The 72,089-nt window shown below is 43.0% G+C and overlaps 3 long non-coding RNA genes across 3 annotated transcripts; 2 read left to right on the top strand and 1 right to left on the bottom strand.

The window, feature by feature from the left end:
• The first annotated feature begins 11,955 nt into the window (after positions 1 to 11,955).
• On the top strand, positions 11,956 to 15,571 carry LOC121135713. Its single transcript, XR_005872811.1, has 3 exons — positions 11,956 to 12,257; positions 14,713 to 14,836; positions 15,155 to 15,571. It is a non-coding gene; the product is annotated as an uncharacterized LOC121135713 (long non-coding RNA).
• A 13,822-nt stretch (positions 15,572 to 29,393) lies between these two features.
• LOC110342344 lies at positions 29,394 to 47,923 on the bottom strand. Its single transcript, XR_005872833.1, has 3 exons — positions 47,822 to 47,923; positions 47,609 to 47,722; positions 29,394 to 29,439 (listed from the first exon to the last, which is right to left on the bottom strand). It is a non-coding gene; the product is annotated as an uncharacterized LOC110342344 (long non-coding RNA).
• LOC121135726 lies at positions 34,236 to 39,986 on the top strand. Its single transcript, XR_005872831.1, has 3 exons — positions 34,236 to 34,309; positions 38,981 to 39,197; positions 39,882 to 39,986. It is a non-coding gene; the product is annotated as an uncharacterized LOC121135726 (long non-coding RNA).
• Positions 47,924 to 72,089: the final 24,166 nt, after the last annotated feature.

Consider the following 72,089-nt stretch of genomic DNA (forward strand, 5'->3'; position numbering starts at 1 on the left):
AGAGATTTGAGCCCTGTGACGACTTTTTGATAGCATGAGATCAGCTGAATATATTGTGATGCCTAGAGTATCATTTTCAGGTGCATACCTGTTTCTGAGTAATCCGAATGTCAACTTTATTATCACCTTTATTATATGGATTGCAGTTACAATCTTATTCTTTATGAGTTCTCAAAATAGTGACTAATACCTAACTCTAACTATTAGGATTAAGTTTCCTTATTCTTCCTGGCAGTTTCAGCATATACTTTTCTTTGAGAGGATCTAGGAGTTTCAGATTTCTTTACTGATACTTTGATATTGGAAAAGCATCTGAGTGTTCATGTCCTGTGCCAGAGAAATATCTGACCTTTTATGTCCTATCTCTTTTTCCTTCTGTGTTCCTATAAGGTTTTTAATGTTATTTTAAAGAAGCCATTTTTGTGATTCTTCAGTTCCTTGAAGTATGTCTATCTCTTTTTGGAATAAGCAACAATCATTAAGCTTTAGTGAGTTCCTCCTGCTTATTCTGGGTGACTGGAGATGCAACCAGGGACACATCAGAGAAACTTAGTTTTCCTGTAGAGGCTTTTGTTCCCAGTAAACTCAGGCACAGATCACGACTAGCAAGGCAAAACTAAGAGTTGCCAAAAAAAAAAATAGGCATATCTACAGTTAGAGAATCCTGAAGTCCATGAGCTCCCTAAGATCAGTACAGGAGTTTGCAGTATTGTTTCCATAGGTCCTTTCCAAATGGATGGAATTCTTCAGAGGGTCTTGCTGTCTAAGGAGCTCCATTTGAAACACACCTACACTCCGTTCCCAAGGGTGACAGCATGGCTTCCACCACCTTTAAGGGGTAAGATTTAGAAAAGTGCTTGTGAGAGATCCTACAGAAACACACACACACACACACACACACACACACACACACACTCACACACACACACACACACACACACACACACACACACACACACACACGTTATAGCAGAAGCCTTGATGGGCTGTGATGAAAATTTTATGTTTTTAAAATAAAGGCAATTTAAATCTTATCTTAGCTGTAATTTTATTCAAAGGATTATTTTAATGACCTTGCAGCAACCTCTTCTTCCTGAGAGTTAGTTACCCTGTGCCAACCAATTCACCATTCTGACCATTTTCTGGCACGCTGTGAGCTATTTATTTGACCTAATGCACTTCCTTCGCCTACAGCCTTGTTAAGAGTAACACCCTTGCCGGGCGTTGGTGGCGCACGCCTTTAATCCCAGCACTCGGGAGGCAGAGGCAGGGGATCTCTGTGAGTTCGAGACCAGCCTGGACTACCAAGTGAGTTCCAGGACAGCCTCCAAAGCCACAGAGAAACCCTGTCTCGAAAAAACAAAAAACAAAAAACAAAAAACAACAACAACAAAAAAAGAGTAACACCCTTTGTCTGATTTCTCTGGGTAATAGTGCGTCACATATGGCAGATAGCTATAGCTTTGTCAAATGCAAGAATTAGTGATGTGCCAGGTTGTCATACATGAGTTATAATGGAGTTTAAAATGACTCTAATTGTTTTGTGAGCTGCTGGAGTGCCAGATCTACTTGTTGAAGTCATGAAAACTGAGAATTAGAAAATATCTTTGAACCAATCAGTCAAACTTATGTGTTTTTAAACTAGCCTAGGAAAGACAACTTGAAGACTGTAAAATTCTACCTGGTGCCCAGCCAGCACCTAGGCCATACTATGACTTCCAAGATGGCTTTGAATTCACTATGTAGACCACGATGGCTTTGAACTTGCCTGTCTCTGGCCCTGAGTGCTGGGAAGTTTGAATGGGAAGTCATACTTCCGCTGTTCTTAAATCTTACACTTCCCCTCCTGAATTCTCCACAGTAACCCTGGGACAACCCCATATTTTAGAGAGATTTGAGCTGACAGTTTTGCTTCCCAATAACATGTTCTAGGCAAATGGTATTTTTTCCTCAAAATTTTCATTTATTTAAAAAAGAGCTGAATATGGTGGCACATACCTTCAATCCCAGTACTCAGGAGGCAGAGGCAGGCAGGTCTCTAGGAGTTCTAGACCAGTCTGGTTTAGAGTTCTAGGCCAGAAAGGCCTACATAGAAAGACCTTTACCCCCCAAACAAAACAAAACAAAACAAAACTCTAAACAACCCACAAATACCCCCCTCAACAAATCCTAACCCCAAATCAAAGAAGGAGAGTCAGCCATGGTGGTACACTCCCGAGTCTTAGCACTCAGGAGGTGGAGTCGGGAGGGTTAGGAATTCTTGGCTAGCCTCGGCTACACAGTGACTTCAGCAACAGCCTGGGTCACATGGAGGGACCCATGTGATAAAGCCAAGGGCTGATTGTGTTATTCATTGGTAGACTCAGATGGTGGTTCTTGTCTTGAAATTCCCAATACCTGGCTTTAGGAGAGCCCGGTTTGCCTTAGATGTCATCCTCCCTGGTTAAACGGGACTCTTCGCTTGACCTCTATTACTCAGGAGGCTCAGGGTGCAGTCCTCAGATCACTTTCTACTGCCTCCTTAGATATTACATTCTAGCTCTGCCTCTTCAAATGCCACCCACGTGTTGATAGGTCTCATATATTTAATCTATATTTTGCCCTCTCCATAAGGTAGAGTGTCTGCTTGCTGCCTCAAGTTGAATAAACATCTCAAACATAACAAACCCAAAGTCAATCTATTAATTTCTAGTGTCTACCACATCTTGCCAACTGAATTTCCTTTCTCTTCTGCCTCTACTAAGTCTTGATTTTGTCCTTTTCATTGTGCCATCAACAAGTCTTGTCAACTCTTCAGTCAGAAAAGTATTCCAAATTTAAGTGATTCTACTCTGTTCCCAAATAATTACTATCTAAATTTGGAAATGCCTCCTTTTTTAAAATTTGTATTAAAATAAATTATGTCTTAGAAACATGCATGCTTCACATGTCAATCCCAGCTCTCTCTCCCACCCCTCCTTCCTTGTCCCTCCACCAGCTCTCCGCCAACCCCCTCCCAATCCCCACATCATTCCCCAGGGAGGATGAGAACCTCCTTGGGGGGATCTCCAGAGTTTGTCATCCAGGGAAGGACCTAGGCCCTTCCCCATGTGTCCAGGTCGAGAGAGCACCCCTCCATGTGGAATGGTGTAAAGGGAGGCTTTTCCTTGCTAGCCGCTTTGGTGTATCACCCGCCAGTCGCCTGGGCTCTGCCACGTTGTAGTCCCCAAATAACACACAAGACTCTGTATTAATTATGAAGCTGTTGGCCTTGCTTGTTTCTTACTGGCTAGCTCTGACTTAAGTATTTATCCCATAATAGTTAATCTAAGTATTTCTCTTACCGGAGAGGTTTCCGGGCTTCTTATCCCTATGGCAGTTGCATCTTGACTTCCTGTGTTTCTCCTACCCAGAGTCCTCCTGGACTCCTAGTCCCACCTGTCTTGCTTCCCTATTGGCCAACAGTGCTTTATTGACATATACACAGGACTTCTCCCATCATCTCCTCTTTTCTGTTTAAACAAAAAGAAAGGTCTCAGCTTTAACATAGTCAAATTATATATAACAGAACAGCTATCAAGCAAGAACACAGTTACAATATTTTGTCTATCAACATTTAGCAAGATTTAAAGAAAATATCATCCATTCCATCCTTGTGAGCCCAAAGTTCTGTATGTAGCTTATCTTTTATCATAACTAAGGAAAACTATGATGATAACTATCTGTCTTCAACTCCATCAAAGACCACAGAAGGATAATACATAAGAAGGATTGACAGAGACATCTTACTGCCTGGACAGTCACCCGAAGTTCCTCTGTAATGTTGGGGCATCCATCTTCAGCCCATAGGCCACAATGTGTCCAGAATATTTCTCAGCAAAGCAGGAAATTTCAAACTGTCCATCTGCATTGGCAGTCTGTCAGTCATTTTTCTGTGTCCTGCAGAAAATCTCGTAGACTTTTCCATGAAGCAGGAACCCTATAGGACTGTTTGAGTTCAGCAGTCACTTTCCTGTGGGTCCTGCATGACCAGTTTATACAGCAACAGTCAAACAGTCTAGGCAAGAGCAGTTTCTTGCCCAAATGGCTAATCTTGCCATGTTGAAAGCAAACTCCATAGAGTTTCTTCGATGCCCATCTTCCTCTCAGACGTAATTGGTGCTGCCAGGAGCAGACATTTCTCATTGTCAAGAAAAACCTAAAACATTTTAAATGCCATTTTCTGAAGGTCTTTGAAAGGTTTGAAGACTGTCTATCTATCTCAAATATATTTCTGTATATCTAGAAAACCTAACTTACCTAACTATAAGTTCTGAGTATTATAAATAACTATCTATAGTCTGTATTTAATTATACATTATTTTTTAAAAGATCAGTATAAGCACAATACTTAATCAAGAGGAGAAATATACACATCACAAAATTGACCTTGAATTTATTTCAATAAATGAAAAACCATACCAATACAAAATACTCATTTCCATACCATAATCCCCCTTTTCCTTTAAAAAGAGATTGGTTGTGATCATTAACCAATTATAAACAATCCCATTTAAATGAAAACAAAGATTTATAAACAAGATGTGAATTAGGATGTCACTCATTCCAAACTGCTTGCTTCCCTATTGGCCAACAGTGCTTTATTGACATATACACAGGACTTCCCCCATCAGAATGGGCTCCCAAAGTTCATTTGTATGTCATGGTGAACACTGATTTGCTACCCAAGGCCCCGGAGATTTCTGATGCCTCCTCACTGACACTACATTCATGGAGACTGCATCAGTCCCTTGTTGGCCTCTCAGCCATCGGTCTGGGGTTCAAGAGCTCCCCCTTGTCCAATCAGCTGTCTTTGTGGGTTTCACTATTAAGGTCTTGATGCCTTTGCTCAGCACTCATCCATCTCTGTAACTGAGTTCCAGGAGTTCAATTCAGTGTTTAGCTGTGGGTGTCTGTCTCTGCTTCCATCAGTCACTGGATGAAGGTTCTAGGGTGGCATATAAGGTAATCATTAACCTTATCATCAGGGAGGGGCTATTAATGTAGTATCTCTGCTATTGCTTAGCTTGCCAGTTGGTGTTATCCTTGTAGATCTCTGGAAATCTTACTAGTGTCAGCTCTCTTCTCAAACCTATTATGACTCCACTATTATAGTATCTCTCATCCTGCTCTCCTCTGTTCTTACCTCGATTCAACCTTCCTGCTTTCCCATGCCTTCTTCTCCCCTTCTCTTTTTCCTGGTTCCCTCTCCCCTTCCCCCATGTTCCCAATCTGCTCAGGAGATCTTGTCTCATTCCACTTCTCTGGGGTATCATGCATATCTCCCTGTTTCCCAGACTCACTGGCACTGGGATTGTAGGCTGACACTCCCCTGATACATATCTGAAATCCATAAATGAGTGAGTACATACCATGTTTGTCTTTTTGTGACTGGGTTACCTCACTTGGGATGGTTTCTTATAGTGCTATACATTTGCCTGCAAATTTCAAGATTCCATTGTTTTTTTTTTATCCCACTGAGTAGTACTCCATTGTGTAAATGTACCATATTTTCTCTAACTACTTCAGTTGAGGGGCATCTAGGTTGCTTCCATGGTCTAACTATTACATGTAATGCTGCTATGAACATAGTGGAACAGACATCCTTGTTGTGTGAATGGGCATTTTTTGGGTATATGCTTAAGAGTGGAATTACTGGGTCTTGTGATAGACTGATTTCCATTTCCTTGAGGAATCTTCATACTGATTTCCACAGTGGCTGTACAAGTTTGCCCTCCCACCAGCAATGGACGAGTGTTCCTCTTTCTCCACATCCTCTGCAACATAAACTGTCATTGGTGTTTTTGATTTTAGTCATTCTGACAGGAGTAAGATGATATCTCACAGTTGTTTTGATTTGCAGGAAATGCCTCCTTTTATAAATACAGCTTCTTTTGCATTGCTAACTTTTCTGTATGTCATATACATATAACACACACATATATATATTACACACCCAGATAAATATATGCTTTTTTAATTGTTAAAATTTTTATTGAAAACAATTTTTTTTCGTATGATGTATTCTGATCATGGCTTCTCCTCTCCCAACTCCTCCCAGATCCTTCCTACTGAAATCTACACCCTTTCTTTCTGTTTCTCATTAGAAAACAAACAGGCAACTAAAAAACTATCAAACAAACCAGAATAGCACAAAACAAACAAACAAGCAAACAAACAAACAAGCAAACAAAGAGCCAGAGAAAAAGCACAAGAAACACGTACACACACACACACACACTCACACGCACACACACACTCACACACACGCACACACACATACACACACATACACACACACTCACACACACATACACACACACGCGTACACACACGTACACACAGACACACACACTCACACACACTCACACACACGCACACACACATACACACACGTACACACACACTCACACACACGCGCACACACACATACACACACACACACAGAGAAATCCTATGAAATTAGAATATCAGAAATCATAATGCATAAGCAAAAGACGCGTAAGGTAAAAAATGCCCATACAAAGCATTATGAGAGAAAACTCCTTCAAGAGTACCGCTGAGTTCATTTGGTGTTGGCTACCCACTGCTGCACATGGGGACTACCCTCAAGTCTTCTTTGTGTATCCAGTGAGACTCCCCTGCAGAAAACCAAGTTTCCTTTGTGAGCAGTTATTAACTGGAGAGAACTTCTGGTGTATGGATGGGGCTTTGTGCCCTCCCTTGTCTGGGACCTCATCTGGTTTAGACCTGTACAGGCCCTATGCATGGTGCCACAATCTCTGAGTTCATGTGGGCATCAGACATGGTGTATCTAGGCCTTGTTTTTTGGCTCTTACACTGTTTCTGCTTTCTCTTCCACAGAGTTCCCTGTGCCCCGAGGGGAGGGCAGACATGTATACTTTTTTTGTCTAATATACTCAACACTACTCACATGTTTTTTCCTATCACAGCACTTCTGACACCACGTGGGTCTTTCACATATCACTATTTTCCAAGACTCTGTACATACCAACTGAGCATTTTATACTTTACTTCCCTTCTAATAGTGTTGGGGGGTAGCACAGACTGCACAGGGGAGGTATTCAGTCTCAGCTCCTAACTTCATACCAACTGTAAGTAGTATGTATTCAGGTTACTCTAACTTCTGCCTTTACTTGACTGTATAATCAAGGGTTTTCAAATCCCCTCATCTTTTCAAAGCACAATTATCTGTTTCCACAAGGGTGTCTCCTGTGGTTTTTCTAATTGATGCTCATTCTTGGAATACATGTTTCTGGCTTGCTTTTATAATTTCTCCAGGGTTGATTTAGGTGAGAAAATCAGTAGCCCATACTAATTTGCCATATTGAGAAGTGTAGTTTAACCTTAATGAGGTCAAAACCCATTTGCTTTTATATAATTCCTGGACGATCAGAGTCATTTTTAAAAGTGAGCTTTTTAATGTCTCTGTCTTTGAACTATGAAATAGTTCATTTATAAAACACAAAAATTCAGTGAGGCTTACCATTTAGGGAAAGAGTGTTCACTAGTCTGTGAAATACTCCACTCCTCCTGGTTCTTGGCTCTCATGAGAACAAATACGAGCCTTTTAAGAGTCATTATAACTTCGTTTATCTGCTGGGTAGGAAATCAGAAAACCAGGTTGGGTGCCTACTGCTGTGACTATCTGTTTAATTTTGACAGAGCCTTTAAAACTTGCACAATTGGAACGTCCCATTTAAACACCAGAAGAGTCCCATTTAAACACCAGAAGAGCTGATGCATCAAGTCTTGTTTTGTTCTATCAGTTTAAAAGGGTCGATTTGTGGGATTTCCAATGATTTACTCAAGTTACATTCTTTGAAGTTGTATAGCACAAAACTGTCAACCATAACTGGTAAACTGTCTTCCGATGCTAATACAGCGTGAACCACTGACCTGCAAGATTAACAGCGAAAGGCACTGGGGAGAAGGGTCCGCTGTTCAAGTGTTTGCTGAATAAGTGTGAGGTCCTGTGTTTGATACCCTGCACCTGCGTCAGGAGCTGGACGTGGTGATGTGTGCCTGTAATCCCAGACTGGAGAGTCAAACCTGAGGCTTGCTAGATTAGCAGACTGCAGAAACAGTGAGCTCCAGTTTCATTAAAAGACCTTTTCTCAACGCACAAGATGGCCACTGACTGAGGACACCCAAGGTTGATCTCTGGCCTCTACACGTATATGTATGTACACATATATCACACAAACACATAAATACATATAACACACACACACACACACACCCGTCCACAGGAGTATCCAATGACAAGATACCCATTTATGAACCAGGAAGTGGGGTCTTACCAGACACACTGTCTTCCAGCACCTTGATCTTGAATTTCCTTGCCTCTTGAACTGTGTGCTACAGTACATCTATTTAGTTTATAGATTTCCAAGTCTTGTTGTTTTTCTCACAGGCTGAATTCACTAAGTTAGATGAAGAGGTAATTAATAATTTCAGAGTAGTGATGTTAAATGAGGCTTCACTGAAGAAATAATCTATGAATTCGTCTTGAAGACTGAGCATGTGCCACATAAAAATTGAATTTGGTTGTAAACTTTCTTCCGCAAGATATTTGATTGCACTGTGAAGCTCCAAGACTGTGGACCAGGGGGCGGAACCAGTGACTGGTTGACAAGAATTAGTCATAGAGAGTATGGAGGACCCAGGGCAATGGACCCAGAGATGGTGAACAGGAAGTAGTAGAGAGGGATTTAGAGATTCGCAGTCTATTTTTTTTTCTCGGTATGAGGCATGTGGAGAGACACTTCTGCTGGGTGTCTGGTAAGAGGGGGCAAGGTCGTCTGGTCACTCCTCCACTGCCTCTTTGACCCCAATGTCTGACTCCAGAGTCTTGATTGGTAATAGAACAACTTAGATAAAAAACCAACAGATTTCTGTTCTGTAAAATGTTCCTAAAGCCCACGAATGTTGCAATTTCAAGAGAAGGTGATTCTGGCTGGGCAGTGATGGTGCATGCATGCCTTTAGTCCCAGCACTCGGGAGGCAGAGGCAGGAAGATCTCTGTGGGTTCGAGGCCAGCCTGGTCTACAGAGTGAGTTCCAGGACAGCCAGGGCAACACAGAGGAAATGTGTCTAGAAAAATAAGCAAACAAATAAAAAAAAAAGAGAAGGTGATCTTAGGGTATGAGTGGTTTGTATAATGAATGAGACAGTGATAAGATGGTGATAGCCTAACTTCTTATGTTTTCAATTTCCATTACAGAGTAAGGAAAAAAACTAAGCAGTAGGGAAACATTCTAGAAAGCTTAGAGTTATAATACATCAGAAAAAGGAATGGTTACTGTGTTATAGAGCACTCTGGCAGTCTTTAGGAGAAACGATGCTCGCCCTAAAAATGAAGAGTTGAGTACGTGGGGAAAGCATAATTGTTTATTGCAATAATGCTGTGTGTACCCAGAAAGGGGAATGTCACGTGGGAACCGATATACACTAGGCTCAGTACAGGTTAAATAGAGTTTATTAGGAGAGATTACACTTGCAAAGAGGCTGCTACAGGTTCCAGCTCCAAGGATCCTCCCAAGCTGATTCCTGTGGGCTGGCCAGCAACAAGAGAAAGAGAGCTCAAGCCTTCAAAGTCAGCCTAAATCCTCCCCTTCTGTCCGCACCTGTGACCACGCCCAAATAGGCGTGGTCAGCGCCAAAGGTGGGTGGTTGGATCTCTTGCTACAGGGAAGAATGTTAAAGAGAGGATCAATCAATAGGGTCAAATGTCGTGGAGCTTGCCTAGACAGGCTTCTTCAGAGATAGAACCACACACACACACACACACACACACACACACACACGCACACACACACGCACACACGCAGAGTCATACTTTGGTCAGTGGAAGACTGCATTTACAGCAGTGATCTCAGAGGACCATATTTCCCACGACATCACGACCATCTTAGCTTGTGTAATCATGCGCTATATTGTTTGCACAGTGACAAAGTTATGTCGACACGTATCTCAGAATACATGCTTGCCAGTAAGCAACGTGTGACTGCATCAGAGAGCATTTATTAACAGGACCGGATTCACGTGATTATAGAGATAAGAAGTCCCAAGACACTCTGTCTGGGAGCCAGAAACCCTGGAGAGTGTGAATGTGACGGGGAGAGAGTCAGGAGCACCAATGTCTGGTGGCAAGATAAAGTGGATGGTCCAGCCCAGGAAAGGGTGGGGGAGGGATGGAGGAGAGAGACAGGGATATTCCTCTATCGTTCTATTCTATCAGTGCATTCAGTGGGTTGTTCTTCTTTATGTAGTCTGCCAGTTGAAAAACTAATCTCACCTGGAAGTGTCCCCAACCCCCACACCTAGAAACAATTGTTTACCAGACCTCTTAGGTGTCCTGTGGCCCAGAATAGTGGTGACACAAAGTAAAACATCACAGAACTCGTTATGATAAAGACTGAAGAGAGATCATCACTGCTATTTGGAGACTGCTTTCACTGGGGGAAGGGGTGGGTCTCAGGATAAGCAGATGTGTATGAGTTAGGATTAAATGGGGAATGAAGACAGTGGGTGGAAAGACAGAAATAGCTTCCATCTGGAAACCTGGGTGTTTGCCAGGGAGCCAGTGGTGTTGAGTAGTAATAAATCATGCACCTATTAATGGGTGATCAATGAGAAGAATATTCCATGAATAGAATTTTAACCATTTGAGGAAATTTTATGGTATTTTTGAGACTCCAGATGCCTTTCAATGGAGGGTTTGACAGGGAATTTGAGCTGCTGGGAGGCACTAGTGTGTCAGCACCGTGACTTTCAAAGCTTTTTGACTGTGGTCCTCAGTAAATAGGTGATTTTTAGTTATGCCCAATGTGCGTGTGTGTGTGTGTGTGTGTATACATATACATATATATGTATATATATATTTAAACACATTAGCAACAACTTCCTTAGTATAGTACAGACACTGATATTTTCCTTGTTAATTTCATTTTTGAAATTTCTTTGTTTAACTTTTATTGATTCTTTTCAGAGTTCACATCGTGTATCCCGATCCAGCCCATTCCCCCATCTGACCTTTATCCTTGCAACCTCCCACTCAAAACAAAATTTAAAAGAAAACCCCAAAACCAAACAAAGAAAGCAAGACAAAATAAAAACAAAAGTCAAAACAGAAAAACAAAACCAGAAAACAACCAAAACCAAACCAAATCACCAACCAACCAACCAACCAACCAACCAACCAACCAAAAACAACCAACCAAACAATAATCAGGAGAAGAATGAGTCGTACACTTTTCCCTTTACTTGTTTCCTTTTCCCTTGCCCCGAGTCTGATTCAAGACCTCTGGCTTCTGCTGCACCACACGAAAAGGTCTCTCACTGGGGCGCCTCTTGAGTACCCTGTAGTTCCGTGTCGTGGAGATCCTGCTGTTTTGGATCTGCAGGTTGGTCTCCTTCACACACTCCAGCAGTTCATAGATAATGGTGGGCCAGCTCACGACCCGGTTCTGGGCCTGGGCGGTGTCGCTCTTCCGTTTCAAGTTACGTGTGTATGGAGACATGAACCATGAAAGTCACCAAACCCATGTGGAGTTTACCGGAGGAAGGGATGAGGGGACAAGAGGGGGTGGGGGCAGAAGCGGAGAAGGGGGAGAGAAAGAGAGATGAGGAGACAGAGGGCGGAGGGAGAGAGCAAACTTTTGGAGGTGCTCACTTGAAAGGGGAGCTTTCGCACGCTTACTGAGTCTGAGTCCTCACAGGGCCCTGTAATGTGTGATGCAGCCACTACGTGGCCGAGCATCACAGGGACCTTTGAGCTGTCCAAGTATCTGCCTGAATGCTGGTGTGTGTGTGTGTGTGTGTGTGTGTGTGTGTGTGTGTGTGTGTGTGTGTGTGTGCGCGCGCGCGCGCGCGCGTGAGCGCGTCCCACCCATCATCAGGGGGCGGGGCCAGCATAACGCTGAGGTTCCCACCAGCCTCCCCAGTTGTCACCACCACCCAGATGAGCTCTCCAGCACTGCTTTGTCTAGCCCACCTGATGCAGCCTGAAGCGAGGAGCAGGGCCAGTTCTCATGTTCTAGGTTCAGGCTCACCCACTCCCCCCCACCCCCAGGCACGGTGGGTGCAGTGCTCTCTCTCTCAATTGCTGTAGGGGGCATATGAGGGGAGGTGGGGTCGGCCCTCTTGCTCTCTCGCCATCAGGGCAGGCTCACTTACATCCCCCAACAAGAGGGTCAGCTTGGTGTGCTATCCAGGTAAGGTGCCCGCCCATGGTGAGGGGTGGAGCCGGGGGCACTCATTCTCTGGCTGCACTATCCGTTGATGAGCAGGGTCAGTTATCCCGGGGCCAGTGAGGGGCTGGGCCAGCTCATGGTGCCTCTAGGATTTCAACACCCTCAGTTCCTGTGACCACTCCCCAACACGGCCAATGGACATAAACACGGGAAACAGGCATCGACACAAACCCCAGCTGCAGCAGGACCGCGGACACAGACACAGCTCTCGGCAGCGGCACGGCCCTCGGACACAAACGTGGTCTCAGGTGGCTGACCACACCCCAGGCATCTGCATGGTCCTCCGTGGCAACGGGGGGCCTGGACATCATCGCAGACCCTGGCTGCTGTAGAGCCCGCCACTGACCGACCCAGACAGCGTCCTTTCCGGGCCTGGATGATGTCATGGCTCCGGGTGCAGGCCAGATCAGCATGGCCCCTGCAGCATCGCTGTCCCCTGGACACCCACATGGCCAAAGGTTGTGGCCCTGGAACCCAGGCATCCCTGTGGTCTCCGTCTCCGGGGGCAACATGGGCCGAGGACATCAACACAGATCCTGACTGTGGCTGGATCACTGGCATGGTCCTCAGCAACAGGCTAGACCTGGATGTCACCACGGCCTTCGGTGGCAGCGCAGGCCACTCGGATCCGCACAGCCCACACAGCATCATGGCCCTAGGACCCTGATCTGCTTCCAGGCGGTGGCCCAGACCACAGCCCTCTGCAAGACCCACAGCGTGGATGCGAGCCTCAGACCCCACGCCCTCTCGGATGCTTCGGGCTCTCCCGCCAAGACTGGTTCTTGGAAGCAGCCGGGCTGGAAATGATCCTGGACTCAGGTTGCTAGCAAGCCATTCACAGCCTGTCGCTCACACCCTCACCTCTTCAGATCTCTCCCTAACCCTGAACCCGTCCACCTCTCTCTCTTCCGTCTCCCCGCCCTGTACTGCTCACCACAACGGCGTCTGACTGCCCCACTGGTGGCAGCTCATAGCTGATCCCAGCCCAGCCAGCAGCGTGGCATGGTTACCGAGCTGTTGCTGTGTCCAGGCCCTGGGCTAGAGACCCCAGAAAGTGTTCGGTTGAGCCCTGCTCCACTGCCAGCCACGCGACAGATGGGGAGCTGCTGCTGTTGCTGTGTCATGCATGGCCTTGGGCTCACTGATTTCATTTTTTGATAATTATGATTTCTTATGTATAATACATTTCAAGTCTGGCCTTTATCAGTCTGAATTTTGATTGTCCAAGATTTATTTTGACCATGGAAAGGATTATATAACCTAAAAGCATTTTGAGCATTTATAAAACTTTTTATTAGTTATCTAACTTGCAACTTATTTTTCAAACTTTCTAAGCATATTTTTAAGTGAAACAAAAATAAGCTCTTCTAGAGGATAGTTGTCCTGTGCCCCTTTAATCCAGCGGGATACTGGATTAATCCAGCCAGTTGAACAGTGAGTCTCATTTGTAAGCTTAACTTGTATTTTCTGAAGCTTTTTAAATGGAGGTTAACAAATTTAATATATTTGATTTTCTTTAAGTTCTTCCAATGCCTTACTAGGTAAACTATTAGTTTATCAAAAAAGCCCCCTTTAGAATTGGACTATTATAAGTCTAATAAATTATACTTAGAAATGGATCAAAATCTCAGGCTCCTCTGGGCACATCTGTGATATGAAAAAATAACCTCCAAACTTAGTAATGTAGTCTCCTAAATCTCTCTGGAAAAGAATGAACAATTTTGATTATGTTATTAAACAATTTACCAAAGAAATTTTATTTATTTACTAGAATATATGTTTTTAAAAATTAAAATAATTTTTCATAGATACATGCAATAAGATATGATCATATCCTCTCCTATTTCTCCCCTCCAACTCATGTAATTTTAACATGTTCTCCTTCCAAGTTCATATTGTCTCTTAATTTTTATTTTTTTTGCTAACCCACCAAGTCCAATTAGTGTTACCCATATATGAATGGGTATGAGGCTATCCAGTGTGGCATGGAAACCTACCACTGACTACACCCCAAAAAGAGTGGCTTTCCCTGTCCTAGTAACCATCATCTACCAATACCTCTTCAGCAAGGGGTGGGGGGCTAGAGGGTATTTCCCGCCACCTATGCCAGAATTTTGGCTCTGTGCCGGTAACAACAGCTGCTGTGAGTTCATGAGTGCAATGGCTGTCTGTGGTTATATATTATTTATGATTTATTAAAGCTTGCCTGAGGATTCAGGAAACAAAGTCAGCCACAAGCCATGGAGACCAGGCAGTGGTGACACACACCTTTAATCTCAGGACTCAGGATTAAGAGGTAGATGGATCTCTCTTAGTTCAAGGGCACACTGACTACACGAAATTGATCCAGTCCCAAAAGAAACAGCTCACACAAAAGGTGATCCCAGCACCTGACATCACACACCTTTAATTCCAGCACGAGGGAGGTGGAGACAGGAGGATATGTCTGGGCGGAGAAAGGAATGTAAGAAGGAGGAAACCGGAACTGAGAGCCTCTGAGGATTTGTGGATGACAGGATCGCTGTTTCAGCTGGGTGGAGGTGAGGTCTACTGCTTTTTGTCTCTGAGCTTCAGCTTGAAGCTTGAACCCCATGTCTGTCTCTGGGTCTTTCATTTTTCGTGTTATAGCTGTGTCGTTTCTCAAAGACAGCATTTCACAGCACTTCTCCCCCTCCTCTTGCTCTTACAGACTCTTAGCCTCTTCTTTGTCATGTTCCCTGAGTCTTGGTGTGTGTATTCGTGTGGTGTATGTGTGTGTGTGTGTGTGTGTGTGTGTGTGTGTGTGTGTGTGTGTGTGTGTGTGTGATTGATAAAGATGTCTGAGTTGGGGCTGAACACTCAGCCTATTTTTTTCTCAGCACTTGGACCATTTACGCATCTCTGCATGGACTACCGCCCACTGCAACAAGACCGCTTCTCTGATCATGTGACTATTCAGTTCTCCCAGCAGCACTGGCGGACAGACTGCTCTTAACCTGTGGTATGTTTTCAGTGGCTTTGTCAAAAGTCACACTTGGGATCCCAGCACTCGTGAGGCTTGCCAAGAGCTCAAGGCAGTGAGACTTTGTCTCAAAACACCAATACCCAAACCAACGGAAAGTAGTATTAGCAGGATCTCTTGTGTCCCGTATTAGCCTCGAACTCACTACATGACCTTCAATATGATCTTCATCCTCTGTCCCCTCTGCTTTCCCTTCCGAGTGCCGGGGTAACAGGCATATGCCTCATGCTAGGTTTACATGGGGCTGAAAATCTAACACGGGGCTTTGTGCACAGTAGGTGAGCACACTGCTGCCTGAACCACATTCCAGGGCCCCCAAATAATAATTTTTAGGTTTTACTTATTTTGTATGCCCAAATGTACGTCTGTGGACCACATGTGTGCCGTGACTGCTGAGGCCAAAAGAAGGTGTTGGATTCCCTGGGACTGGACCCACACAGATGTCTGTGAGCTGAGAATTGAACCTGGATTCTTGGGAAACAGACAGTTCTCTTAGCCGTGGGGCCATCTCTCCCGGCCCCACCCAAAGGTATTTTTGCAGAGGTAGTTCAGCTATGTTGCTAAGGCTGGTATCAAATTCCAAGGCTCAAGTGCTTGTCCTACTTAAGCTTGCTGAGTAACTACGGGTGTGTGATGCTTGTCTTGTCTCTCAGTGTGTGTGTGTGTGTGTGTGTGTGTGTGTGTGTGTGTGTGTGTGCCTGGGTCACACTAGGCTGGTTTGGAATTCATAATCCTTCTTCTCATCGTGAGCACTGAGACTAAAGATGTGTAATACTAAGCCTGGATCTCGAAGATTGTGTAAACCACACATAGGGAGAGGCTGGTCTCGGATTTGACCTGATTCATGCATGGCCCATCATTCCTGCAGTTTATTTGTGTTGTAGGGTTTCAATTGTTGTGACCGACACCAAGAGTAAAAGTAACTTGGGGAGTAAAGGGTTTATTTAAACTTCTGTGTCTCAATCATAGCCCATCAAGAAGAGAAGCCAGGCCAGGGCCTCAAGGCAGGAGTCTGCGTGTTGATAATAAATGGTAATAAGTGATGTGTTGTCTCCTCTCTGACTGTTTCCTGCTGACAGAACCTGGAGGCAGGGACTGAAGCAGAGGCCATGGAGGGGTGCTGCTCACTGGCTTGCTCCTCCTGGCTTGCTCAGTCTGCTTTCTTACAGAATACAGGACCACCTGCCCAGCAGGAGCGCTACCCATAATCAACCATTACCACCCACACCAATCATTGATCAAGACAACCCTACATATTTACCAATATGCCAATATTGACATTTTCTCAATTAAGATTTATTCTTCCCAATTATGTGTAGGTCTGGGTCAACTTGAAGAAACAGCCAGCACACTGTACAGATCTAAATCATACCTCATGTTCCTAGAAAATAGAGCATTATACAAAAACAACATTCCAAAGAAACAACTAGAATACAGTTGTGGATACCACACCTATGCAACTTGTAGTCTCCTGAGTGTTCCAAGGAGCCATCTGCTTCATAGGGAAGTCCTAGAAATCCGGCTCATCCACTTGCACCTGTGTAAGCCACGCTAGCTTTGGAATCTCTATCATAGTTCCTCTAAGTGTTAATGCTTCAAAGTACAGTTGCAGTCCTTTGGTGTTTTGTTTTCCTTCCTCAAATGCTCAGAAATGTGGTAAAGCCAACATAAACCACATAAACTATCTTAGTAAGACCAAAATATAATACATTTAGTACATTAAAAGCTCAATTTTCTTATCTTCTCAGCTCTTAAAGAAATATTTGAATTAAAAAATGTTATAGCCATCCAGGTGTGGTGGTGAACACCTTTAATCCCAGCACTTGGGGGGCAGAGGCAGGTGGGTCTTTGAATTTGAGGCCAGCCTGGACTACAGAGTGAGTTCCAGGACAACCAGGGCTCTCTAACACAGAGAAACCCTGTCTTGAACCCCCCCATGTTTATTTAATGCTATTAGCTAATCAAAACAGATCCTTTAGGAGACTTGATAATGTAGTTGATTAATTCCCTCCAGTGATGCAATCAATCAATCAATCAATCAATCAAGGAGGAGTGAAGGAAAGGCTCAGCTTTTTAATTTAAAGTAATTGAATCTCACCTCAATTATGCATTTTCCACTTAATGCGCAGAGCTAAACTATCATGTTCTCCAGTGTGGCCCATGCTTCACATGTTGTCACAAGAACTCTGTTGTGACCATTTCAGGCCAGATGTTTGGGGCTGGGACTGAATCTGCTTTTGCAGATGTGGTCCTTCTCCCCACAGAGATTTGGTGTAAGCTTGTATATTTCATAGTCTGTGACGACAGGATCCTCATGATCATCCAGCTTTAAGATGGCTGAAAGTTTACATGCTATAGTTTCCAGCTCGTTACAACCTTTGTTGAGCTGTTTTCCTCTAATTAAAAATCAAGAAGTGTGAATGTCTACTATGTTGACGGTGTTTCTACATTTCTCATACTATCACAGTGTGCCTTCAAGCATTTAAGCATTTCAAGTATTCATGATAATTTAATTCGTTCTAAATAAATTTGCCCCAGGCCAGAGGTCAAGGACAAAAGGCTTGACATGAGACGTGTTTTTCAAGTTTCACGAGTGTAAGGAAGATGGAGCAACGCACAAGTTGGGCCGAGGAAGGGACTGACTTGTGCCTTGTCAGCAAGCCAGCGTGAGGACTTCGACCTTGGCTGTGAAATGGCAACAACTGAGGTGGAAGCCAGCAGAATCAGATGGGACGCAGGACCTCAGTTCAGTTGTGAGCTCTGTTTTCAACCCCGACAGCCTCAGGAACAAAAAACGTTCCCATGAGTTTGATAGTTTGTAGCGGGGGCCCATAGTCTGAGGTGTGTGCCTGGATTTGAGCTGGCAACTAGGGGATGACCGGACTTCTGCAATGATTCTCACTTGATTTTCAACAGAGGCAAAAGCTGGGCTCTGAGGGCCTCAGGAGACAGCTCAGTCAGCAAGCACTTGCTATGCAAGTGTGAGGACTTGAGCTCACTCTCCAGGATCCCTGTGTTAGAGAAGTCCGGGTGTGGTGGCGCGGGCTTGGGATGTCAGTGCCGCAGAGCTGGAGACAGGCTGATCCCCGGAGCTTCTTGACCAGCCAGCCTAGGCTGCTGGGCAAGTTCTAGGCCGGTGAGAGATCCCGTTTCCAAATGGTGAGTGGACAATGACAATGCTTAGTGAGCAGCACCCGGGGTTGTCCTAGGGCCTCCACACAAGCAGAGAAGTGGCACTACTTGACTTTCTTACATCGGACGTCGAGATAGTTCTGATTTCAAACCCCTCTGTGAAAAGAAAGAAAAAGACAGCGAAGATTCTCTTCAAGTTGCATTTTATTCGGCGATGGCAGTGTTATGATGCAACCAGGACAATGAGGCTCTGTTTACCCCGTGACTTAAAACAGCGCGAGGCTTAGATAGTGACCCAGAGGACACCCTTTGACAATAGGAGCGGAAGGGAGTTTCACACAGCCCAGCAGTTTTGTGACATCGCTTTGCTATCTGTTCTCCCCAAAGGAAGGAACGATCCTCAGGCTTCTCCAGACAAAGCGTGTCCAGCAGCGTGGGCTGACGCTACAATGCCAGGGTATGTCGGAACGAAAACCTAGATCAGGGTTCGTCATCTCTGGACACAGGTCAAGTCCAGCCCATGCTGTAATTTTATAGATAGCTTTATTTGTGGGCGGGGGTGTGGTTAAGCGGTAGAGCGCATGCTTAGCATACCAAGGTCATGGTCTTATTGGAACACAGCTTAGTCTATCCCTTTACTATATATATACCTGTGTGTGTGTGTGTGTGTGTGTGATGTAAGTTATACATGTAATTTTTAGACTATATTTTATTTATTTGGGGGAGAGGGTGGCATGTGCCTTGGCAAATGAGTCCAGAGGACAACCTATGGGAATGTCTTCTTTCCCCACACTGAGAGGTTCCTGGGATCAAACAGATTGTCATTAGGTTTGGTGGCAAGCACATTTACCTACTGAGATAAACTTCTGACCCTAAAATTTGCATTTACAATTAAGATGTGTGTGTATATATGTGTTTGTGCGTCTGCCACACGTATGCCAGTGCCTGGGGCGGGAGTCTCAATCTCCTGGAGTATAGTTACAGTTACCTCTAGGCTTCCCGTTGTGGTGCTGAGAGCCAAACTTAGGTTCTCTGGAAGAATACTCTTAACTGCTGAGTCCTCTCCCCGGCTCCCTTTTTACTTCAATGGCAGAAGTGATTAGTGTGGCAGAGATTAGGTGCCACAGAGTTAAAAAAAAAAAAAGAGTTACAATGTGGCACCTAAGAGAACCTGGTGGTCCCTATCTAGCTGGTGTGAAAGGACAGGGTCAGGGGTCTTCAACTCTGTTCACATCTCCAAATGGTAACGTGATTGCTGCTGATAAGGACAAATACAGGAAAATGAATTTCATGCGTGAGAAAATGAGCAGGAAGCCATGACGTACCCGGGATCTAAACAGCGCTTGGAGATTGTTGCAAGCCATCTCTATAGCCAGTGGTGCTGCCTGGTTCCCAAAGCCGGAAGAATGAGTTTACCTCCTAAACCCTTTTCCCCCTCACCCTGCTCCGGATCACCGGTGTGTGCGCTTGCCGGTCTCCAAAGCGGTGGCCTTAGCTCAGGCCACCAGATGTGCTGCACACTTGTCTGGAGTATGGAAACATTTCCTCACAGCTGTTGCCACCTCCAGACACTCTTTGTGGTTCTCTGTCTGACAGGGTGGCATTTTAAAGGGTCCCCAGCCCCCTGTTTATATGCTTCAGTGCCTTTCTGTGCGTTTCGAAATAAACCCAGAGTCGGAGTGTAAATTACAGAGTCCTTTGCCAGTGCTTTATTCTAGTAACATCTTTACCCCCCAGACCCCAGCTCGTTTACCACTTCCTCTGGGGCTCCTCCTGCACACAATTCCGAGTTCAGTCACAGTCAAACATCCTCACGAGGCGCTTGCTGCTTTCTTGTTACAGATGGGAGCATCCTACATCGTGGTTATATAATTATCTGTCTGGGAAGTCTGGCATTGTGAGGGCAAGGACCATGTCTTCATTAATTGAGGACCCAATAGGGAGGAACACAGATCTGGTTTCTGTTGAAAAACCACTCGCGGTGCTATGTGAGAGACTAACATTTTAAAAGTAATTATCCAAGTGTAAGCAACAGGGCTCAGGGATTTCAGGCTGAGTTCCTTTCTCCTCTACCCTGAAATTATTTGTATTGTTTTAAAGTTCTTCACCCATTCGGTGATTTGGGAACAGGACAAGCCTGTAACAATGAGACTAGAGATTTCAATGATACTATTCACAGTGGGGACAGTGCTCCTGAAGGTTGGATTGCAACTGCAAGAACCCCTCTCATCAAGAAGAAAGGGGTTTTCTGAATTTTAATGGGATGTATTTAATACACAACACTCAAAGCATGGAGGGCTCAGGAAGACTCCTGAAACCTCTAGAGCAGGGAGGATGCAGGATGTGTTACACGGAAGGAGCCCTTCGACCTGGGCTGAGAGACCTGGAATGAGGGGAGAGGCCAGCAGAGGCGGTGTTGTGAGTGAGAATATCCCCAATGTCCTTTCCCGGGCTGTGGTGGCTAATGTCATCTCCAGCTCTACAGGCCCTGGCGTCATGGATGGGACATGGCACTGTGCATGGCTTTGAGGGTTAACAGAGAGAGGAAGATCGACCCTCAAACTGGGTTCCGGCCCACCGCCTGGAAGTGAGGGGGTCCAGGGAAAGCCAGTGCTGCTGCCTGCCTCTGCATCTTGCTGAGTTGATGCGTCCATTGCTACCGCTACCATCAACTTCGCTGACACCAGTCAGTGGCTTCTCTGGCCTCCCATTGAGTACTAAAGGCCCGAGCTTCTCGGGAATCTGCCAGCTCTCAGTACCCACTTGGGATTTCTGAGTTATCCAGCTACATGGTTTGAGAAGCTACCAGGCTGTCAGCCTTCCCAGCACCAGGCAGCCCCTGTTGGACTACCCAGCCCATTCTGAGTAAGCTAATCTATTATATCTGTCTTTATAATACATATATATTCTGTTGGTTCTGCTCTGCTAGAGAAGCCTGCCAGACACAGTTTGATTCTTCTGTGATAACAGAAACTCTAAAATCATGTTGAAAAAACTCTGAGTAGGGTTGCTCAGTAGGTAGAGCCCTGTCTAGGCTCATATAAGGCGTAGCTTTGCCTAATTCCCGGCACTGTGTAGACTGGCCATGAAGGTGCACATCTGCAATCCCAGCTCTTGGGAGACGAAGGCAAGAAGATCAGGAGTTTGAGGACATCCTCAGCTACATAGTTCAAGGCCAGCCAGGGATCATGATACTCTATCAGACAACAAGAACAACAAATTTCTGTGTAGGACTTGTGTTCTGTTTTCTTTTTTGTCACTCAGAGCAGGCAGGAGCCTCTTATAGAAGCCCGGGGTTTAGTACGATGCTAGGGTAACTCGGCTCCTTGTTGGTTGAATACAAGTCTTAAGATGGGTGACTGTGTGAACAAGTTTGATATAAGGGAAAAACTGCTGTACTTTATGTATTATCTCCTGCAAAACCCACGTGTCCGTGTCAACTCTACCCCATGGTGGTGCTAGAAGGCGTTGTCGGTGTTTACGGAGTAGGGCCTAAGGGCCTTAGGTCAGAGGGGGCTTGCTCTCAAAACAGAATGCAGAATCCTGCCCCCCACTCTTCCTGTCTTCTTCCTGCTAAGGATTCAGGCACTCATATGGCGTTTGCTGTGTGTTCTGGTTTTCCCCGGGACCAAAGCAGATGCAGTCTCCCACTCTTATTGAAACTTCAAACTGTGAGCTGAATAAAATGTTAATCTTTTACATTTGTTGCCTCACGTATTTTACTGTAGTAATTAAAAACTGAAACACAGAGGTCTGGAGTGCTGTGGCCCTGTAGAGAGGGGGGATGAGTGGGCAAAGGAAACATGCAGCAGGGTCTGACAGTCTTACTGACTGTTTAACTCAAGCTTCTAGTTCACTAGTGCGTAGCCACAGCTAATACTTACGTATGGACTGAATTAACGGGGCCAGGAGAACAAGAAAAGTATTGATTTATTGAGAAGGAATTTGTGAATGAAACTTTATATTGATACTCGACATGTAATCTCCTAACTGGGAAGACTTTACCGTAGAGAGGGTAACCCCATAGCCTACTGGTCTGAAAGAAGTTCTAGAGCTGTCATCTCCTTGTCTCTTTCGTGGCTCTATCCATGGGTTGTCTTGGTGAAACTCCGACACTTTCTGGTCCTACTGTTAATGCCCAACACTTTACCACAGTTTGGGTGCTCACATAGCAAAACACATGCTTGTTGAGCAGATTTTTTAAAAGGTCATTGAATGACCAGGTTAGAAAACCTTGAAGAAAGGAAGAAGTCCTTTTTCCTTAACAATCACATGTATGCATGACATTTGGTATAAGATTGGTGTTCAAAGTATTTCTTGAGCTGGGCGGAGGTGGTACACGCCTTTAATCCCAGCACTCAGGAGGCAGAGGCAGGTGGATCTCTGTGAGTTCAAGGCCACCCTGGTCTACAGAGTGAGTTCCAGGACGACCAGGGGAAACCTTGTCTCAAAAAACAAAACAAAGTATTTGTTGAAACAAATGATTGAAAAGAGAAAACTGAAGGAAAAAATTTGCAACTTGTACACTTCCGCCAAAGAACCAATGTTGACATAAAATTTATTTTTTTCTCTATGGCCTTCGATATTATTTCTGTTCCGCTGTTAAGGGAGATCGACTTTTAGGGAGAATCTCTGTAAAGACACGTGAGGTATAAATAAAAGTGAAAGGCATAAACTAAACACAAGGGCTTCACTGCTAATAATTTAGAAATAAAGGGACCAAACCCTCACTCAGTCCTCTGCTTTAGCAGCCATGACAGGCTACAGAAAAGACACATAGGTCTCTGACACAAGGAAACTCCAGATCCCCTGGCCTCTCTGAGCTGAACACAAAGAAACCCCAGACCTCCCCACCCCTACCCAGCCTCCTAGATACTTGGTTCCTGGGAATTGTTTGTCCACAAAAGAAACTCCAGGGGAGACCAAAACCTCCCCTGTAGTATCCAGGATACAGTTCTGAAAACCATTGGTATCTACGTACAACAGGCCACCTGCGAGTAACAAGACAATGCCATAGAAACCACAGAATGTTCCCTGTCAGCACTGACCAATGAGAATCATGGGTACTCAGGTATTACATGCCAAAAACATGACTTTGAAGAATTTCTCGATTGTTCCCAAATGTCAACCAATCAGAAACCAACCCCTACCTACTGATGTAATCCTGTATCTTTTGTCTTTAAAACCTAGCAGTAGACAGGGGACTTCACTCCCTCTGGAGGCTGCTACGTCAGCTTTCCAGAGGGGGTACCTGTCATGGTTGGATGAACAATCATTAAAACCTTGCTTTTGCCATTTGGTGGGTCTTCCTGGTGGTCTCTGGGGACTTTGCAACTTGGGCACAATAGAAAGCAAGTGAAGGTTGTGTTCTGCATGGAAGGAGCAGGGAGATATTGATGTCAGCGTAGGTGACAGGAACCTACACAGCTCCCTTAATTTTGGTGAGTATGTTTTTTTTCCCCTTAGATGAGTATGGCTGTCACCCACTGGGATGCATTTCTTTTGTTTTACTCCCTGTGTTCTGCTAGGGTCCATTGCCTACCCCTGTTCTTGATAATCTGGAACTTTACTACACAGGCTGAGGAGATCCGGTTCTGAGTCCTCTTGCTATTGACTTGTCCTTGATGGTACGAGACCCTCGTGCACCTCCCTTACGTTCTCCATCTAGTCAGCCCTGCAACGGTGGCAGGAGAGGCCAGTTTTCCCTGCTGGGGGTTCTCATCCCAGATCCTCTGTCTCATAGGAGCAGAGGGACAGCTCTGTCTCTCACTGGCCTTGCTACCCAGATGTCTCTCTGCTTAACGACACCTCCTCAGAGCCCGAAATAGGAAATGCCACTTCCCCCACAGCTTCCCAGAGAGCTTGTATTCCTTTCTTCTATTCCATTTTTGCCCTCCAAGTCACTGAGTTCTAAATGATGGGATTCTTGTTTCCCCTCTATTCCTCGTCATTTCCTTAACTCTCTCAAAATAAATGTTCGCCTCTCCGTTTCCCGAGGGCTAAGAATATGAGTGGGCACAGGGAGAAAGAGACCTCCTTACTGACAGGGAACACAAAGGAAGCCTTTTGGGAAGGGCGCGTGGGTGAACTCTGAGACGGTGCGGGCAGCAGGGTTCTTGGGTTTCTGTGGGCTCACTTGGTGAAGAAACTCTATAGGACTTCCTTGTGAAACTGGGCTGGGGCGGGGGCAGGGACTGGAAGCTAATATCAACACACCTCCAACAGTGCAAGTGCTTTGGTGATTGGGGTTAGAATTTAGGGAAGCGGGGTGTACCAGCTTCCTTCTGAGTTCTGGGGACCCACACTTCCCTCCACCCTGTTGTGTAGTATAAAGTTTATACCTTTATATGACAACGCAATTCCACTGTCAGTGCTTCTTCTTTAGGTTGATTGGACTCTGGTTAAAGTTTTGTCCCCCTCTTCCCCCATAGTTCTTATCTCTGTGTCTGCAGCAGTTAGCTTACTACTTGGCATAGGGGGGTTCATTTTGTAGTTAGCAAAGTAGCACTTTAAATTGAAACGTGGTAATATTCTAAAAGGCCACAAGATGGCCTCGTTTCACTGCGGAAGTGCGTGAAACACGCCTGAGTTATATTAACATTTCCTTTGCTGCAAAAGTGAGAGATTTCATAACATGTATTCCTGAGTCTGAAGGAGGAATTAAAGTGCTTTTAATGTTTAAGTTTCTTGTTCATCTAAAATTATATTAAAGTCATAGTATTACTTATCATTCTCCCTTGTGGCTTTGAAAAACAGTAAGATTTAATCTTTGTCGTTCTTTCGATATTATCTTTATAATAACACTGAAGTAAATGTCTTGGTACACATGGGATAGTAAATGGTATTTCTCATTCTTAGACCTCACGATGGTGATTGTCACTTTTTTTATGTGAAGCCTCACTAAATTGCGTGTTCCTTTGCTCTGTTTCTTGCAAGTTGACTCGGTGCCCGGTGGTGATGCTCGTAATTCAGGCACACTAGCGACAGCATCATCGCCCACACACTGAACCCTGAAAGCCCGGCTCCCCAAACCTGCACTGACTGCGGGGGCGGGGGGCGGGGGGGTGGGGTGGGGGTGGGAGGGAAAGGCCAGCTTCTGAGGACATGGGCACGAAGTTGTTCACAGAGCCCTGTGTCCCTCACTCACCAATTGCGGAAGCTGCAAGCGCCTTCAGACCATGTCCACGCAGCTGCAGGTACTCTACGTTTTTAACGCAACACATTTTCTCCCCCCCCCCCCCCCCCCCGCACTAAATTGCCAGCAAGGTTTTCATGACTAGAGGCACTATGTGTGCCATAGTCCCCTCATATCCACTTTTGTCACTATGAGTTGTACGAAGACTTTTACAAAGTTAAAATTTGTCCCATACATCTTCTTGCAAGGGGTAGCCGTGGAGCACACTTCACTGCGCTAATGCAGTTTTTGCTCTATCTGGTTGGAAGACTTGAGCTGTCTGTCTGCCATCTTTGGGATGGCTGCATTTGGAAAGCTGTGTGAGCATTGCCAGCTGCAGTGCTGGGCATCTGCTCGTCCCTGCTTTCTGACCTGCTTCTTCCTGAATTCCGCTTGTCTGTCAGAGCTGATGTCTTAGTAAATGTGCGTGTTTATTCTCTCAGGACTGTGCATGCTGCTACTGTGTTACTGTAGAAAGCGTCCTATGTATGTGCTATACTGCTTTATAAGTTCCTCAGCAGATTCTGTATCAGTAAATACATTTTTAATAAAAGATTTAGAATGCTTGTACGTTAACCTTTGGAGATTTTAGACCTCTAAGATCTTTCAGGATTTCAACGTTTGGCATTATGGAATTATGGTATTGAGGAATATGTCTTTCTATATTATGGTCCAAACTCTATGCTAGGAAAGTCTGTCTTGGAATTTTGACATTTGGTCACTAGGCTAGGAAACAGACTCAATGTAAGAGACTTTCTAAATCTTCTCCAAGAATACAATGAAGATGGGCTCAGGTAATAATAACCTATTGGCTACAGCTTTCAGTACCTGCTTTTTGGGGGGCATGTGTGTGATAGGTCTCAACAATTTTGTCCCTTTAGGGAAGTCGTTTAGCAGATGTCCCTCTGGTGGCTGTCCCATATCAGGAGCTGCAGTCATGAAACTATGAAAGGTGCAGCCTCTGCCCTGAGGCAGCTGTAGACCCATGTGGAAGGAGCAAACCAGAGGATGTCTGTTAGCACATAGGGAAGATGTATTCAGCAGCGCAAGTGTGGCGGAGGGTGGGGGGTGAGGGTGGGGGGTGGGAGAGGAGGGGGATGGGTGTGGGAGACAATGTCTAGCTGATCAACCGTTTATTCACTTGATTAGAGCTGAATTCCAGGCCTTCTTAGGGCATGGTTATTGAGGTGGTTTGAATACAAATGACTCCTATAGGCTCATAAGCAGTGGCACTATTAGGAGGCGTGGCCTTGTTGGGGTAGGTGTGGCTTTGTTGAGGAAGGTGTGTTACTAGGGGAAGGCTTTGAGGACTCAGATTATTCTTGCAGGTCTAGTGTGACGTTCAGCTCCCGCTGCTTGTGGACCAAGATGAAGAAGGCTCAGCTCTTTCTCCAGTACCATGGCATTGGTGGAAGATGAATTACAGATGGCACCTGTGGATCGTGTGGGCCCAGAGCTTAAGTGCATTCTGGTCATACTACCTTCTAAGTATCTGCTATGGGAATTTAATGCAGAGGGAAGACATTATCCCAGAATGGATCTTTTTACCACATACACCAACTAAGAAATTAGAGACTTATGTGGAAACTATCTCTGAGTGGATTCTACAAGGAAAATTGAGACTTCATCAATTAGCAGGAATAGATCCAGCAGAAATTGTAGTACCTTTTACTAAGCGTGAAATTGAAAAACTATGGATAGAAACTGAACCCTGGCAAAGAGCTTGTAGTAATTTTTTTTGGGGAGTGGTCAACAACGATTATCCCAAAAGCAAGAGAATTCAACTTATAAAGAGGACTAACTGGGTCTTTCCTCACATTGTAAGGGAAACACCAATAACTGGAGCCCCTACATTCTATACTGATGTAAATAAATCTAGAAAGGCAAATTACAAATCAGAAAATGTAAATAAAGTGGATCTAAGTCCTTATAATTCTGCCCAAAAGTCAGAATTATATGCTGTTCTCATGGTGTTAATGGATCATAAAGAACATCCCAACATAGTTACTGATTCACAAGATGCAGAAAGACTTGTTTTACATATTGAAACTGCTGAATTTATACCAGATGACACAGACTTGACTTTATTATTTATTCAGTTCCAAGACATAATCAGGAACAGAAATCATCCCATATATATTTGATCCCATACAGGTCTGCCAGTCACTCTTGATCAACTATTGATAGGATATGTCCTGTAGGCCTTAGAATTTCATAAAAAAACCCCATGTCAACAGCAAAGGTTTGAAAAAAACTTTTCCATCACTTGGCAACAAGCCAAGGAAATTATAAGGAAATGTCCTATTTATTCTTTATACAGCCAAACTCCACTACCTGCAGAGGAAATAACCAATGGGCACTCAAAGGAATGAAATCTGGCTGATGGATATGTTCCATTTTGTAGAATTTGGAAAATTTAAATATGTATACCACATCATTGACACCTGTTCAGGTTTTCAAACGGCAACTGCTTTGACTTCAGAAAAGCTGATTCAGTAATTACACATTTGCTAGAAGTTATAGCCATCATGGATATACCTGCCCAAATAAAGACAGACAATACTCTGGCATATGTCTCTAAAAAATGAAACAGTTGTTTGCCTATTATAAGGTAAAGCATATTACAGGTATACCACATAATCCTATAGGGTAGGCAGTTATAGAAAGATCAAATAGAACTCTAAAAGATATGCTAAATGAACAGAAAGGGATAAAAAAGTACCCCCAAATGGATGCATAGTGATTTATTAACTTTGAATTTTCTGGATGCAAATGAGAAAGGAACAACAAATGCAGAGAGACATTGGATAATAGAAAAAAATGTAATTAAACAACAGTGTACTTCAAAGATGTGTTGACCTCTGAATGAAAACTAGGACATGTGTTACGTTGGGGAATAGGTTTTGCTTTTGTTTCCACAGGTGAAGAAAAATATGGATGCCAGAAAAATTGATAAAGATTCAATTTGAGCAAGACACCTCTTAATTAGAAGAGATGATAGTTCATCAAACAGCATGGTTGTTTAACCTAAACTAACCTATAAAACTAACAAACATTTTTTCCATTTGATCAGATATAACTTGCCAAGGAAAACTTCTCCAAAATTTAGAGTTGAGGAAGGGTTTTATTTTTTGTCTTTTCAGGAGACTAAAAGGTATCCAAACTAAGGAATCTGGAGACCACTGGACAAGTGAGACATCTGAAGAAAAAGGACACATCATCTAGAAAAACTGTCCCAAGAAAAAGAATAAATTGGCCTAGTGGTATATCACATTTACAACAGGGTAAAATTTCACAATTCTTCCCAAATGCAAATGCTTGTTTCTTATTTCTATACAGAAATATAATATGAATGATCTTTTTGTAGCCTCTGTCCAATTAATGATTAAAAGCTGACTTTGGAGTTGGAGAATGGCTCTCTCCTCCTCTAAACCCAAGCATGCTTGTTAAATTAAAATATAAAATCTCTGTCTAATGTTAGAAGAGCCATCTGATATGGAACATAAGGAAAACAAATATTTAGGACTATGGTATTGCTACCAATCTCATAATTTTTTGTCATGATATAGTACTAACTAATTCTATAAAAAAGGTCTTTCTATGAGGCTTCAATAACCTTGATCCCCAAGCCACACAAAGATACAACCAAGAAAGAGAACTTCAGACCAATATCCCTCATGAACATTGATGCAAAAATACTCAATAAAATACTGGCAAATCGGATCCAAGAACACATCAAAACAATCATTCACCACGATCAAGTAGGTTTCATCCCAGGGATGCAGGGATGGTTCAGCATACGAAAATCCATCAACGTAATCCACCATATAAACAAGCTGAAAAACAAAAATCACATGATCATCTCACTAGATGCTGAAAAAGCCTTTGACAAAATCCAACACCCCTTCATGATAAAGGTCTTGGAGAGATCTGGGATAACAGGGACATACTTAAACATAATAAAAGCCATATACAGTAAACCAACAGCCAACATCAAACTAAATGGACAGAAACTCAACGCAATTCCTCTAAAATCAGGAACAAAACAAGGCTGTCCACTCTCTCCATACCTTTTCAACATGGTACTTGAAGTTCTAGCTATTGCCATACGACAACAAAGGGGGATCAAGGGGATACAAATTGGGAAGGAAGAGGTCAAACTTTCACTGTTTGCAGACGATATGATAGTTTACATCAATGACCCAAAGAACTCTACCAGGGAACTCTTACAGCTGATTAACACCTTCAGCAAAGTGGCAGGCTACAAGATCAACTCAAGAAAGTCAGTAGCCCTATTATATACAGATGATAAAAGGGCTGAAAGAGAAATCAGAGAAACATCACCCTTTACAATTGCCACAAACAACATAAAATACCTTGGGGTAACGCTAACCAAACAAGTGAAAGACCTGTATCGTAAGAACTTTGAATCTCTAAAGAAAGAAATTAAAGAAGCCCTCAGAAAATGGAAAGATCTCCCATGCTCTTGGATAGGTAGGATCAATGTAATAAAAATGGCAATCCTGCCAAAAGCAATCTACAGATTCAATGCTATCCCCATTAAAATCCCAGCACAATTCTTCACAGACCTTGAAAGAACAATAATCAATTTTGTATGGAAAAACAAAAGACCCAGGATAGCCAAAACAACCCTGTTCAACAAGGCAACATCCGGAGGCATCACCATCCCTGACCTCAAGCTCTATTATAGAGCTGTAGTCCTGAAAACAGCTTGGTATTGGCACAAAAATAGACAGGTAGACCAATGGAATCGAATTGAAAATCCGGGTATTAACCCACACACGTACGAACATCTGATCTTTGACAAAGAAGCTAAAAATATACAATGGAATAAAGAAAGCATCTTCAACAAATGGTGCTGGCATAATTGGAGACTGGCATGTAGAAGAATGCGGATTGATCCATGTTTATCGCCATGCACAAAACTTAAGTCCAAATGGATCAAAGACCTCAACATAAATCCAGCCACACTGAACCTCATAGAAGAGAAAGTGGGTGGTACCCTTGAACGAATTGGTATAGGAGACAGCTTCCTGAACATAACACCAGTAGCACAGACAGTGAGATCAACAATTAATAAATGGGACCTACTGAAACTGAGAAGCTTCTGTAAGGCAAAGGACACAGTCAGCAAGACAAAAAGGCAGCCCACAGAATGGGAAAAAATATTCACTAATCCCACATCTGACAGAGGGTTGATCTCCAAAATTTACAAAGAACTCAAGAAGCAAGTCTCCAAAACAGCAAAGGACCCAATTAAAAAGTGGGCTGCAGAACTAAATAGAGAGTTTTCAATAGAGGAGTCTAAAATGGCTGAGAGGCACTTGAGAAAGTGCTCAACATCCTTAGCCATCCGGGAAATGCAAATCAAAACAACTCTGAGATACCATCTCACTCCTGTCAGAATGGCTAAAATCAAAAACACCAATGACAATTTATGCTGGAGAGGATGTGGTGAAAGGGGGACACTCCTCCATTGCTGGTGGGAGTGCCAACTGGTTCAGCCACTTTGGAAAGCAGTATGGAGATTCCTCAGAAAAATGGGAATAAACCTACCACAAGACCCAGCAACTCCACTCTTAGGCATATATCCAAAAGATGCCCATTCATACAACAAAGATGTCTGTTCCACTATGTTCATAGCAGCTTTATTTGTAATAGCCAGAACTTGGAAGCAACCTAGATGTCCCTCACCCGAAGAGTGGATAGAGAAAATGTGGTACATCTACACAATGGAGTACTATTCAGCAGAAAAAAATAATGGAATCATGAGATTCGCAGGCAAATGGATGACACTAGAAGAAACCATCCTCATTGAGGTAACCCAGTCACAAAAAGAGAAACATGCATGTACTCTCTCATATATGGATTTTAGACATAGATCTGGGGAGTGCCAGCCTACAATCCTATGGCCAGACAGTCTGGGAAACAGAAACTACATTTAGTGGCTGGTTAAGTACTGAGCTGAACTCAAGAAAGCCAGTATCAGAGAGGGAGGACTGATGATCAAAGGGATTAAGACTGGGCTGGTTTAACCCCCAGAAACAGCTGACCAGACAAAGGTTAACTCTTGAATCCCAGGCATCAGCCTGGGAATCCAGCATGGGACTGATCAAGACCCCCCTGAATCTGGGTGTCAGTGAGGAGGCCTAGGGAATCTATTGAGCCTTGGGCAGCAGATCAGTACCCATCCCAAGTATACACACGGACTCTGGACTCCCATAGAACAATGTGAGATGCACTCTCACCCTGAACTCTTGGGGAAGGGTCTAGGCCCTGCCCTATATGAAATGACAGACTATGGACACCCCCATGGAGGGCCTCACCCTCCCTGGGGGAACGAGGGGATAATGGGGGGGATGGGGGGAGGGCACGGGAGGAGGGGAGGGAAAGGGAGAGGGACCTGGAACTGACTTGTGAAGCAACCTTGTTTCTTATCTAAATTTAAAAAAAAAAGAATTAAAAAAAAAGGTTTTTGTCTACTTCATGTACATGATTTCTGGTTTGAGTCATGATCAGTTTTCTACAGTGAACCATGGCCATGACTAACCGTGACCTTCGAAGTCTCCAAAAGGAGGATGGGGCCCCACAATAACAATTTCACCAAGACTATCACAGCACCATTATGCTGAACAATACCAGCTAAAGATCAGCTTTGGACTAAAAATTGCTCAAAACAATTTCGAGGTGGCTTGCTGAGGTGACCCAGCCTCACAGACACACTGCACTGCTTGGAACAATTTCAGGGTGACTTGCTGAGGTGACCCAGCCTCACAGACTTCTTTAGCCAGGAGGTGGTACAAGCCCTGTACTTTCCCATTAGGCAAAGACTGCACAACAAATGATACAGCTTGACAATTAATCAACATTTTCTTTTCAGGAACCCCTAAAGATGTTGTCACCCCCAGACAGCAGGAAGTAACTTTAAGAACATGATGTCCACATTCCCAAGAGGTGGGGTGGGTGGTTTTGGTCACTCATTGACTTATGAATGTTTGCCATTGTTTAGGGGGATTGGTTACACAATGTTGTTGCTTATGGTCAGGAAGAAAGTTGAACAAAGGGGATTCGATTCAAGTTTTTTTTCTGTAAAAACAAAGAGGAATTCAGATATGCTAGGATAAAAATATAGATTACTAGATCTACTTTGAAAAGACTAAAGGGGGAGAACATAGATATGTTGAGATGAAAAGGTAGATTATTGAATCTACTCTTAAAAAAGCAACTACTAGTTTTAAATATTTTACATTGGATTGGACTTCTGTAAATTGTATTACAAATGTTGTATATTGATAAAAGTTTGGGAGTAATTTTGATAAAATATTCATACGTTTCTTTTTTTCCTCAATATATGTTTTTATTTAAATTAGAAACATGAATGCTTCACATGTCAATCCCAGGTCCCTCTCCCACTCCTCCTCCCTTGTCCTTCCACCAGTTCCCCTCAGCCCCCCACCCAATCCCCACATCATTCCCCAGGGAGGGTGGGGCCCTCCTTGGGGGGATCTCTAAAGTCTGTCATTTCATCTAGGACAGGACCTAGGCCCTTCCCCATGTGTCCAGTCTGAGAGAGCATCCCTCTTTTTGGAATGGGCTCCCAAAGTTAATTTGTATGCCATAGTGAACACTGATCTACTATCCAAAGTCCCAGAGATTTCTGAGGCCTCCTCACTGACACTACATTCATGGAGACTGGATCAGTCCCCTGCTGGCCTCTCAGCCATCAGTCTGGGGTCCAAGAGCTCCCCCTTATCTGGTCAGCTGTCTTTGTGGGTTTCATCATCATGGTCTTGACCCCTTTGCTCATCGCTCCTCCATCTCTGTCACTGGGTTCCAGGAGTTCAGTTTAGTATTTAGCTCTGGGTATCTGTCTCTGCTCTCATCAGTCACTGGATGAAGGTTCTAGGATGGCATATAAGGAAGTCATCAACCTTATCATCTAGGAGGTGTTATTAATGTAGTCTCTCCACTATTGCTTAGTTTGCCAGTTGGTGTTATCCTTGTAGATCTCTGGAGATCTCACTAGTGTCAGCTCTCTCCTCAAGCCTATAATGACTCCATCTATTATGGTATCTCTCACTCTGCTCTCCTCTGTTCTTACCTCGACTCAACCTTCCTGCTCCCCCATGCCATCTTCTCCCCTCCTCTTGTCCCCATCTCTTTTTCCTGGTTCCCTCTCCCCTCCCCTGATGTTCCCAATCTACTCAGGAGATCTTGCCTCTTTCCACTTCTCTGGGGTATCATGCATCTATCTTGGGAACCTCCTTGTTTCCTAGACTCACTGGCGCTGGGATTGCTAAAATATACATATGTTTCTAATATTCAAAGTATTGTATCTATATACTTTACTTAACAATGTAATACAAATTTCTAGTTCTTGAAAGTTATTATTATCAACTATGTAGGACAATAAGGAAATGTAGTTTAGTAACTAGTCAACTATAACAATCAAACTTTTATTCACTTTAGGTATATTTACAAGATCAAACTGATATTTTAGAAAGACAGGTGATCATCAAACCCTTTAGAGACCTACAGAGTATGGCATTCAACATGTTTCAATAACATAGGTTCTTTTTTTAATGACAATGAGATATGTTTACTCCTGGCAGGACCAATCTACATCAGAGAAGATGGTGGTCATTGAAGAAAGTCCACATCGAGTTTAACTTCTTTGTGGCAAAGGTAAGCCACTTGTCTCAACTGCTGACAGTATGCTGTCCAAATTGCACAAGCAGGACCCAAGAGTTCCTGCAAAACCTTGCCAAGACAAGGCGGTCCAGTCCTTCATGTTATCCTGGTTCACAGAAATGCCCGTCAGATACGCTAGGTCTATAGGCTGATGATAATGGATGTCCCAATGCTGCAGAGCAATCTTGGGTGACCGTCCAGACAGCCAGTTGTTTCTGCCATTTCTCACATTTTTTTTGGAAGTCGCTTGCTTGCTTCTTGTTTACTCAGTTAATATTATTTCTTTCTTGGGACTCTGAGGGAGTGGAAGACTAAATGGAACAGTTATAGTTTTTCTTGTTTACCAGATTTGGTAAAGAAACTCACTATAGATGTGTTAAGTGTAGTAGGTTTAAAAGACATTACAAGATAATTTGATAATGCAAATTAGAATAGAAAGCAAATTTGGACTTATCAAGAAAGAATAAATAATGGAGTAAATTCTTTGATTTGTCATATTGACTAGTCATTGCTAATGTACTTATTGCCATGTATATGTTATATATAGTTTTTGCACTTATTTCATATAGTTTTTTATATTAGTTATAATCTTTTTATGAAAATTTTAGACAAAAAGGGGATATATGATGATATTTTACTTGAACAAATAAAGCCTGTCTGAGTGTCAGAGAGTGGACCTTGCCACTAGTTAACCATAGAGATCTGGTGGTCTGTACAGACAGACAGGAAATTAAGTAGCTGGACAGAAACAGGATATAAGCAGGGAGAAACAGGAAATAGCTCCCTTGTCTATTGAGACACTAAGGAGGTAAGGTGTGCTGTGTCTTGCTCCTTCTCTCTGATCTCTCAGCATTTCTCTGTATATCTGACTCTGGCTCTCTATTTTGTAGACCAATTAAGAACTCCATTTACAAGAACTCTTAGGTCTTTCTTCAGCATCAGGCACACATGCTTCCTGCCATGACAATAATGGACCGAACCAACTGTAAGCCAGTCCCAATTAAAAGTTTTCCTTTGTAAGAGTCGCTGTGGTCATGGTGTCTCTTCACAGCTGAAGGACTCTAACTAAGACAATTATAGCGATGATCCAACAGGTCCCATGAATTAATTTCTGACAGTTACTACTCACTTATTCTACAAGATGCATGAAACATGTGCTGTGATCATACACAGTATTCTAGAAGATTATAATTCAGGGGCAGAGAAAGAAGAAATAATTCCTTTCCATCCAAGAGCTAAGATTTGGTGGGCAGACAGATAATAACCAAATGGAAATTATCAAATTTTAGAGAGGGCATTTGAAGCAGGGAACAGTTGGTGCAAAGGCCCAGGGGGTTGGAGGTAAGAGTTTACTGAGCTCAGTTTAACAACAAGGAATCCAGGCAGTGATGGCATATGCTTTAATTCCAGCACTTGGGAGGCAGAAGCAGACAGGTCCCTGAGTTTGAGACTAGTCTGGTCTATAGAATGAGTTTCAGGGCTATACAGAGAAACCCTGTCTCAAAACAAAACAAAACAAAACAAAATTGTATACTGACCTTTTGAAACTAGGTCACCTTGTGTGTACATGATACAATATATACCTTATGTGTTACTCATTTGCCAGAAAATCTTCTAAAGGGATTTGAGTCCCCCTTAGCCTAGCTACTTTGTCATCAGAAGCAAATGATAAGAACAGATTCTGTGTATAGTGTGTTTTTCTTAATAAAGTTTTATATCTACCTTTTATGCCTTCTATTGCCTCCTTAGATTGACTTCCCATCAGTACAATAACAAATTGCCACGAATGCCATGATACAAGACAGCATACATGTATTATCTCCCAGCTCTGTATGGAGTCTGCCAAAGGCTCTCCTTGGGCTGGCGGCACCAGGTTCCTTTCTGAAAGCTGCAGTCTGGCAGACAAGGTCACCTGCATGGCCTAATTCCCAGAACTTTTCTCCCATGTTCAATACCAACAATGCTATGAGTCTGTGGCTTTCCTCATCATTACCCTCATTTAGCCACAGCCAGAAGAGGCTCTTCAGTTTTGAGTATTTCAGAGAGTATTTTGCTGGGTCTGCTGGGAAAATCTAGGTGACTTCTCTCTCGCGTGCTATTGGTACCCAAAGGAACATTTTCAAAGTCTCTTTGCCATGTAAGATGGCATGGTCACTGTTTACAGGGATGATGACATAGCTGTTTTAAGACCATTATTTTGCCTATATGCCTTTCTCTAAAAACTGGGATGAAATAAAATTGGATGCTTATAAATTTTGTGCAGGAATCTTCCTGTTTCTAGTTTCAATATCTATGCATGTCTCTGTAAATAAGGGAAAAAGTCATTTTACACTTTAAATAAAGTGAAGAAAATTTAATTTGACTATGAGACCTTCCCTCTCCATGGCCACCAGTTCTCCCTCCCTCCTTTCTGGTTCCCCTCTTAGATAAAGTCATGTGACCAGCCGGGCGCAGCCTACCCAGCTTTCCTTCTGCTGACAAAACAAAGTAAATGTTCTTCATGCTTTCATCGCAGTCTAGTAGAACTGACATTCAGACCTCCTTGTCCCAGGTTGGTAGAGGAGACCCATCCAGTTGGGTCATCATATTCCCAGGAATTGTGAGCAGTCCCCTGCTATGCCTTCAGCCCCAACTGGGCTAATCAGGATTCTTCCCGGAGGAGTTTTCTTTTTTATATGTGTCTCATTGGGGGACATTCTATCCCCCATCTACTCCTCTCCTCCCTGAGGAAGTTGGAAACTTGTGAATCACAGTTGTCAGTCTCCACACCTTACCACTTAGACTGAGGTGGCAGAGAGCCTGGAAACAGTGTCCTTGTGAGTCACCTGGCTGGTGTCAGGGAGGACTTGGATCCTGTCTACTCTACAGTCATACAAATTTCTTTCCAATAAATTTCTTTTCCCCTTAACCAGTTTGTTTTAAGAATTGTTTCTTCACCTTTAATCCCAGCGCTTGGGAGGCAGAGGCTGGTGGATCTCTGAGTTCAAGGCCAGCCTGGTCTACAGAGCAAGTTTCAGGACAGACAGGGATACACAGAGAAAGGCTGTTTTGAAAAAAAAAGTTTCTTTCAACTAAAACAGTTTCAACTCATACCTATTGTTTCCTTCTCCTAATCTTTCCCTTTGTTAGGTTCCTTACTGATTGTGCTAATTCATTGAATTTTAAAGGCTATATCTACAATCAGAGCTATCTCTCAAGGGAAGAAAGACTAAGAAATCGGCTTTTCTGATATTGCGTATGTTAATTCGTGGTAGTACTCTGGAAAATTTTATTTTACATTTTACTGTTCATTTGGATTATACAGCTCAGCTAATTAGAGAAGTTTATGGACAGATTCTGACAATCCTGTTAGTACAATGACAGAAAGATGAAAGCTTGAAATCTGAATACTTCATTTATTTCTATTACCAAATTTCCAAAGTGTAAGTAAAACCCTTAAAATGAAACATCCTCATTCCTTCTTATTTTGCTTCTGGAACTAATGTATTCTCAACAAAATCTTCAAAGCCAAATTATTCTAAACCCAGATCACTCAGTACATACCAATTTCCAAAGTTCAGTAGGTTGTGGAAGAACATTCTGGCACATCTCCACCTGGAATATTCTGACTCAAGCTCATACACAAAGTGGCAAATTTTGCTGTATAATCTGTCTGCTCATGAACATAGCTCTGAAACCCAGGGAACTATTGCTTATACTTTCCTGACCTATGAACAGAGGCCTAACATGTACTTCCAGTGACAGAAAAGTGCACCTCTTTTTGCAATTAAAAGACTGGCTTCATGACATCTAAGGCCAGCCACTCGGCTTCTTTTAAGAGGCAGATCTCTGTGAGTTTGAGACCAGCCTGGTTGACAAGAGCTAGTTCCAGGATAGGCTCCAAAGCTCCACAGGGGAAACCCTGTCTTGCTCTATATTTGTGAAGTCATCAGAACGGAGCTTCCTCTATAGCTGGGAATACTACATCACAAGGCAAATCCAGCCCGGTGCTCAGGAATGGGCAGCAGCTCATGTGCCACAGAAGTAAACTGAGGCTCGAGCTAAGCTTTCCTGGATGGGACTCACATTCCATGTTTTATTCAGAGAATCAGAGCTGGACCCTTCCAGTCCCCGTGACAAGTCTGTAGTGCATCTCAGCACAGGCATCCAGTTCTGGGATTGCTATCAGCTTTAAATTTCTTCCCTGTCACTGTGATAAAGTCCCCTGACAAAATCAACTCACGGGAGAAAGTTTTAGCTCATGGTTCCATTGGTGTGCAGTCTACCGTGGAAGGGAAGACATGGCAGCAAGCAGGGATGGCTTGATGGCAGGAGAAGGAAGCTTGCCGGTCTCATCACATCTGCAGAGAGTGACTAAGAAGACGGGGTGGGCTGTAAACCCTTGAGGTTCATTCCCAGTGACCCATTTCCTGCAGCAAGATTCCAAATCCTAAATATTCCAAATCCTAAATATTCCACAGCCTTCTGTACCAGATAGGGACAGAGTGTTCGAAATCCACACTACAACACTCCCAGTGTGTTGACTGAGGATAAGTTGGGCACTTGACATATAAAGGTAGAAAGAAAAAGACCTGACTTTTGCTTTTGTGATATTATTAATTGGTGATATAAGGCATTATGACCAAGGCTACTTGCAGATTAGTTTATTGGGGCTTATCGTTTCAGAGGGTGAGTCCGTGAATGGCTGGGAGCACAGCTGCACACAGACGTGGTGCCAGAGCAGTAACTGAGAATTTACATCTTGATCCACAATCAGGAAGCAGAAAGAGAGAGACTGGCAATGACGTGGGCTTTTAAAACCTCAAAGCCTGCCCCCAGTGACTTGCCTGCTTCAACAAGGCTGTACCTTCCAACACTTGGAGGACAGTTTCACCCGAAAGAGGTAAGCTAAACTCAAAGACCTCAATTCCAATAAATCACACTGGGGGGAAATTGTATGAATATGTCAAAGTCTAAAGTTCCCATTCAACTCTTTTTTTTTTTTTTTTTTTTTTTTTTGGTTTTACGAGACAGGGTTTCTCTGTTTTGGAGGCTGTCGGTCCAGCCTGGCCTCGAACTCACAGAGATCCGCCTGCCTCTGCCTCCCGAGTGCTGGGATTAAAGGCGTGCGCCATATCAACTCTTATTATTCATACAGTAAAGAAACCGTATCAATGCAAACATTGTGAAAAAGCCTTCAGAACAAACCCAGTCCACCCTAGCCTCTAGTTTTTGTGTTGTGAACAAAATTCTAAGACTAAGGGGACTAAGACCTTCCCCTTAGTACCTGGAAACTATGTTTGACAACAGACCATCTCCAAGAGACCGACAAAGCAGTAGGAACCACAGAATGCTCCCTCCCAGCACCAACCAATGAGAACAGGCTACCTGCAAGTAACAGACAAAGCCATAGAAACCACCAATGCCCCTATCTGCAGCCAATCAATCAAAAATGCTGACAAACCAGTTGCCCCGACTCTGGGCAAGTTCCCTAATCGTTCCCCAAACGTCAACCAATCAGGATCCGACCCACGCCACTCCCTACCTATGGATATAATCCTGTGATTTTTTTTTTCCTCCCCTTAAGAACCCTGCAGTAGACTAGATGGACACTCCCTTTGGAGGTTGCTGCACCCGCCTGCTAGACTGAGTCCCTATTGGTGGGATTAAACAATAAAGCCTCGCATTTCCAGTTTGGTGAGTCTGTCTCCTTGGTGGTCTCCAGGGGTCTTCGAGACTCGGGCACAGCACCACCCACTGGGGGCCAGGTATTCAAACTCACGAGCTCACGAGCTCATGGAGGCCATTCTCGTTCACACCACCGGAGCTCCCTGTGAGTTCACAGTCCAGTGGGGGACAGAAACCACGTGGATGACAGCGCTGTCAGGGGAAATCCTAACTGCAGGTGAGGCAGCACGAGTCTGAGCGGTGGGAAACGGAGGCAGGGAGATAGATGTGAGACATGTGTCGGAAATCAAAAGAAGCCCAAAGAGATGGACAAATTATCCTAAGTGCCACAAAGCGGAAGGGCAGACTGGAAGGGTGAGGACACTGGGAGGGCTATTTTTTTTTTTTTTTGTTTTGTTTTTGTTTTTCGAGACAGGGTTTCTCTGTACTGTTTTGGAGGCTGTCCTGGAACTAGCTCTGTAGACCAGGCTGGTCTCGAACTCACAGAGATCCGCCTGCCTCTGCCTCCCAGTGCTGGGATTAAAGGCGTGAACCACCAACGCCCGGCTGGGAGGGCTATGTTTAAAGTTGGATCGGTAGCTTAATAAGAACTCTAGAGCAGTGGTTCTCAGCCTTCCTAACACCGTGACCCTTCAATATAGTTCGTCATGTGACCCCCAACTGTAAAGTTATTTTCATTGCTACTTCATAACCATAACTTTGTTGCTTATAAGTCATAATGTAAATGCTTGTGTTTTCTGATTTTTTTGGAGGGGGTTGCTGCTCTATACCTTTGATCTGGTCTGAATTGGAAGGAAGAAGAGGTCAAGTGAGACCTAAGGAAGAGATGCAGGTAATCAGAGGAACATACCAGGCAAGGAGAAGGCAGAGGATCTCCACTGCAGCAAATTAGCCACAGTTCTTAAAGAAACACACACTGCGTCTGGATGCTGGAGAGAGATGCAGAGAGTAGCCTGGATGCTGCAGAGAGATGCAGGGAGGAGCAGGAGTGTAGGATGCTTGTAGGCAAGGGAGGGTGAAGGCATTATATAAACCTTAGTTTGCCTTTAAACCAGGCTGAAACTGGCTGTCATTCATACTTTAAAGAGATGAGACGTGTTCCTGTTCAGAGAATGACTAAGGTGGGCCTAGTCAAAACAGGAAGACTACCACAGGAGAAACATTGCAGCCGGGGCAATGTAGACACAGAGAATCAATGGATCTGAGCTAGGTATTAGCTGCAGATTTTACTGGTAGGCTCTGTATAGGAAATGATGTACTGCTTTGAGTGGCTGCATGGGTAGCGCTGGTGTTTAGTAATGCAGAAAAGACTTTTTTGTTTGTTTTGTTTTTCAAGACAGGGTTTTTCTTGTGTAATAGCTCTGGCTTTGCAGACCAAGCTGATCTTGAGCTCACAGAGATCCACCTGCTTCTGCTTTCCTAGTTCTGGGATTAAAGGCATGTCCCACGATGGCACAGCCAGAAATGACCTTTGAAAGGAGAAAATTTCCCAAGATTTGGGAATGGTAGGTTTCAAATTCCTAGAGCCACCTCGTTGAGACTTCTGTTAAACACCAGAGTGTACACGTCTGGAGTTCAGAGCCAAGGTTTGGGTGTAAGATTTAAACAAACTAGCAGACAAACAAACAAATGACCATAAAATACCACCAGCAATGCTAACTTAAATCCAACATACAGCTGTTACAATGATCCAAACCAGGACATTGCCATTAATAAGGACCAATTAGTCTGTAGACTTTACTCATGCCTTGTAATTGGCTTTTTTTACTTGTTTTCCCAGAATCAGAATCTAAGACTATGCATTGCATTTAATTGTCACATGTCCTTCTCAGTCTCCCTTGACTTGAAATAACTCTTCTGTCTTTTGTGATCACGACACTGTAGAAGTGTGGTGGGCATTTGTACTGCACAATGGTCTTTAGTTTGGGGCTTGCCTGGATGTTTTTCTGTGCCTAAGTTAAAAGCACATTTCTGCTAAGCAAGACGCTTCAGAGTCCAAGCGAGAGGGTGAGGCGTTTGTGCTGTGGAAGAGTAGGAGGGTGTGATGTGCAGCTTCTATCACTTGCCAGAGAGGAAGCTGCCTGCCTTGGATGGGCTCCATTTCCGGCTCCTCCTCCGTGTTAGCTGTGTTAGAGGCATGACGGTGGCCCAGACTGGAGCTTACAGATGAGGACTGAAAGGGGTAAACTAAACTCAAGGGCTTCACTTCTAACAATTTAGAAATAAAGGGACCAGACCCTCACTCAGACCCTGCTTTAGCAGCCATGACAGGCTATAGAAAAGACACGTAGGCCTCTGACACAAGGAAACTCCAGATCCTCTGGCCTCCTGGAGTCTAGAGCCAAAACTGAACACAAAGAAACTCCAGAAACCATTCCCCCCAGCCTCCTGGATGCTTGGTCCCTGGGAACTGCTTGGCCACAAAAGAAACTCCAGGGGGGACCAAAACCTCCCCTGTAGTCTCCAGGATACAGTTCTGAAAACTGTTGGTATCTATGTACAACAGGCCACCTGCAAGTAACAAGACAATGCCATAGAAACCACAGAATGTTCCCTGTCAGCACTGACCAATGAGAATAATTGGTACACAGGTATTTCATGCCAAAATATGACTTTGAGAAATGCTCCTAATTGCTCCCAAATGTCAACCAATCAGAAACCAAGCTGTACCTACTGATGTAATTCTGTGACTTTTGTCTTTAAAACCTAGCATTAGACAGGGGACTTCACTCCCTCGGGGGCTGCTGTGTCAGCTTGCCAGACGGGGTCCCTGTCATGGGTGGATGTGCAATCATTAAACCTTGCTTTTGCAGATTAGTGGGTCTGTCTCCCTGGTGGCATCTGGGGACTTAGCAACTTGGGCACAGCAAGGACAAGACTCTTGAGGTCCTGGAGCAAAGCCGGGCCTTTGAATGACCTCATGGAACATGGCCTCACTGACCCAGACTGCTTACTTATCTTTTTTAGGGGGGAGAATAAGATCTTATCTTATTAAAGTCACTATTTTAGATATTTGTTTTTTTTATAGCAGCATAGATTCTGCTGTAACTAGTGTTGAAGGGACACTAGCCCCACTCAAGCTTGTAGCTGGGGCAGGCCTTGCCCTTCTCCCCATTCCCTCTAATCCCCAAGGTCTATTACCTTATTTGGCCACTTCCTCCTCCTGAGGCTGGGTGCCAAGGTCCAGCATTCAGAAGCCCCCTTTGGTTCATCTAATGAGCACGCCCAATTAAAATTAAACACCTCATCCTAACACGGATTTCCGCCTTCACCTTTATAAACTGCCGTTTGCCCATGTGCGGAGTCTGTCTCCTCTCTATCCCTGTCCCCTTCTCCTTCTCCCTCACCCACTATCTCCTTTATCCCACATCCTAGCCCACTCTGACACAGCGTCCCCTTTCTCCTCTTAAGAATGACACCTGCAAGGTCATTTGCTGCCTGAGTCAGAAAGCAGCCGCTTTAACTTTTCTTCCCTACTTAATAAAGGATCTCGGTGAAAACAGGTGTTTGGGTGTGGTTTGTGCCTAATCCAGGCTCTGGAGGGAGCTCCTGCTGTGCCGGGTCCCCTTAAGGTGTAACGAATGAAGGAGGGCTTCCTGTGCCTAACCATTCTTGGCTACTGAATGAGTTAGGTGCAGAGGATCCGTGGTGGGACTGCTGGAGGGTTGGGAGGCTAGGAATACAGAAACAGCTGAGCATAGCAGATTTCCTTTTCGGGGCAGTCCTGTACTAGGATTGGGGATAATGTTGGGCGTTCCTCGAATTTTTGTCTTGACTGTTACATGGCAGCGACTATTTTAATTCTGAGATTAGAATCCTCATTTTAAGATGATGAAGAAATGATTAGTTTGTGGTAAAAGTTGCCCAAATGGCAGGAAGGAATCAGACTAATAACATTTCAATGGGTTAGAGGAGCTACAATAATTTTTAAAAATTATGCTTTATTCATTTTAAAAAATGTCGTGGTTACATATAAATTTGAAAACAAGATGATTGAAAAGTAATAAAGTAAATATTCAATTAAAATAAAAATAATAAAGCAACCTAAAATATTAAAAAAATTATGAAAACTGAAGAAGGGAATGTAAATCAAAGAAAGATTAACTAAACCAAGAGTTAACTACTCCCAAGATTAGAACAGATAAAAGGCAGAGAGAAGCCACAAATAAATAACGGTAGAAATTGAAGAGTAGGGGTAACTGCATGTCAGATAGAATATAAAAGAGATGAATACCACAGATTTGTTTTAGTGAGTTAGGAATACATTTCAGAAAATGTAATTCACCAACAACAATTCAGAAGATGTATAAGATGCAAAAATTCAGAACAAGCTTTCAAACATCAGCAGGTGACGATAGTCCCTGTCTCTTAATTCCTCACACACAGACTTTATGGGGGCCTTTAAGGGAAAAATAACTCTACTTATAAAACATGCCCGAATAACAACAAAAGAAGTTGCACTTCTGAGGTGTTTTTCTAAGTTCAGGATCTCAGATATGTGAAACCATGATTATAAGAAAGGAAACCTGAAGGCTGCTCTCATTTATGAACATGCTTTTGAAGATTCTAAATATACTACTGTCAAATGAAATCTCAACTGAATGAAAAATGTGATGCCTCAGGTGAGCAAGAGTCATCACCTGGGGATGACTTGCTGACCCGAATTCTGCAATGTGACAGATTCACATAACAGAATGCAACACAGGCCCCTGTGTCTGGCTCTGCTACTATCAAGAGATGACCACATGGGCACTGACTCGAAAGAGCAAAAATCTAAACGAGGTATCGTCAGGCACAGATCGAAGCACTGGCAGAGGCCGGAAGGGGCGGGGCAGAATTCGCTACTTCTCTCTTGTGCCTTCTTTCTGGCTCTGACCTTTGTGTCCCTTCCGTTAGGAAGCATGCCATTTGATTGGCTCAACTAGATAATTCATACTACTCTTTGCACTTGGAAATTGTCAGTAACACCTGGAACTCCCTTTGCCACCTAAGACACATGCACGGACTCTTGAGATTAGGATACAGCCGTCTTTGGGAGCTGTTGTTTAGCTCCCGGTACTTTAAACAGTAGTGACTGGTGAGACTGCCCTGCAGGTAAAGCCTCTTGCAGCCAACCCTGGCAACATGAGTTTGATTGCCAGGAATCCCGGTACAGGAGAGAATTGACACCGATTCCCTCATGTCCTCTCACATCCCGACCCCACAGTAATACAATTTTAGTAAAAATGAAAACCAGTCTGCTAAGACTTAACCTAAAAACTCGACAGTAAAAGTTAGAGGTTGGAGCTGGGCGTTGGTGGCGCACGCCTTTAATCCCAGCACTCAGGAGGCAGAGGCAGGAGGATCTCTGTGAGTTCGAGCCAGCCTGGTCTACTGAGCGAGTTCCAGGGCAGGCTCCAAAACAATACAGAGAACCTCTGTCTCAAAAAACAAAACAAAACAAACAAAACAAAACAACAAAAAAAGTTAGAGGTCGGAATAGGAAGACCCTTAGTGTGATGACTAAGAATGTGTTGTTTGGAAGTCGGTAACCGTTTAAGGACTCCGTTGTTACTGTTCCTGCTTCATTTTGGTCTGGAGAACTAATCCAGTGCAGTAGATAAGATGGATAAATAATTGGGATACAGCTAAAATAAAACAAAAATATTTTTAGACAAGCACTTGTCTATTTAGAAGTTGTAAGATATAAAAACAAATGTTAAACTAACATGGAAAATCAGAAAAGACCCTAGATAAAAGTGAATTTACTAACATTAACATGATATTTACAAGTAAATAGAAAAAGCAAAATATAATTTAAAATTTTAATTTGACCCCTACTCACGTCCTGTCAGATTGCAACTCCAGGAAGATGACAATGTTTAGAGCAAAGCTGTAAAACTTTTAGAAGGCAATATGAGAGGCTAACTTCATGCTCCGGAGTAGCATGGATTTTAGATTTACCCCCTTTAAAATGAATGACTTTTCTTCTAAGAGCCATATAAAAGGAGTAACTAAGCAAGTGACAGATGTAACCTAAACTGGATTAATATTCAAAATATGCAATGAAATCTTACAAATCAACGAAAAATAGACACCCAATAGTAAATGGTTGAAAAGTAGGAACAGGCATCTCACAAAAGAGATCAAACAAATAACAGACACACAAACATGTAGAAAACCTCGTTCTATTTGTATCAGTGTAATATGAATTGAAACTGTAATGGGGAACTGAAGAAATGGCCGGGTCCCTAGAGTGCTTATTGTGCACGTATAAAGACTGGAGTTTCATATTCAGAACAGTGAAAAGCCGGGCATGTTAGTGTGTGCTTCTAATCACAGCTCTGAGGAGGTCCTGAGGAGCGGATCCCTGGGGCTACCTAGCCAACTGCTCTAGTCCAGTCAGTGAACTTCAAGTTTGGTGAGAGACAGACCTTGCCTCAAAAATCAGGAGAATCGTTTTGAGGAACATTCACCAAGGTTCCATCTCTGCCAGCCACACACTTAAACTCACATTTGCATGTGCACACATGTTTAAACAGTTCAGCACACAGAGGCAAACAATAAATCCAGTGTTGCAAGGTGTAAAGTTATCTACCGACAACGAATCGTCTGAAGAGGAAATGTAAAGTTCTTCTTCATAACTACAAAAAGTTTTGTAGGAATTTAACCTACAAGCTCAAAGGTATGTAAACTGAAAACCATCTGCCATATTAAAGAAATTGGAAGCAAAAATGGGATGCTGGCCAGAATATTCATGGAGTGAACAAACTAACATTGATAAAATTGCTCATAGTCACCCCTAGACAATGCAATTTCCATCAACATTCTAATGGCATTTTTCAAAGGAATAAAAAACAATTCTAAGATTCCTATAGACCCACAGATGACTTTGAGTAACCAAAGAAAATTGGAGACAACTGAACAAAGGCAGTGGCATCCCAGTACTTGAGCTAAAACCCTTACCTCATACTGTCTGCAAACAAAACTAACCCAAAATGGATTAAAGACTTAGAGATAAGACATGAAGCTGCCAATTACTGGAAAGATCCATAGAGAAAACTCTATTACATTTTTCTACCACATGGATCTATTAACTTGGTCTGTGATAGCAGTCTGGCAATACATTTTTTTGGTATAGCACCAAAGAACAAGGAACATCAATAAAAATTAAACAAACAGGATTACACCACATTAAAAACCTTCTGCATAGTGAAGGAAACCATGGGAAGAATGAGGAAGCAACATATGGACTGGGAGGTCACATACCCAATAAGGAGTTAATACGCAAAATAATGAACTCAACTAAGTAGGACAATGAATAACCCAGTTTCAAAATGGGAGAATACCTGTATAGCCATTCACCAAGAAAAATAGCCCAGTGGCCAACAGGTATGCGAAAAAACATTAACACCCCTAATCATTCTGGAAATGCACATTAAAAGTACAGAGATCATTTTGTAGCTGTTAGGGTAGCTGTTATTAAAAAAGACAGAAGACAACAAGTATCGCCAAGGATAAGGAGAAAACAGGTACCCTTCAAATTGTTGGTTGCCCTGCAAATTAGTACAGCCTGTAAGGAGAACAGTATGGAATTTCTTCAAAAGAAATAAAAGAGAAAAGTATCATATGGTTTTACAAACTCACCACTGGACAGTATTCAAGAGGAAGGGGGTCAGCGTGCTGAAGAGACACCTGCTTCCTTTCCATTGCAGCATTTTGTCACAAGAGTTGACACACTGGGTCAACTAACATGGATGACTGAACAGAGAAAATGAACACACACTTAAGTCAACTTTCTTTGTGTAACCCTGGTTGTCTTAGAATTAGTTCTGTAGAACAGGCTGGCCTTGAACTCACAGAGATCCGCCTGCCTCTGCCTCCAAGTGCCGGGATTAAAGGCGTGCACCACCAACGCCCAATAAGTCAACTTTCAAAAGAGGGAAAGGTAGCCACCCAGGACCACACAGACAGGATGGAGACATGCTGTTGTTATTCTCTGTGAAACCCATAGGGCTAGCAAGATAAATGCTGCATGCTCTTACACGTGGACTCCTACATCATCAACCCCTGCCAACAAAACAATAACAGCAACAACAAACCCAGCAGGAGCAGAATGGTGGTAAACTGTCACACACTTGACATCTGGTAAGAGAGCGAATTGTGTTTTCACCACAATGCACCTGTGTAGACCGCAAATGAATAACTTTTTCTTGTCCAAAAAAAAAAAAAAAGACAGTATATTATCAAAATGTAGCTGGCACTGAGTGTTCTCAGCAGCCCGGAGTAAGAGAGCGCTCAGTCAGGAAGCGGTCTAGTGCAATTTGGTATATCACACTAGAAAATCGTTTTGAGCCTGAGTAGAGGGCACTGTGATTCAGCATTTCCTCCGTGGGGAAAGGGGGAGGGAGGGAGAAGATCTAAAAGGATACACGAGTTTTCGCTCAGTCCTACTTCTCAAGGGAAGGAAGTGGATGGTGGTGTAAATTACTGTTTTAAACTTTGATGTTTTGTGGATCTCTGGGTAAGATATTTCTTCCTTTTTCACACCAACACCCACTCTCTCGAAACTCCATTCAGGTTAGCAATAAAAACTAACAGTTATTTAGGAACCATCTATAAGGCATGCATGCATAGCTTTTGTAGAAAGGATTCAGAGACTTTCTGGAAGGGTAACTAGGGAGAAAAAAGTCTGCCCAACCCTAGCACTGGAATTCAACATGGGAAGGCAGAGCGATGACAGCTCTATTCTCATTATTTTATAACTTAATGCAATGCTTTCTCTTTTTTGTTTCCTTGTGACATTTTCGTACCTACTAGCTCCCCTCTATACTCCAGCTTCTCCGTATCTCTCTGCCCCCAATCTGCAGTTTAAACCCTCCCGCCCACCGTATTCTTACCTCCTGTGTTCTCCTGTCCTCCATACTCAATGGCTCTCCCCGAAAGCCTCTTTACCCTCTCGTGGCTCTGGTTCTAGTTTGCCCCGTCCTGTCTTTGGCAGATACTGATAGGCCTGGCATAAATTCTGTGGACATGTAAACAGCCCATATTAGCCAAGGTAGATCTGAGGCATTAAGAATGAGGAGGAAACTTATCCAGCACCTTATGGAACAGCTACTTCCTGTAGCAGATGCAATCCTGCAGAGGGGTCCCTAAGTTGCCTAGTAAGAATCGCCCGAGGTGCCTGTCTGCAGGGTCCTTTGTCACATCCAGGCCAGGTGAATCAGGTTCTCCAAAAGGGGCTCTGGGGTACATATTTCCAACAAGATGTCCACTTGACTCTTTTTTTTTTGTAAGATTGTAGACTAGCCAACGCTTCCTTAAAGCAGAATCACTAACAAGGGGAAAAGACAGTTTAGTAAAGGATTAAACAAAACTATAAAATGAAAATGATCAGCTAGGAGAACATACTTTCCATAGAAATTATTTGCACCAGGATTGTCTGCCTTAGTTACTAAACAACTCTTCAAGAAAATTCTGGCTGGGCGGTGGTGGCACACGCCTTTAATCCCAGCACTTGGGAGGCAGAGGCAGGTGGATTTCTGTGAGTTCGAGGCTGGGCTGGACCGACAGCCTCCAAAACAATACAGAGAAACCCTGTCTCGTAAAAACCAAAAAAAAAAAAAAAAAAAAAAAGAAAGAAAGAAAATTCTGACAAACGTACTTGACAGATTCAAGAGCACAAGGGCTGAGAAGGTGGCTCGGAGGTGTTAGCTGGGCAAACAAGGGTCCAGGCTTGGGTTGCCGGTACACACATACACAGCTGGACATAGCTAGTGCATTTGAAATCCTCGTGCTGCAAAGGCAGAAACAGAAGAGTCTCCGCAGCTTGCTGGCCAGCCGTCTAGCTGAAGGGGCAAGCTCTAATAAGGAGTCAAAAATACGATGGAGAGCAAATGAGAAAAACACTTAACACTGACCTTTGGCCTCTACACACATGCTTTTATGCCCACGTGCATATTTGTACCTCAGCACTGGCACACGTGCGTGCACACACACACACACACACACACACACACACACACACACACACGCCCTTAAAACAGCGATCTAAAGGAAGTTAATATTGAATTCTATTACTTGGTCTAGATATGTTTCTATTTTCTATACTTTTTTTTAAATGAAGGAGATGTAATGTCAGTTTTGAGTTTTGGGTCTGTGATTTCCATGTTTGCACGTGCTATAGTTGCGGGAGGAGCATGTTTCTGAGTATTAGAGTAATAGTAAAGGTTTGTGTTTCTTCTAAATTCTCACAGTCTCCACTTCTACTATTTGCTGAAAAGTGTCTTTGATTGTGATTTTCCAGTGGTACAAATAGCATATGAGTATATTCATTGCAATTATCCAAACAATTAAAAATTCTAGTACTGACTTTTATAATCTATATATCTAGTAAGAGCGTTTCCCCTAGATTATCTACACTGATTCTCAGTCTAGGAATTCTGTGACATTGCTCCATGTATTTTACAGGAAACCCTGAGCTTCTGCGCCTGAAAAGCAGCAGAACTGGAGTTTGAAGGTGTGTGTTTGATCTCGAAACCCATACATTCTCCAAGTGCCCCTGCAGTCGGCTTGCTGATATGTAGAGGGAAACCTTAATGTCCCCCTCCCTTCTCAACCCACAGGCATTCATAGTCATGTGAGTTGAAGTGTCTTCATCATGCCTGTAGTATGCACTGAAATGCACAGCTGTAGCTACACGTATGCTTCTATGAAACACAAATTGTTTTGCAACTTTTTTGCACACTGACTCTGAACTTGGAAGCATTTCTTACATTGTTATTTCCATCTATTATAGTTTTAAAAGACAGCTAAATGTTCTATAGTATGAGCCGGGCGGTGGTGGCGCACGCCTTTAATCCCAGCACTCGGGAGGCAGAGGCAGGCAGATCTCTGTGATTGAGGCAGGGCTGGACCAATAGCCTCCAAAACAATACAGAGAAACCCTGTCTCATAAAAACAAAAAAAAGTTCTATAGTATGTATGTAGTAAAACTTAAAATTTTTGTCATAGAATAGACAGACAGTTTTTGGTCTCTGTGACAGGCATCTGAGAGAAACTGTTGAATGATAAAAGGCTTATTTGGCACAATTTTTCATCCATGGCATGGCTCCATTGTTCCTGGGCCTTAGGTAAAGCCCCACATCATAGACGTATTGGAGCAGAACTACTTACTCAGAAGGAGAAGGACAAGAGGGGCCAGGACAAGACAAACCCTTCAAGGACATGCCATCTGTCACCTGTTTCTCTGTCTAGTCACTGCCAACCACAGTGTCTACCACTTCCCCAAATAGTAGCATCAGTCGGGACCCGTGCTTCAGCGTGTAAGCCTGTAGGGGATGTTTCCTGCCTAAGATATAACACAGAGCCTTTCCAATCATAAAAGATGCTCCAGTGCATATCCTTGTATAACTCTGTACAACATATGAATATTTATGGAGGACAGATCAGGAAAATGGAGCCTCTCTTGGAAATCACATGAATAATTAAACTTCTGATATAGGAGTGATCTACATTTCAAAGGGCTATGATTTACCCTTCTGAACATTGTACACACGTGCATTTCCCCATATCCCACTACCAGCTGATAGTATCAATCTCTGCAAACTTCTGCCGATTTGATGAGAAAGTTGTATTTGTTACTTTAATTATCTATTTTCATTTAGTAGTTCCTGTTACTGCTGTATGTGCCCTCCTAGGACAGTGATTCACTTAAAGAGGGTTCAAATGACTGTTGAGTAAATGGAAGAATAATATATTGGTCATATTTCTGTAATTCTTTGTTGGTTCATACCTTTTTTTCCTATTTTTTAAATTCATCTATTTATTTTACATCCTGACCCCAGTTTTCCCTCCCTTCTCTTCTTCCAATCTCTCCCCTCCCCTCCCCTTGGCCCCTCCCCAACCCTTCCCTCCTCTATTTCTATTCAGAAAAGAGCAGGCCTTCCATGGATATCAATAAGACACAGTATATCAAGTTGCAGTAAGACTAAGCACCTCCCCTGCATTAAGGTGACCAGAATGAGCAATAGGGTCCCAAAAGCCAGCAAAAGAATCAAAGACAGCCCCTGTTTCCACTGCTAGGAGTCCCAGAAGAAGACCGAGCTACACAACATCACATATATGCAGAGAGCCTAAGTAAGTCCCATGCCTGCTCTCTAGATGTTGACTCGGCCTCTGTCAGCCCAGATTAGCGGATTCTGTGGGTTTTCTTGTGGTGTCCTTAATCCCGCTGCCTTCTACATTCCTTTCTCCCCCTCTTCAGCAGGATTCCCTACACTTGGCCTCGGCTGTGGGTCTGCATCTGTTTCCAGTAGTTACCGGATGAAGCCTCTCTGATGACCGTTGGGCTAGGCACCAATCTGTGAGTATAGCAGAGTATCATTAGGCATCATACATCGACTTTCCCCTTTCCTAGGTCTCTGGGCCATCCAGCCTGTGGGTCCTGGTGCCTCAGGCAGCGTTATGTGTAGGCTCAATCTCGTGGCATGGATCTGAGGCTGGATCAGTCATTGGTTGGTCAGTCTCATAATCTTTGTGTCACCCTTACCCCATCCCATCCCACAGGCAGGGTAGACTGACTACAGGTTGAAGGCTGTATGGCTGGGCTGGTGTCCCAATTCTTGCGTTTTCCTTGCTCCACATCCTCTCCAGCACTGCCCTTGGTGTTTTTGACCTTAGCCATTCTGGCAGGTGTAAGATGGAATCTCAGAGTGGTTTTGATTTTCATTTCCCTGATGGCTAAGGATGCTGTCTTAGGGGTTTCTATTGCTATGAAGAGACACTGTTGACCACAGAAATTCTTATAAAGGCAAACATTTAATTGGGGTGGTTTGCTTTCAGTTCAGAGATTTGATCCATTATCATCATGGCAGGAAGCAAAGCAGTATGCAGACACACGTGGTGCTGGAGCTGAGAGTCCTGTCATCTTGACTCACAGCAAAAGTGGTTTGAAACACTAGACATAGCTTGAGCATATATGAGACCTTGAAGCCCATCCCTGCTGTGACACACTTCCTCCCACAAGGCCCCACCTACTCCAACAAAGCCACACCTCCTAACCACTCCCTTTGGGGGCCATTTTCTTTCAGATCACTACAGATGTTGAACTTTTCTTTATGCATTTCTCAGTAGTTTGAGATTCTCCTGTTGAGAACTCTCTGTTTAGACTTTTCCCCCATTTTTACTTGGATTATTTGTTTTGATGATGTCTGGTTTCTCCAGTTCTTATATATTTTGGAGATCAACCCTCTGTCAGATGTAAGGTTGGTAAAAATCCTTTCCCATTCTGTAGGAAGTTGTTTTGTTCAGTTGACAGTCTTCTTTGCCTTTCAGAAGCTTTTTAGTGTCATGAGGTCCCAATTACTAATTGTTGATCTTAGTGACTTCGTGACTGGTGTTCTATTCTGGAAGTTGTCTCCTGTGCTATTTCCCTCTTTCTCTTCTGTCAGGATCAAAGTATCTGGATTTATGTTGAGGTATTTGATCCACTTGAACTTGAGTAGATAAGAATCTATTTGAATCCTTTTACATGTGAACATCCAGCTATGCCAGCAACATTGTTGAAGATGCTTTCTTTTGTCCATTGTATAATTTTGACTTCTTTGTCAAAAGTCAGTTGTGTGGATTTACATCTAGGTCTTTGTTTATGATTCCATTGATCTACTTGTCTGTTTTTAGGTCAATACCATGTAGTTTCTATTATTATAATGCTGTAGTAGAGTTTGAAATCAGGGATGTTGATACCTCTAGGAGTTTTTTTATTTTTCAGGATTGTTCTAGATAACCCAAGTTTTTTGGTTTTCCATATGAAGTTAAGTACTGTTCTTTCAAGGTCTCAAAAGAATTGTGTTGGGATTTTAATGGGAATTGCATTGAATCTGTAGATTACTTTTGATAAGATGGCCGTTTTTACTATGTTAATCCTACTGATCCATGAGCATGGGGCCATTCCATCTTCTGATAGTTTCTCCAATTTATTTCTTCAAAGACTTGAAATTCTTGTTCAACAGGTTTATTATTTGCATGGTTAGAGAACACCAAGACATTTTATATCATTTATGGCTATTTTGAAGGATATTGTTCCCCTGATTTCTTTCCCAGATCATTTATTGTTTGTATATTGGAGGGCTACTGATCTTTTGGGGTTAACCTTGTATCTAGTTACCTCATTAAAGGTGTTTATCAGCTGTAGGAGTTACTTGGTAGAACTTTTGGGGTTGCTTATATATATTATCATATCATCTATGAACAATGATACTATAACGTCTTCCTTTCCAATTTGTATCTCTTTTATCTCTTTTGTTGTATTATTTCTCCATCTAGAGCTTCAAGAACTATATCAAATAGAGAGTAGAAAGCCTTGTCTTGCTCCTGATTTTAGTAGAATTGTTTTGAGTTTCTCTTCATTTAGTTTGATGTTGGCTATTGTCTTTTTTTATAGTGCCTTTGTTATATTTAGGTATACTTCTTGTATCCCTGATCTCGCTAATACTTTTATCATATAGTTGTTGGATTTTGTCTAAGGCTTTTTCAGCATCTAATGAGATGATCATGTTGTTTTTTTCTTTTAGTTTGTTTATATGGTGTATTCCAGTGATAGATTTTCAAATGTTTAACCCTCCCTGAATCTCATATGATGCCTACTTGATCATGATATTTTTGATGTGTTCTTGGATTTAGTTTGTGAGCCTTTTACTTAGTATTTTTGCATCAATGTTTATGAGGGAAATTCATCTGTAAATCTCTTTCTTAGTTGCATCTTTGTGTGTTTTGGGTATCAGGGTGACTATGGCCTCATGAAAAGAATTTGGTAATGTTCCTTCTGTTTCTACTTTGTGAAATAATTTGAGCAGTATTGGTATTAGCTCGTCTTTGAAAGGCTGGTAGAATTCTGTGCTAAAATCATTTGACCCTGGTGTTTTATTGGTTGGGAGGCTTTTAATGACTGCTTCTTCTATTTCCTTAGGGGTTATAAGTCTATTTAAGTTGTTTATGTGGTCACTGTTGTACACAAGTCACAAGGATCCCCAAAGAGACCAGGCAGACAGACCACTTATGCAAATGCACAAGGTTTATTGATTGTTCTATCCTTTGGAGCGAGGGACCCCGTTTAACAGCAGACCCGCTTATGCAGCAGCCTCCTGAGGGAGTCCAGTTCCCTGTCTACTGCTAGGTTTTAAAGACAAAAGTTACAGGATTGCATGAATAGGTATGGGTTGGTTTTTGATTGGTTGACATTTGGGGAACAATGAAGAAAATTTTCAAAGTCATGTTTTTGGTGTGTAATACCAGCATACCCATTTTTCTCATAGGATGGGGCTGGGAGGGAATATTATGTGGTTTCTATGGCTTGCAGGTGGTCTATTGTACCAATATTTTTCAGAATTGAATTTCCTGGAGACTACAGGGGAGTTTCTTTTGCGGTCAAGTCCCCAGGGTCTAAGTACCTAGGAGGCTAGGGAGTTCCTTTGTGTTCAGTTTTGGCCCTAGGCCTGTTGCATACAACATAGTCTCCAGGAGCTAAGGCTGGGGGAAGGGTTGGTCTGGAGTTTTGGCTCTTCAATCATGATTTAATTTTTTAAAGTGTTATCTATCAAGAAATTTGTCCTTTTCTTTTATATTTTCCAATGTTGTGGAGCACAGGTTTTTGAAGTATGACCTAACAATTCTTTGGTTTCCTCGGTGTCTGTTGTTATGTCCTCCTTTTCATTTCTGATTTTTATTAATTTGAATATTCTCCCTTTTAGGTAGCTTGTATAAGGGTTTGTCTATTTTGTTGATTTTCTCAAAGAACCAACTCTTTGTTTCATTGATTCTTAGTATTGTTCTTTTGTTTCTATTTTGTTGATTTTTGTCCCTCATTTTATTTACTGCCATCTACTCTCCTGGGTGAGTTTCCTTCCTTTTGTTCTAGAGTTTTCAGGTGTGCTGTTAAGTCACTGAAGTGAGATCTTTCTAAATTCTTTTCCGTACAGCATTACTACATTGTGTCCCATTAGTTTGGGTATGTTGTGCATTCATTTTCATTGAATTATAGGAAGTCTTTAATTTCTTTCTTTATTTCCTTCTTGACCCTGTGGTAACTCAGTTGAGAGTTGTTCAGTTTCCATGGGTTTGTAGGCTTTCTGTTGTTGAAATCCAGCTTTAATTCATGGTGATCTGTTAAGATACAAGGGGCTATTTCAATTTTCTTGTACGTGTTGAAACTTGCTTTGTGACTGAGTATGTAGTCAATTTTGGAGAATGTTCCTTGAGGTGTTTTTGTGTTTGGGTGAAATGTTCTGTACATATTTGTTAGGTCCATTTGGGTCATAATGTCCATTAACTCCAGTACTTCTCTGTTTAGTTTTTGTCTGCTTGTCTGTCCAGTGGGGTATTGAAGTCTCCTGCTATCAATATGTGAAGGTCAATATGTGATTTCAACTTTAGTAGTGTTTCCTTTACAAATGTGGGTGCCCTTGTCATTGGGGCACAGATGTTGAGAACCGAGATGTCATCTTGGTGGATTTTTCTTCTGATGAGTCTAAAGTGTCCTTCCCATCTCTTTTGATTAATTTTGGTTGGAAGTCTATTTTGTTAGCTATTAAAACAGCTACACCAGCTTACCTCTTGGGTCCATTTGCTTGGAAAATCTTTTTGTGACCCTTTACTCTGAGGTAATATTCATTTTTGGTGTTGAGGTGTATTTCTTTTATGCAGTAGAAAGATGAATCTTGTTTTTGTATCCATTTTGTTAGCCTGTGTCTTTTTATTGGGGTACTGACTCCATTGAAATAGAAAGATAGCAATGATCAATGATTGTTAATTCCTGTTATTTTGTTGTAGTTATTAATGATGGTAGTGTGTTTGTGTGTGTGTGTGTGTGTGTGTGTGTGTGAGAGAGAGAGAGAGAGAGGTAGAGAGAGAGAGAGAGAGAGAGTATGTGTGTTCTTTTTTTAGTTTACTCTGGTGCAAGATTATTTATTGGCTGTGTTCCCATGGGTGCAGCTAATCTCCTTGGGTTTGAGTTTTCCTCCTAGCACCCTCTGTAGAGCAGAGTTTGTGGCTAGATATTGCTTAAATTTGACTTTATCATGGAATTCTTGTTTTCTTCATCTGTGGTGACTGAAAATTTTGCTGGGTGCAGTCGTCGACCTGCATCTGTGGTCTCTTAAAGTCTGCAGTACATCTCTTCAGGCCCAAGTTTGGGGCTGGAGTTTGGCTATGGGCATGGCCTCAGATCTGGATGGGTGTCCTTGGGATTCTGGATCCTGGCCTGACATCTGGTGGCATAGGAGACTTCTACCTGGTTTTCAGGGAGTTAGCCTGGTCTTTGGCATTCAGGATGCTGGCTTCCACCAGAGGAAGGTTTTTTTCTCCTATTCTATATTGACCCATGCATTTTTGTAGGTATAATTTCTGAAGGTTTTGATAATCATTATTGCTGTATATTCTGCAAACACTTTTCCTACTATGTTGCTTGCCTTCAGTTCTGTTTATGGGGACATTTTCGTTCAAAGGGCCTTTTTCTTCCTTTTTTAAAAAATTTAAGTTAGAAACAAGCTTGTTTCACATGTCAATTTCAGCTCCCTCTCCATCCCCTCCTCTCCTGCACCTCCCCCAACCAGACCTCCAGGCCCTCACCCAATCTCCACTCTGATCCCCAGGGAGGGTGAGGCCCTCCATGGAGGATCTCCAGAGTCTGTTATTTCATCCAGGGCAGGGCCTAGGCTCTCCCCAAGAATCCAGGCTGAGAGAGCATCCCTCATTGTGGGATGAGCAGCCAAAGTCCATTTGTATGCCAGGGATAAATACTACCCAAGGCCCCATAGATTACCTAGGCCTCCACACTGACACCTACATTCAGGGGTCTGGATCAGTCCCATGCTATCCACCCAACCATCAGTCTGGGGGCCAAGAGCTCCCCTTTGTTCAGGTCAACTGTTTCTGTGGGTTAAACTAGCCCAGTCTTAACTCCTTTGCTCATCAGTTCTCCCTTTCTGTCACTGAATTCCAGGAGTTCAGTTCAGTATTTAGCTATGGGTATCTGCCTCTGCTTCCATCAGTCACTGGATGAAGGTTCTGTTTCCCAGACTCCATGACAGTTGGATTGCATGCTGGCACTCCCCTGATTCATGTCTAAAATCCATGTATGAGTGAATACATGCCATGATTCTCTTTTTGTGACTGGGTTGTCTGACACAGGATTGTTTCTTCTTAGTGCTATCCATTTGCCTGCAAATTTCAAGATTCCATTTTTTCCACTGAATAGTACTCCATTGTGTAAATGCACCACATTTTCTCTACCCACTCTTCAGTTGTTTCCAGGTTCTGGCTATTTCAAATAATGCTGCTATGAACATAGTGGAACAGACATCCATGTTGTATGAATGTGCGCCTAAAAGTGGAGTTGCTGGGTCTTGTGGTAGATTGATTCCCATTTTCCTGAGGAATCTCCATACTGATTTCCAAAGTGGCTGTACAAGTCGGCACTCCCACCAGCAGTGGAGGAGTGTTCCCCTTTCTCCACATCCTCTGCAGCATACACTGTCATTGGTGTTTTTGATTTTAGCCATTCTGACAGGAGTAAGATGGTATCTCAGAATTGTTTTGATTTGCATTTCCCTGATGGCTAGGGATGTTGGACACTTTGTCAAGTGTCTCTCAGCCATTTTAGACTCCTCTATTGAGAATTCTCTATTTAGTTCTGAACACCACTTTTTAATTTGATCCTTTGATGTTTCAGAGACTTGCTTCTTGAGTTCTTTGTAAATTTTGGAAATCAGCCCTCTGTCAGATGTGGGGTTAGTGAATACTTTTCCCAATCTGTGAGCTGCCTTTTTGTCTTACTGACTGGCCTGTGTCCTTTGCCTTACAGAAGTTTCTCAGTTTCAGGAGGTCCCATTTATTAATTGCGGATCTTGGTGTCTGTGCTACTGGAGTTATGTTCAGGAAGTAGTCTCCTGTACCAATACGTTCAAGGGTACCACCCACTTTCTCTTCTAAGAGGTTCAGTGTGGCTGGATTTATGTTGAGGGCCTTGATCCATTTGGACATAAGTTTTGTGCATGCAATAGCCATGGATCTATCTGCAGTCTTCTACATGTCAGCTTCCAGTTATGCCAGCACCAGTTGTTGAAGATGTTTTCTTTTTTTTCCATTGTATAATTTTAGCTTCTTTGTCAAATATCAGGTGTTCATATGTGTATGGGTTAATGTCAGGGTGTTCAATTTGATTCCATTGGTCTGTCTATTTTTGTGCCAATACCAAGATGTTTTCAGGACAACAGCTCTGTAATAGAGTTTGAAGTCAGGGATGGTTGCGTTGTTGAACAGGGTTGTTTTGGCTTTTCTGGGTCTTTTGTTTTTCCATACAAAACTGATTATTGTTCTTTCAAGCTCTGTGAAGAATTGTGCTGGGATTTTAATGGGGATTTCATTAAATCTGTATATTGCTTTTGGCGAGATTGCCATTTTTACTATGTTGATCCTACCTATCCAAGAGCATGGGAGATCTTTCTATTTTCTGGTGTCTTCATTAATTTCTTTCTTTAAAGACTCAAAGTTCTTGTGATACAGGTCTTTCACTTGTTTGGTTAGAGTTACCCCAAGGTATTTTATGTTGTTTGTGGCAATTGTAAAGGGTGATGTTTCTCTGATTTCTTACTCAGCCCTTTTGTCCTCTGTATATAGTAGGGTTATTAATTTTCTTGAGTTGATATTGTATCCTATCCCTTTGTCGAAGGCATTTATCAGCTGTAGGAGTTCCCTGGTAGAGTTTTAGGTCACTTAGTGTAAACTATCATATTATCTGCAAATAGTGAAAGTTTGACCTCTTCCTTTCCAATTTGTATCCCCTTGATCTCCTTTTGTTGTCTTATTGCTCTAGCTAGAACTTCAAGTACAGTATTGAAAAGGTATGGAGAGAGTGGACAACCTTGTCTTGTTCCTGATTTTAGAGGGATCGAGTTGAGTTTCTCTCCATGCAGTTTGATGTTGGCTGTTTGTTTGCTGTATATAGCTTTTATTAGGTTTAGGTATGTTCCTGTTATCCCTGATATCTCCAGGACCTTTATCATGAAGGGGTGTTGTATTTTGTCAAAGGATTTTTCAGCATCTAGTGAGATGATCATGTGGTTTTTCTTTTTCAGATTATTTATGTGGTGGATTATGTTGATGGATTTTCATATGTTGAACCATCCCTGCATCCCTAGGATGAAGCCTACTTTATCATGGTGGATGAATTTTCTAATGTGTTCTTGGACTCTATTTGCCAGTATTTTATTGAATATTTTTGTGCCAATGTTCATGAGGGATATTGGTCTGAAGTTCTCTTTCTTAGTTGTGTCTTTGTGTGGCTTGGGTATCAATGTTATTGAAGCCTTGTAAAAAGAGTTTGGCAAAGACCCCTCTGTTTCTATTGAGTGGAAAAATTTGAAGAGATTTGGTATAAGCTCTTCTTTGAATTTCTTGTAGAATTCTTCATTGATGCCATCTGGACCTGGGCTCTTTTTGGTTTGGAGACTTTTGATGAATGCTATTTCCTTAGGGTTTATAGATCTATTTAAACTACTTATCTGTTCTGGATTTAATTTTGCCAAGTGATATCTATCCAGAAAATTGTCCATTTCCTTTAAATTTTCGAATTTTGTGGAGTACAGGTTTTTAAAGTATGACTTGATGATTCTCTGAATTTCCTCAGAGTCCGTTGTTATGTCCCCCTTTTCATTTCTGATTTTGTTAATTTTCATGTTCACTCTCTGCTTTTTGGTAAGTTTTGATAATGGTTTGTCTATCTTGTTGATTTTCTCAAAGAACCAACTCTTTGTTACCTTGATTCTTTATATTGTCTTCCTACTTTCTACTTTATTGATTTCAGCCATCAATTTAATTATTTCCTGGCATGTACTCCTCCTGGGTGAGTTTGCTTCTTTGTATTCTAGGGCTTTCAGTTGTGCTGTTAATTCTCTAGTGTGACTATTATCCAGTTTCTTCATGTGGGCACTTAGTGCTATGAACTTCCTTCTTAGTTCTGCTTTCAAAGTGTTCCATAAGTTTGGGTATGTTGTGTTTTCATTCTCATTGAATTCTAGAAAGTCTTTAATTTCTTTTTTTATTTCTTTGATCCAGGAATGGTACAGTTGCTCATTATTCAATTTCCACTAGTTTGTAGGGTTTCTACAATTTGTGTTGTTGTTGAACTCTAACTTTAATGCATGGTGGTCTGATAAGGTGCATGGAGCTATTCCAATATTTTTTGTACCTGTTGAGGTTGATATGTTGCTGAGTATGTGGTTGATTTTTGAGAAGGTTCCATGTGGCGCTGAGAAGAAACTATATTCTTTTGTGTTTGGATGGAATGTTCTGTAGATGTCAGTCAAACCCAATTGGGTCATAACTTCTATTAGTTCCTTGGCTTCTTTGTTAAGTTTCTGTCTGGTGGTCATGTCTAGTGGTGAGAGTGGGGTGTGTAAGTCTCCCACTATAAGTGCATGAGGTTTTATGTATGGTTTGAGTTTTAGTAATGTTTCTTTTACGAACATGGATGCCTTTGTATTTGGGGCATAGATGTTCAGAATTGATACTTCATTTTGGTGGATTTCACCTGTGATGAGTATGAAATGACCTCTTTCATCTCTTCTGACTGGTTTTAGTTCAAAGTCTAATTTGTTAGATATTAGGATTGCTACCCCACTTGTTTCTTTTGTCCATTTGATTGGGAAATCTTTTCTCAACCTTTAACTCCAAGGTAATGTCTGCCTTTAAAGTTAAGGTGTATTTCTTGTATGCAGCAGAAGGATGAATTCTGTCTTCGAATCCATTCTGTTAGCTTGTGTCTTTTTATGGGAAAATTAAGAGCATTAATATTGAGGGATATTAATGACCATTGATTGCTTTTTTTTTGTTTTAGGGCTGTTGTTGTTTTTGGAATTGGGTGTGGATTTTCACCTCTTTTTTTCTTTTGGCTGTTGGTAAAGTGGGATTATCAATTGCCTATATTTTTCTGGTTGTAGTTAACTTCCTTTGGTTGGAGTTTTCCTTCCAGAACTTTCTGTAGGGCTGGATTACTGGATATGTATTGTTTAAATCTGGTTTTGTCATGAAACATCTTGTTTTCTCCATCTATAGTGATCGAAAGCTTTACTGGATATAGCAGCCTTTGCTGGCATCTGTGGTCTCTTAGTATTGGTAGAATATCTATCCATGACCTTCTGGCTTTCAGAGTTTCAATGGAGAAGTCAGGTATAATTCTGATAGGTTTGCCTTTGTGTGTTCTTTGACCTTTTTCCTTAGCTGCCCTTAAGATTCTTTGTTTATTCTGTATGTTTGGGGTCTTGATTATTATGTGGCGAGGGGAAATTTTTTTTGTGGTCCACTCTATTTGGTGTTCTGTAGGCTTCTTGTACCTTCATTGGCATATCTTTCCTAAGTTGGGAAAGTTTTCTTCTATGACTTTGTTGAATATGTTTTCTGCCCCTTTGAGGTTGGTTTCTTCACCTTCTTCTATACCTATTATTCTTAGGTTTGGTCTTTTCACGGTGTCCTATATTTCCTGGATATTTGTGTTAAGGATTTGTTGGATTTAAGATTTTCTTTGGTAGACTAATCTATTTCCCATAGTGTATCTTCAACACCTGAGATTCTCTTCCATCTCTTGTATTCTGTTGGTTATGCTTGCATCTGTAGTACCTGACTGTTTGCCCAGCTTTTCTATTTCCAGCATTCCTTCAGATTGTGTTTTTTTATTGTCTCTATTTCAGCTTTCAACCCTTTCACTGTTTGAAATGCTTCTTGCAATTTTTACTTTGTTTTTTCCTCTCTTTCTTGCATTTGTTGGATTTTTTTTGGTTTGCTTTTTCTTCCATTTCTTGCATTTTTTGGTTTGTTTTTTCTTCAATTTCCCTAATTGGTTTTCTCATATCCTCTTTGAGGGCCTCAATCATTTTCATGAAGTTGTTTTCAAGGTCTGTCTCACCTGCTTCATCTGCACTGGGCTGTTGAGTTCTTGCGGGTGTAGAGTCTCTAGACTCTGGTGGTGTCATATTGGTTTTTCTGTTGCTGGGTGTGTTTTTATATTATCTCCTTCCCATCATTTCTTCCAGAGGGTGCAGAAGGAGTCTCTTCCTCTCCTGGTGGGTATGTGACCACAGTTCCTTTCCAGTGGGTTTGAACAGGTCCAAAATTTTGGCTGCTTTCCTAGCATGATTGGAGGTGGTCTCAGTACCAGGGCCTTGGCAATCTTTGGGAAGGCTCGACCCTGTTGGGATGGGATCCACAGTGTTCAGTCCACAGGTCTCCAATGATTTTGCTCAGGGCACCAGAAGGCAGGCTGGAAACAGTCCCACGCTTCCCTCGCCTGTCCCGTGGGTGGAGAATGTGACTTGGGCACTGGCAGCCTCTGGGCAGGCTGATTCCTGCCTGGGTGAGGGCTGCAGTCTTCAAAGGGCTTTCTTCTAACTTGAATATCTTTCGTTTTAAGTGTATCCTAAATCATAAATTGTCCCAATAGAATTTTTCTAATACTATTCTAGTGTAGGATCCTGCTTCCCCATTCTTAGGACTGAAGGTAGAACTTCATGAGTGCTAGGCAAGTGCTTTTACCACTGAGCTCTCCCAAGATGCTTATGTTATTTTGTCATGTTTTGTTCTTTAACTTTTGACATGGTTCTGGTGTATGTGTTATGATTTCATGTTGATTTTGCATTTTCTTACATAATATCAGCAAATCTTTTTGAAATGATCATTTAGTAGCTCATTTTTCCAAAGTTATTTCTGCATGCACATCTTGTCTGACTTAAATTTTTAATTGAATTTATAATTTTTATCTTTCTCTGGGTGCTGTATATTTAGAAAAATGACTAATTTTCTTGAATAAAGGGGTCTTATCTAACACTGTGGAGGAGATGTCTAGTTTGTGTTGTGTTCCACAAATGCTTATTGAGTGAACTACAGAAATGGATGAATGGTCAGTAACATCACAGTTAATCCAGCGACATGCAAAAGACTTTCAGGAGACTGAGGCAGGAGTTCAAGACCCTCCTGGGCAACATAGTGAGATCATCTCTTGGACACAAGCAATAGGAGTCTGCTAAACTTTTTAAAAGACTGAACTCAGGTGACCTCATCGAAAACAAATGCCCCAAATGCTGCAGTGGCATAGTCCTAGATTTTCTAAACTCTGCATTTGTATAGATGTTTATAGTCTTAAAATGTCCACATCACTGTTTTAGCCAGCATGCACTAGCATGCTTCTGGCGGTTTGAATGGGAGTGGCCCTGATAAGTTCATAGATTTGAGTATTAGAAGGTGTGGCCATGCTGGAGGAAGTGTGTCACTGGGGGGGGGGTGGGCTTTGAGTTTTCAGATGCTCAAGCCAGGCCAGTGACTCCCTCTTCCTGTTGTCTTACAGTCAGGTGTAGAGCTCTCAATCTGCTTTCCCAGAACTATGTCTCTTGCCTCATCTTCCCACCCATGGTGACAATGGACTGAACCTTTGAAGATGCAAGCAAGCCCAAGTAAACGCTTTGCCTTGTGAGAGCTCCCATGCTTACAACACCTCTTCATAGCAATACAACACTGACTGAGACAATACTCCCATTTTAGGAAATTTCATGCCCATTGACACGCGTTTCCCATGCAAAGGTCTCACAGCCACAAGAGAGGGCCGCTCCATCCCCCATGAAGACTCCTTGCATGAAGCATCCCCAGGGCTCCAGCAATGGCTAACTTCCATCTGTCTGTCTCTATGTACTTGCCTAGCATGTATGAGTCCTGCAAATGAAATCACATGATATATCTGGCTTCTTTTGCTTAGTCTAATGCTTTGAGGCATTTTCAGATGTTTGCACCTATCTGTAGTCTTTTTTTTGTTTGTTTGTTTCTGTTCCACTACATGGACACGTTGGTGAACATTTGTTTATGCCTAAGGTCACGGGGTTGTTTATGCTGTTTTTTTCCCTTGCTGTTTGGTCTTGTTTTGGTCTGTTTGTTATAAAGTGCCTGAACGTTTCTGCAATAAAGAAATCGGTGAGGGAGTTGGGGCTGATAGGAGTACTGTTTTCTCTTTCACAGTTGACCTCTATTCTCCAGTTGCTTTAGGGATGAAGAATTTGCTGAATATGATGGAGGGCTATTGATTAATTCAAGCAGGTTGAAAAAGTTAGCCACACTTTCATCTGAATTCTGTTCTCTTTCCTAACATACTGCTTTTAGAATACCCCTGTGTAACAGGCCTTTGCTATTTGGCAAACATAAAAGCCGACTGTGTGTTACCATCTTTTGGGGAGACCTCCACCACCACAGGAAAATCTAAAGCTACTTTGTGACTCTAATTTTGAGTCACTCCATGTACTATTTTGGCTTCTTTGAAGCCAAACTGATAGTGATACATCAGGCACACCTCAGTCCTTCTTACAGCACGAGTCTCCCTATGCCTCTGCCACCGGGGGAATTGGATATTTCATCGTTAGTGGCTTTGAAGAGTCAGCTCTGCTCCCATTTCCCACATTATTCCTTCCCTACACAGAATTCTCAGTGTGACATTCCGAGAAGCACCTCTTAAGAACTCAACCAAAAAGACTTCTCAGGTGGCGAAGACACGAAAGGAAGGATAGCGTCAGAGAGCCTCTAACAAGTCATCTAAAAAGTTCCATTAAAAAACAAAATTAGCGTGAATGCTTTTGTCTGGATCCTCCCAAGTGCAGCCCCATGAGGAGTCGCCACGCCCACTCCTCTTGGAAGCTGAACAGGAGTTTCTGTTGATGGCATCCAAGGCTGTCCCAGCTGTAAACTCCTCTCCGTTGGAGCTGTTTTCTTTTCAAGGTACAGGAGGATCTGTCTTCCCCCGGCCTCCCGTTTCTCTTTCTGTCCCTGTGGCTTTGCCCCTGTCTTGTCCGTCTCCCCCGGCTGTCTTTACTGATATTATTATGGTTAAGTCAGAGCCCGTGGTGTGTGTGGGTCTATGCAAGGGTCTTTCCAGTACAAGTACTGCAAAAATCACATCTCAAAGTCACATCTTGGTAACACAAGAAATTTACTGGGGAGAACAGAATGACAGCTGCCTTGGAGAAGCTGGCCTTCACAGGGTCTCTGGAGCACATGCAGTGAGCTAGTGGAAAACTACATTGTGGCTGGAAGCGTTGCTTGGTGGCCAACTTTGAAACATTGGTTGGTTATCTACACTGAGGCACAAAAGAGGGGGAGGAAGAGGGTGAGGGGGAAGGAGGATGAGGAGGAAGAAGGAGGAAGAAGGAAAAAAAGGGAGGAGAAGGAGGAAGGAGGAGAAGGAAGGAAGGAGGAGAAGGAGGAGGAGAAGGAGAAGGAGAAGAAGAAGAGGAGGAGGTAGAGGAAGAGGAAGAGGAAGAAGAAAGAAAAAGGAGAAGAAGAAGAAGAAGAAGAAGAAGAGAAGGAGAAGGAGGAGAAGGAGGCTGAGTTACAGGGCTGGGGTTTCCAAGTCTCCTAGCTTTGAAGACAGGCCGGGGTCAGGTGTTCTTTCCCTGGTCCCCATTCCCTTCAGAGTGTGTGTACTGCCCATCTCTGTATGAGCACGTGGAGACCAGAGATGAACTTTTGATATCTTCCTCTACCGTTCTCCAACTTCTAAATTAATTTATTTGATTTTATGTGTATGGGTGTTTTGCCTGTGTGTCTGTCTGTGCACCTACGTGCACTTGGTGCCTGTGGAGGTCAGAATAGAGTGCCAGATCCCCTAGAACTAGATGCAGGCGGCTGTGAGCTGCCATGGAGGTGCTGTGAATTGAACCTGGGTCCCTCTGGAAGAGCAGTCAGCACTTTTAACCTCTAAGCCATCTCGTCTCTCCAGCTCCTCCAGATTGCTTTTTTGAGATAGCTTCTTTCACTGGACCCAGGGCTTGCAGCCTCAGCTCGATTGGTTGGACAGTGAAGTCCCAGCATCCTCTGTGTCTCCCACTGATGGGGTTACAGGAAGGCATTTCTATACAAGGATTTATGTGAGCACCGGGAGTGTTAACTCAGACCCTCATGCTTACTCAGCAAACCGTTCGCCCACCGCGCCAACACCCCAGCTAGCAACCCGGTGCTTTTCACCGATGACTTGATACTTAGTGCAGCTTCTTTGATTGTGACCATGAGCCGTTTTTGACTTTACATAGGGAAGGACATCCTAAGAAAGTCAATTCAAAGATTTCTTCATGGAGGAGGAGCTTAGGGAGAAATACATGATTGGTAATCATCTCTGCTTTTATTTTTAAAAGATGTGTACTAAAGAACTTAAAACTCACTCTAAGATGGCTGTAGGCCTGGTGTTGCATTGGTTAGCTTTTGTGCCAAGTTGACACAAACTAGAGACAACTTAGAGAGAACCTCAGTTGAAACATTGCTGCATCAATATCAGGCTGGCTTCTGGGTATGACTGTGAGGAATTTCTTGCTTTATGATGGATGTGGGAGGGCCTGGCCCACTGTGGGCTTTGCACCCTCCCAGTCAATGTCCTTAAACTGTATAAGCAAGCAGGCTGAGCAAACCGTTAAGCATGGTTTCTGCTTCAGGTCCTGCCTCTGGTCCCTGCCTTGTCTTCTCTCCATGGTAGTCTGTAACCTGTCAGCCAAAAACCCCTATTCCTCTCCAAGCTGGTTTTGGCTAGTGCTTTACGAGAGGAAGCTAGACAAGAGAGGGGTACTACTCTAATTTCTTAAATGGCTTTGACTTACCCATCTGTCAGAAAAAATGTTTCATCATTTGTGAATAGGAGATATTTCCCAGAAGGTGCAGTTAAATTGCACAACAACTCGGAGTTCAGTCCCAGCTCAAGTACACAGCAATTTTCATTTTCCTTTTTGTTTCCCAGAAATTATTTTTTTAAGAATCATCTCAGTCAAGAAAAAGTTTGTCTCATTACAACTTTCCCCAAAGTGTATTACTTTTACAAGTAGTAGAAATTACAGACCTAGTTTATACCATCACAAGTAGCAGACATATTTGTGCCTACACTGTCATTAGTCCAGTAAGCCACCTTTCTAGGTTAATATTTGTGAAATCAGTACAGGTCATAAACCTGTGTATGAACATTCCCAGAAGAGCCACTTGGGGTGTTAATGAGCTGTCTTAAGTAAAATTATAAAGTACATAGTGGCTCTGTGATTGCTATCCTCCTAAGAGTAGAATATTTTATTGGGCAGTGGTGGTGCCCACCTTTGATCCCAGTACTCAGGGTGCAGAGGCAGGCAGGTCTCTGAGTTCCAGGCCAGCCTGATGTACAAAGCGAGTTCCAGGACAGCCAGGACTATTACCTACAGAGAAACCTTGTCTTGAATAACAACAACAACGACAACAAAAAGAGTAGAACATTTTTGTTTGTCTGCTCTTTGTTATGGTTAAGTATGGGAAGGCTAGGATCAAGCAGTCACCTCTTCCTTCAGCCATTGATTCCTGAGACAAAGCTGATGGGAGCTGGGGAGCTTTTTGCCCCTGGGAGAGGAAGCAGGAGTGGTTGATTCAGAGAGTCACTTTCCTTAGCCTGGAGTCACCCGGTTGCTTAGGAACCTGCTATCATAGCTTCTCCTCTATTTTGATCTTGCATAGTTGTTAGTAATTTGATTTCCCATTTCTTTGGATGGGGTTGCGGCTGACTCCCCCCCCCCCACGCCTTTGATCATTTTCTCCCCTCAGCTGGTTCAATTACTCACAATCTTCCTGTGAACTCAGTTCTAGGCGGCTGGCATTCACAGTCCAATTCCCTTCCTAGGCGCGACGTCTTCTTTTGGCAGGCTATTTGGCCTTTCTTTTTTGCACCTAAATTCTTTTTTTTTTTAAAATAAAAATATAGTATTTTTATTCTTTGAGAATTGTATATATTTTCTATGCATTCTTTCAGTGTTGAGTGTGGAAGAAGGGAAATTTCATTCAGTCCAGCCTGATGGTTAATAAAATCCAGTGTTACCCTGCTAGGAGGATTTGTTCTCAGCGGCTGTCTTTATTGCTCTGTATATGGGTGCCTATTTCTTTTCTCCTACCCAAATTATATTGCAAAAGGTCTCCTTCTGCACTTTGTTGAGGAAGAAGGAAACGAAGCTTGACTAAAAGCTCTGCAGCGCTGCATGCTGTGCTCCTGATGGTCTTTAAGGAGGTACTCGTCACACACAGTAATGGCGTGTTTTACTGTTGGTGGCTGCTTGGGAAGACAGTGTTGGCTGCTGCTGAGGTTCCTCAGCAATATTCCCGCTGCCTGAAATAATTCTTTTGCCTTGAACCTCTAGAAATGAGAGTTTCTCAGTGGACTCAGGGATAATAAATAAGCTGACTCATCGTCGACTTGATGGATTCCTGCGAGTTTGATAATGCGGGATTACTGTCCTGTTGATGCAAAAAGGAGCGGGCCTGGGCACTGCTGCTTGCCTGGGCATCCTTCTTCCTAGGACCGAAGAACTGAACCCTGAGCTGTTAGCAGGAGCGTGGCTTATGTAGGGGTGGTCAAATCAGAGGGTGGAGTCAGAATTGGGGAGAAACGAATCAGCCAATGAAAATAAAATGTCACTAGCCAATGAAAATTACTTACCGAAATTGACTACGATAACTAGCAATAATGCAAAATAATGGAAATTTGGAAGAAGGGAGCACATTTTAAGTTATGCCCATGAGTATGTGGATCTGTAAACATGAATGCAGCCCCTGAAAATATGACACAAAAGGGTGTCCCATCCCTGAACCTGGAACTGTGAGTCAAGCATTGTGGGCATTAGGAACAAAACTCTTGTCTTCTGCAAGGACAGTTAGCACTCTTAACCCTCGAAGGCCATCTCCCTAGCCCACCATGAGCCTCATTTTTCAAATATGGGAAATTTTCAAAGAATTAGTTGTGAGCAGAAATAAAATGTGACGAGACGCTACTTGTGAGTATTGGGAATGTGAAGAACTTTTAGAAGTTGTGTAGCTAAAAAACATGGCAGATAAAAGCTCTTTTATGATCACTTCTTTGTTTCACAAAAATAGGAACGAATGCAAAATGAATCTGTGCCAACTTTGTTTAAAATACCTACTTAAAGAAGCAGGAATGTTGGCGTGCCAGTAATTACTGTCTCTGAGTTTCCTGCCGTCTGTTTTGCAGTACTTTGAGTGGAAGTCTTTTACCGCCGTTTGCAGAGATAAAGGGGGGAAAGTAAATAGGCACAGAAGAAAATAATTTGAAACCCGGGAGCAAGAGAACAGAGTGGCGTAGGCTCTCAGGACCGTTTGCATCCACTAGAGCTCTGGGCCGCAGAAGCCATGCCTGAGACACGAGCAAGACAGCCTGTTTTCTTGCTTTGGTCTGGACACGAACCCATCATGAACTTGACGAAAGACATTCAGACAAGGCACATGGCTGCAGAAAAGAGGAAAGGAAAGTAAGGCCAGAGGGGAAATCAGAATGGGCACTGAGGTCTTGGGAAAGACACCATAAACAGCAGATTTATGGATGTGTTATTTGCACTGGATCTGTTAGGCAGGAAGCTAACCTCCAGTTACTTTTGGCTTTTTTTTTTATTTATAAAGGGAGGAACAAACATGCCTTTGGTATGTGAATACAAGTGCAGCCCCGAGTCTCACCCTGGAGTATGACGGCTGTATCATGTGCCAACCAGCCTCCTTAGCACTGAGAACAATGCCCACGGGCCCCAGTATAAAGCACTCATTAGCTAAATGAGTCTCAGTCGATGTCTCCTGGGGCAGGGCAGGATCATTCCACTACCTAGGCTTAGAAGGAGGCACAGTCACCAAAAGCACAGGAAGACAATTTGAATATGCAAATGACACGCAAATGAGGACCTCCGTTACAAGTGAAGCCAAGGTTTGACTGGAAGGGAAGTGGCTGTCAACACAGGGCTGAGATGCAACAGATCGGCAAGTGACTGTGGTGAAAATGCCTAGTGAGAGAAGTCCCCTGAAGGCGTCCAAAGAGGATTCACTTCGTGTTCTCACCTGAAGTCAGGACACTGCTGGGGGTCTTTTGTTCTCGCTGCAGAGGCAGAGGCCCTCGAGCACTGTTTTCGAAGGCAGACAAGCAGCCCCTCTGAATCCATGGTTGTCAGAGAGAGAGAGACATATATATAATAAAACATTTATGCTATTCTCTCGGCTCCAACACGGACCAACTGCTGCCGCTGAGTCTGAAATAGCAATAAAGCAAGAACAAAGTGCTTTCATTTATTTACTTGCGGATGTATGCTATGGCTACTTTTATCCTCGTCAGAGGCTAATTTAAACGTGTATTATTATTTGGTATGGGGGTGGCATGAAATAAAGAAAAAAATATCCAGCGTTTCTAATTGTTCAGCTAAGAGTTAGGAACGGACAAAGTAAGTACCATATGTATCATAGCTGCAGCTTAGGGGACTCAAGGAAGAACACATATCTAAGGAAAAGACAGGAAGATGCTCCCTGTGAGAAAAGAGGCCAGGGATGAGGGTGACCAATCAGAAGGGAGAAATGGCCGCCCGAGTGGGCTCCAGGTGGCTCTCACGGGCTGCAGACTGTGCCTGGAGGGACAGGACCTGATGGTGCCAGGCCAAGAGGCAGCTGAAATACGTAATATTAAATCTTATTTACAAACTTCTGTTTGAGATGTATAAAGCAAAGCTCATTCCCGATTACAATATGACCTTAAGGCCTGAGTTCTTTGAGGCAAAGGGAGACAGGTAAAAGCATAGGGATTTGGAGGTCAGACAGGCAATGAGATGCAGACAAGGAGAGCTAGCAGCCAGGAGGATTCTGAGGCACAAGTGGGAAATAGATGCCTTCCTCTCCTGCCTGCCACACCCCGTCTCCACCGCAGCAAACCCGCTCTGACAGGACCAGCTGTCTTCAGAGCCTCTGCCTCTCAGTCATTTGCTCCTCAGCTATAATTTTGGGTGAGAATGGGCACCATGACCTTATGTGGCCCCAACTATTTCACAGCTCCCGGGGATGCTGAGGGAGGCTTTAGATTCTCTCAGAAGTTCCGTTTGAGCCTGCTGTGGTGGGGATCTTGCTTTGTTTAGTCAAGATGGCTTTCTTCTCCGTGAAAACCTTCTCCCCTCCTTCACTCTCTCCTCTTTCCCCCTTCCTTCCCTCCCATCCTTCTCTCTTAAATGAAAACAATGGCCTTCACTTTCTTTCAACCTCGCCAGGGCACACACATTCACTCCCATGCTCA

Source organism: Mesocricetus auratus, unplaced genomic scaffold (assembly GCF_017639785.1).
Source record: "Mesocricetus auratus isolate SY011 unplaced genomic scaffold, BCM_Maur_2.0 Super-Scaffold_100041, whole genome shotgun sequence".
NCBI classification, from domain to species: Eukaryota; Metazoa; Chordata; class Mammalia; order Rodentia; family Cricetidae; genus Mesocricetus; species Mesocricetus auratus.